This window comes from Spinacia oleracea, chromosome 5, assembly GCF_020520425.1.
Source record: "Spinacia oleracea cultivar Varoflay chromosome 5, BTI_SOV_V1, whole genome shotgun sequence".
NCBI classification, from domain to species: Eukaryota; Viridiplantae; Streptophyta; class Magnoliopsida; order Caryophyllales; family Amaranthaceae; genus Spinacia; species Spinacia oleracea.
In genome coordinates this window covers 71,064,111-71,136,199 of record NC_079491.1, presented here as the reverse complement: position 1 = coordinate 71,136,199, position 72,089 = coordinate 71,064,111, and the positions used below count along the sequence as shown (strand labels likewise).

Here is a 72,089-nt window from a genome sequence, read left to right as displayed (position 1 = left end):
GAAACTACAAAGGTAATATTTTGGGGATTAGCTTGATCGATGATGTGTTTGACCGTTGTCTCCTTTTAGTAGATCACCTATATGACCGTTAGACCGTCCCAGAGTGTGTCTGAGAGATATTCGTACGATATAATACGTAAATTAGATAAGTGAGAAGAACTAGAGAGAGAGTAGCTGATTTGGTTTTTTAGGTAATGATTAGATATGCTTTTAAATGATTACACCAGAGTATTTATATGATTATACGGGGGTAATTCTGTAATTACGTCTACTTCTAATGAATAGTTGTCCTACTTTATTCCAGGGATCCGAGGTTTTCGTCTTTTTATATCGAATTGGGCTGACCATGTATATGGGCCCAAACAATTAGTCATCGCCATTTGTAGAACAATGCTAATTTGTCAGTTTGTCATTCAAATACGTTGGTTAAAGAGATTCGGTAAATTCTTAAATGGACTTGGTCCACACTAAATTTATTGTGGATCATGCCTTAAAATAAAGTCAACAACTTGTTCTTAATTTATTTTGGATTTTAGTAGGATTATTATAAAAAAATATATCAAATTAGTGTCGTTGATACATGTTGTGCTTGAATAATGTGATTTTAAGTCACAATTCACTTTTAAAAATATAGGGTTACTATGCTTCAAAAAATGGTTACTATGTCTAAGAATTATGGTGTTTAATTTATTATATTTACTATATGAACAATAAAGGTCACTATAAGTATAAAAATATGCTAGAAAAAACTATTGATTTTGGGTCCACGCTAATATTATTGTGGATCAGATCCACGCAAGAATAATCCAAGAGATTCAAATGCAAGGTTCAACAAGCATGTTAATAAAATCCTTAATTAGATAGTTGGATGGCATATAATAGTTCAGAAATTTGTTAACTTTGACATGCATATAAATCGAATGACCGAGAAGATTAACATGATCGTGCAAGAGATGACTCATAGAATATCGTACAAGTTACATCATCATGCATTTAAATTAGAGTGTGAACAGAGCTTTGAATTGGATAACAACTTAGCATCGTTTGGACAACCTTCAAAGGTAGTTCTGTATTTCCAACAACCGCAGTTTTTTGTTTTTTTTTTTCCTGTTAAAGGGAGTCCAGCCCGTGAAAAGGAGACAAGAAGAAATCAAAGCCTAATCCAACAAGGAAGTTCAGTCCAATCCTTCAAACTTAAGAAGCATGCAGATCACTCAATAAAAATAAGTAAAGCAGGGTTGGTTGCGCACATAATTTTCACCAATACGTCAGTAACTACTCCCTCTGTATTTTTTTAAGAGATACACTTGTCTTTTCCGGCCGTATTTATTTAAGAGATACACTTGTCATTTTTAGTAACTTATTAATCCCACCATCTAATCTAATATACATATATAAAGGAGGCACTTTTGCTGAGATATTAGAGCGCCACGTAGGATTAGTAATGCTCTCGGCCAATTAAAAAGAAGATTTCTTATTTATTTTTGAATTAAAAAATTCAAGTGCCACGTATATAATTAAGTAGATGCCACGTGGATATATATCTAAGTTTTAATTTTTTTTTTTTTTAAACGTTAAACGTATTTGATAAACGTAGATAAACGTTTGATGGGAAGAGTCCAAAAAACAAAAAGTCCTAATAATCCTACTCAATCTAAGTTTTAATTAAAAAAAAAAAAAAACTTAGTATTAGATAAATGTAGATAAACGTTTGATGGGAAGAGTTCAAAAAACAAAAATTCCTAATAATCCTACTCAATATATATCTAAGTTTTAATAATTAAAAAAAAAAAAAACCTTAGATATAACCTAAACGTTTAAGATAAACGTATACTAATACACTACAATTCTTTAAGATATAAATTGGAAGTTCTAATCATATTCAAATTTATAATTGATGAAATCCTATAAATTGGTCGTATTGTTCAATTCATAACTCATACACAATCACATCTTTCACTTTTAAGTTTGGTTATCAATGGCTACTTCTTTGATCCATGATTTAAATTCCAGTAGGAACGACTGGAAAATTAAAGTTCGTGTTTCGCGCTTGATTGATGTGGTGAACTTCCGCAAACAAAATAGTTTAATTAGTTTGGACATGGTCCTCATCGACGAAGAGGTATATAATTCTTCTAATATTTACTTTAAATTAACAGTTATAATTTAACTGCAGGGTGATTATGTGCATGCCTCTATTAAATCCAATTTTGTCCATCACTAGCTTCTGTCCAAAATTATGAGGGAAAAATCTATACAATCAGATATTTTTCGGTCCAACCTAATAAGGAACAATACCGTATTGTTGGCGACAACAAGATAATGATACAATTTTTTCAAAATACTGTTGTTAGGGCCGTTGCCAATGCATCGATTTGATTGTGTACAATTACAGTACACTTGAATAAGTTTGTTAAAAACTACTCACTTCCTGGTATGTATGATTTTGTTATTTATTCCGTACTAAAGTTTATTTGAGTTATTGTCAAATAATTTTGCCAAATACTTTGTCTTTTTTTCCTTTGTTGTTTTTTTTCTCTTTTTAGATGTCGTTGGTATGGTCGTGAATGAAGTTGGAGATTCTATCGAAATAGAAGACCAATGGTACATATTTTTTCCTTCTTCTGTAGAGTTAATTAAATATATTATTTATGATGTTATTATTTATTTAGTTTTCTTATCTAAATTATTGCAGGGGACAACATTGACATTGAGATTGAGAGGTCTAGCTGAAACTGATGGGAAATCGAAGGTGAGATTTGATCTGGTTGTGATTGGGGAAGATGATTGAAGAGATAGAGACGACTACATTTTGATTGTGGAGAAATAGATCGGAAGTTGCTGAAGTCTTTATCACACTTAAAAAAATAACAAGTACTTTAGTTTAGTCTAGACTAGACTTTTGCTCAATTATTTAGTTGTCGTAATAGGTTCACTTTTGCTCAGTTATTATGCACCATTTCATTTAACCCATTAATCCAATTATGGACAAATTTATTTTAATTTAATCTATTGCCACTAAACCAAACATAGGAAATAAATTAAGTTAAAATGAATTTAGATCTACTTAATGCATGTGTGTCATTTTTATCTTCCAAATGAACTTAATTATTATTATTGTTAATAGTTACTGATCCCACTACAAGAAATTGTACTATTAAAGACGGGAAATCCCGTCGCGAAAGGCCAATAATCGTTGATTAACGACGGGATTTTCTGTCGCGAACCCGTCATAAAAGGGGGCCGTCGTTAATAGAAATCCTGTCGTAAATCCGTCGTAAAAGACATTTGCGACGGTTATTCCCGTCATTGTTTGCTTGTTAGCCCCGTCGCAAAAGGCTTTTGCGACGGGATTTTTGACCCGTCGTAATTAGATTGTCGTTAAAGATGATTGTCTTCCAAAAAAAAAATACCATCCATTCACCGTAACAAAACCTAATAACATAAATACAAAACCGTTACTAAAAAAGAACAAATAAAACGAAACCCGTGCATCGCACGGGCTTCAAAACTAGTTAAATAATATATCTAACATACCCTATCACCCACCATCCTATTAAACAAATATTTTCATAAACCCACCCCACCCTCCACCCACCAAAATGACATGGTCCCCACATATTTAATTATTAAAATATCTATCCAACCCCACTTGCTTTATTATTTTATTTCATTCAATTATTCTTCTTAATACCTGTGCCCGGCCAAGTGTATCTCTTAAAAAAATACGGAGGGAGTAATGCTGATAGTATGTACACCTGGTTGTATGTAAATCTACATGTAATCGGGTTATTTTGCATTTTTTAGTCCCTCAAAAGGCACATCTAATATTTCCTCCGTTTTTATATACATGACCCAATCGTGTGAGGTTTTTTTAAGATTCGTCTCAATAAATATATTTTAAATATTAACTTATTTTTTTAAAAAATATTATCCATAATTGAAGATATTAATGTTTAAAATCGTGCATTGGCAAAGGTGCCTAAATAGTTGTCATATAAAACAGAACCATAAACTTTTGTGTAAGACCGCCTAACGGTTAGATAACTTTTTTGGTACTAACTAAACTAGTGTAAAACATAACTAAAAGTAATAAAATCATATCTAATTGAATAACAAAAAAAGTTTCAGGTATAAAGACAAATAATTAAATTTATGAGTCGAATAGTTATTATTTTTTAACAAACTTATTATTAACTAAAACTCATAAAATCTTAACTAATTGGTCTCATTGCTTAACTAATCAGTTTCGTTGTTTAATTAATTGGTTCAGTGCTTAGCTAGCTAATTGCTTCGATTGAATAACTAATTGGTTTCTTTGCTTCACTAATTGAATTTCAGACATAACTAATTGGTTTCAGTGGTTAACCAATTAGTTGAAGTGCATAACTAATTGGTTCAAGTGCATAAAAATGGTCTAACCGTTAGGTCGTCTTTCATAAAAGTTTGTAAAACAGAACAGAGGAATATATATATGCGCCAAGTAGCTAGGAAAAGTATTGATTTCGGCCAATGAACAATAAGATTTATAATTTATTTTTAAATTAAAAAAGTCGAGTGCCATGTAGATAAATAATTAGGTGACACGTAGATATTTTAATAATCCATCCAAAATCAAATACTCTAATAATTAAAAAATATATCTAAAATAAAATTCAATCCAAAATCAAACACGTACTAATCTAAAATAAAATTATATCCAAAATCAAACACTAATCGTAATTGTATATATTAATTGTGGGGACCATAAGAGAGAGAGAAAGATTAATATTATTGGGAGTGTAGATCATGACATGCCGAAAATAGAAAGTGTATCACTTATTAAAATACGGCCAAATAAGAAAAGTGTATCACTTAATAAAAACCGGAGGGAGTATGGAAGTGGGTACACAATACCTTAATGAAAGAAATAAAGGGAAGATTTATGTGTTGGTTGTACCACTTTTTCCAGATTGACCAAATTATACACCAAATTTTTTTAGAGGCTAGATCTAAAACCTAAGCTTTTATATCATGTTAGATTCAGCGAAATTCCGTGAATTGGAGTGTTGTCATTGATCAAATATATAGGTTACAACAATAGTCTTAATTACATTAAGTTATTCTGTATTAAGGTAAAAATACCACCTGATTTAACAACCTCCCAACTTATAATTATTCATATAGATGCATGTGCACTCTATTGATGGTGTATATCAAGCCCGTTAATGAACATGTGCAAACAGCCCAACAACACAGGGCCCCGAAGATTGGAGGGCCAAAAATATAATAACTGTGTTATTAGTTTTTGCGTCAGTTATTAAATTGATTACTCTTACAGCATAGTTTTTTTTTTTTTTTTTTTTTTTGCAGTAATTACAAACATGCAAAAGCAAAATAAAAATACAACATCTCCCACTACTATCAGCCTACAGCTGATTCATGGAAGATAGCATCCTTGACCTTACTAGCATAATACATAACACAAGACTCAACACTACTAGTACAAGACTCTACAGAACTAGAACAAGACTCTGCATAGCTAATCTGAGACAGGGGGAACTCATCATTATTACAAAGGGGCATAACTAAACATTTCTTCCTTGGACTTTGGAGATTTGCTGGTACAGAGGCATCAATCTTTCTCTTCTTTCCATTTATGTTCCTGCAAACAAAGGGGTAAGTATGGGAGACAGGGGTGACATACCTCCTAGCCGCACGCTTACTCGTGATCTTCTTCCCTGCGCAACGATCAACCTTCTTCCTTGGTCTTACTCCTAAGTTACACTTCCCATTTTGCTGGATATTTGGTGTTGACTTGAGGCAGACATCATCACTAGACTCATGCTCAACTCCGATTTGATGGTGGTTGTCTATGTTAGTGCTTGAGGCTTCACTTTCTGCATTTCCTTCCTTTGAATCAACTAGCTTATTAACACGACTTGTGTTCACGATCTCCTTTCTTTGCTCGTGTAGCTCTTCATTTTCGCCACTAACTATTTGATTCTTGTTTGACTTATCAACCGTTAAAGGGAAATCCAAAGTTTCTTCTTGCCCTTCATGATTCCTGTTCATGATACTCCTTGGTCCACCACCAATTACTCTAACGGTCATAGGAGATCCTTTCTTGGAGTTGAAATATTGAACAGACTTCCCTCGTAGCAACAATTGATAGTCTCTCTTTGCTATGGACAATGAGGAACCCGGCCTTCTTCGGTTAACAAACCGATAATTGGATTCCACCAGCTTGGAATTTTCCAAGTTCGACACACTTGCAACTTCTTCCATCATCTCATCCTTTTCCCCTTTTACTACACAATTCATGCGATCTTTCTTATTAACATTACCATAATCCGACGATCACTTATTTTTCATAACACAACCACCTTTCTCAGCCTCTATATTCTTCAAACTCAACCCAGCATCATACACTACTTTTCTTTCAACACCAATATGATCCTTTTCGTGATCTAAAACTTGTTCCTTGGTATGATCATTCATCGAATCCCTTCTTGCCTTCTTCTTTATTGGAGGCAGACCTAGATTTAATCCAACTGGGACATCCCTTTCAGATTGTTTTTCTGACTCCCCTTTCAAACGGGAGCGCTTTATCTCCTCAAGCTTCCTACACACCTCTGGGTTCTTAGGATCCTTATGGGAAGCCATTAACAAATCCCAATATGCAAAGTCACTTCTTCCTAATTCTAAAGAAGCCATGGCTCTTCTAAACAAAGCTTTAACATTATTCGGGTCGAATTCCAATATAATCGAACAAAGTCTACCTACCATCACAAACTCCCTTTTCTTATTAAAACAAGCTGCTGAATTTAGTAGAATACAATTACCCAGATCAAAAAATTCAAGTCTATCATCATCCTCATCAAACCAAAAGCAACCCAGAATAATTTTAGCATAACCGTACTTCTCCAAAGCTTCCTCTATACTTCCTTGTTTGAAATATTCATTTCCTACCTCCTTCATATCCTTTACAAGATCCAAAACATCTCTAGGGTTTCCCGATTTTGAGATTAATTCAATGAAATATTCATCTTCCTCCATAAGATTATCCCCTTCTGTAAGAATTTGATTAAGCTCCCCCCTAAGTTTGGAATAAACCTCCAAGGAACACATATTGTAGCCCAAAAAAACAACTACTAACTGAAAAACAAAAACTCCCACACAAAGTTCCAAGATTCCAAAACAAACAAAACTCTAATTGCTAGAATGAAATACTAGAAACAAGACTTGAAATTAAACAGGGAAAAAGAAGAACCTTAATTTATTTTGGATGATGATTATCCCGCTGGTAATTTGCAAGTCCCACCAAGAGTTGTTCAAACTAACTTAAAAAACTGTAAAGTCTAGTTAATCGAAACTCGCCGGAGACTAGATTAGGAATTTTAAGTCCGTCGTCGTCTCCGGCGAGCACAGGCTAAGAATGGGGTTTTGCTAATTTCAAGAAGGTTTAGGAGAGAGGAGAGAGAGGTCAGTTAATAGAGTACGTTATTGTGTCCTTACAGCGTAGTTGGTGTTTGAGATTTTGTAATAAGTATGAAATTCCATGTTCGAATTTCTATCCACTCAAATATGTAACTTTTACTTTCCACCAAGTTCATTTTTGCAGTTTTCCCTTTCATGTTCATTAGCTTTAACTTTTTATTTTTACCCATTTCTGTTCCATTATTAAACTCTGAAGGAATAATGAGTCTTCGGTAAATGTCATGTATTTACACTAATATAAACCTGGTCCATGCTAATTGAGCGTGGACTAGGGCAACAAAGTAATTTGTATGGACAATATGTGTAAATGTACGTCACGTGACAGTTATTTTGTAATTTTTATTAGTAACTATATGTGTATTACAGTAACTATGTGTTTTAAAGAGTTACTATGTGTTTTGTAGAGTTTCAATGCAATTTTTGTCCAGCCCACTTTATATACTTTTTGAATTTTTTTATTTTTCAAAATTTCAGATCTGCATTCTGTTCATTTCTCATTCATTTCTCTCTCTTCATTTTCTTTCTATGCTTTTCAAAATTAGCCCAATTTTCTAGGTTTTGTTCGATTTTCTTCGTAATTATCTTATAATTCTTATAATTTGATCTATTAGGTGAGGAAAAATTGGAGGAAGTAGTAGATCAAGAAGGAGGTTCGTCGTTGCCGAAATCGAATCGAAGAATTTGCGCTCGTCTACAAATTTTCGCAAGAATTTTTAGAGATCACATCTCGGTTTGTTGTTTTTTAAAGAATTTTAAGTCTATTTATATTTAAAATTGAAAATATTTGTTGTTTTGGAGAAATTAATGTTTGTTTTGCCGAAATAACGTTTTCACTTCGCGAATTCGATTAGTGACTTCACGATTTTAAATAGTAACTATATGAGTAATACAATAACTGTATGGTTTAAAGACGTACTACATAATTTTAATGGTTACGTACTATATGTGTGCAATATTTACTATATTATATTAATGGTTACTATATGTGTACAATAGTACTATATGTGTACAATAGTTATTATTTTGTTGAGTGATTTGAAATGTTTGTTGTTTTGTTGAAATTCGGGTTAGTGTTTCACATAGTTAGTATATAAATGATATAGTTACCTTTAATTTATGTTGCGAAATAGTGTTTTTAATATTTACTGGAATGTTCGTTGTGTTTATGTTAGTAGTAGTTTTTAGAGTAACTATATTTTTTAAAACGTTACTATAACTTTAAAACAGTAACTATGCGTTTAAAATAGTTACTATATTTTTAGAAAATTATTGTAAGTTTAAAACAGTAACTATGTGCTTAAGATAGTTATTATGTTATGAACAGGTTATAGTGACTTTTTGATAAATAATAGTTACTATACGATTACATTATGTACTATGTTATTTAGAGTATGTTTTTGTTCGCTTCTTAGATAATGGCTATATGATTATAATGGTTACTATATGTGTACAATAGTTACTATATTATAATAATAGCCCCTATATGTTTATATAGTTACTATATGTTTTATATAGTTACTATATTTTTGATATAGGTACTATGTTTATTTTATCATAATTTGTTACCATATGTTTATTAATAGTTACTATATTGTTTATATAGTTACTATATGTTTGAAATAAGTATTATGTTTATTTTATCATGATTAGTTACCATATGTTTATTTTCTTCAACAGTATTTGTATGTTTTATATAGTTACTATATGTTTGAACTAGTTACTATTTTAATTTATTATGTTTTGTGCATGTTTTTGATGTTATTCTATGTTTCTAGTGATAGAGTTACTATATTATTATCACACTAACTATGTCGGCAACTATGTGACTAAATGACCATCAATAATATTTATAGGTATTATATCTTGTATAATAGTAACTATATGTTTGATATAGTTATTATGTATATTATAATGTTCTTTTTATGTTCTTTGGTGTCCTCTATGTTATTATTAACAAGAGTTACTATGTTATGATCGCATTAACTATATGATCATAACAATAACTATATATGCAACTCTGCTAATATATGACTTATCATTAATATTAAAATATATTATATCATATATAATAGTAACTATATGTTTTTAATAGTTACTATCTTATCGTTTTGTTCTTTTTATGTTTTTTTTGTCTCTATGTTATTAGTAATAAGAGTGACTATATTATTATGACAGTAACGATATGACTATAACAATAACTATATTTGCATTTCTGCGAATATCTTACCATCATTAATTCTAAGAGTTATTGTATGATGCATAATAGAAACTATATGTTTTACATAGTTACTATGTCATTTTTTCACACTTAAATGTTAAATTATTAACTTAGTTTATAGAAGAGTAACTTTTTCTATACGATAGAAATATTTACTATATGATATAAAGCAGTCAATATCTTTGTGTATACATTATTAAGTAATTGAATTCTTATCAAAATGACATCAAAAAGTTATCGTATGACTAGTAGAGTAATTATATTACATACAAGTACAACTATATCAACTTAACAGTTACTATATGATCTTTGCAGTAACTATGTCGCATATATTAATAATTATATTGTTAAAATTTACTGTATGACTAGTAGAGTAACTATATTGCATATAAGTAAACTATATCAACGTAAAAGTTACTATATAGGCCGCGGATTTTTTGAATCACGTAAACATTGTTTGTCCATGTCATCTTTAAAAGCTGTAAAATACCTAAAATATCCTGGTCCACACTAATAATGCAAGTGGGATTGAATGTCATGTACTGTAATATACTATAAGTGTTATGTACTTCTACATATGACTAATTAATTTATTACTAATATAATTAATTGCAACTAAAAGTATTAAACTACTCTTTAATACGAAGTACAATAACAATGAAAAGTTAACCTTCTTCGTCTTTCTCTTTTATAATTTAAAATGTCCCTTTCCTTACCCAACCTTTCTCTCCCATTGTGCCTCTTTTCCTCCATTGTTAATTTCCATATTTAAATTTTAAGTTTGTCCAAATTAATGATAATTTGAAGATTTATGTTTATGTTATGGCCTAAATTTTTTTAAAAAAGTTCACTAATCTTGTTCTCTTCATCATCATTTAAAGAATTTTGTCCATTGGAGGATGATGATGGGAACACACACGAACAAGTAGCAACAACGAAAGGAAAAAGTATGAAAACAGAGGATGAGGTAGCGTGTGAGAAGAAAGAAAAACGTTAGAATTTTATTTCCTTAACAAAAGAAAACAAATTAGGTTTTTAATTATACTAAAGAATTAGTCAAAATCTCTTTTTGTTATAAAATAAGAGAAAGAGAGGAGAAACAGGAAGAGAATAATTGTGTATCTTATTCCATGAACAATGAGTATATATACATACAATAGAATAGGATTCGCTTGGGGAACAATAAACCCTAAGATCTAGAATATTCCGGAAATATACTAGGGGTATAATGGGCATCCACACTATATTTCATAACACTCCCCCTTGGATGTCCATTATTGAATACTATGCCTCGTTAAAACCTTACTAGGAAAACCCTGTGGGATAAAACTTAGTGAAGGAAAAAAGAGTACATCATTCTTCATAATACGCTTGAGATGTTGCCTCGTTAAAAACCTTACCAGGAAAACCCAGTGGGACAAAACCTTGGTTAAGGAAAAAAGAGTGCAACGCGTATTTCTCCCCCTGATGAATACAATATTTGAGATCTTTAAGTGCAATCAATCCAATATTGTTGAGTAGCTTTTCAAATGCAGCATCATGGAGTTCCCTGAAACTCGATCCTCCATAGTTTAACTTGAATCTTCAATTCTCTACTTGAACATATGAAGTGAATATCTTTATCACTAAAGCTTTGAAAACAATACCTGCAAGATCTTGTGCTTTTCTCTATCTCATTCGATACGTTTGTTTTCGAGTTTCCCGATGCATAATATAATACTACTTTAGCTTCACCTAAGATAAATACATTTTCTTATACATGATATTGCAAAATATATCCATACATATTGAACAAATATACCTTCTTCTGGAGGTCATAAATGGTAGTTTTCGATCAATAATGATTAAACTTTCTTTGGTCATATACTTTCATGGCAATACAGGATAAATAACAATATCATCGTCCAACTTGGAGGTGTAATATATCTAATAATCTTATTTATGGTTCTTCTGGACTATAAAATAATATCAATTGGAAGGACAATATATACATTTATCTTAAATTTTAAGATGATTCATAGTTGTACAATAATTCTTTCATGAATAAATTAATATGTGTATTTCATAACTTTCAAGTACTCAAACTACTGGTTGAGACGACATTTCAAAACACTCTTTTAGAGTTTTGATAATATCTTATCAATGTTGTATATTCATGTGCAAAACTTAAAAGGCTAGATGTTTAAGAACATCATGTATAGTTCTTCAGGAACTCTTCTTATTTGCATGATTCATAACATGATATTAAATCAACATTATATATATACTTCTTTCACAACTATTAATCCTATGGAGTAAGAATCTCCACTTATAAATTTTTTCATAAAGTTGCAAATCTGTCTTACCATTCTTTGGATGCATATTCACATACGACATAATAATAGTTTTGAAACATGCAATATGAGATTATAACTAGATAATTCTATATCATACCATGATAAAACATAAAACAAACTAAATTTAAACATGTAATATGAGATTATAATTAGATAATTCTATATCATATAATCACTATGTTGGAACCGTATGTATAATCTACACTTTAGGTGTAGAGATTTAAATAAATATTGGCAAGATACATATTTCTCAACACTTACTATATGTAACATCGAGCACTATAACTATCATACACCTTTATGCCTATGAACATGTAACAATTTAACACAATCAAGTCATAGATATTTATGTCCAAACATAATTCGAGTACATAAAGCTGGCATGTACACTTACTCCTATGGCCATATGGGGATCAATTTATTATCTTTCAATTTTGCCAACTTATTCTTGCTCGTCTCACCCTAAGTTGGGAAAATATTTTCAATATGTTATGGGGCATAAAAAACTTCACCAACTAAATAATACGCTTTTCAACCCGTATTTTGATAAATATTACATACTTTTGTTCTCTTCTGGAGATCAACATTGATTATGGGGAGTAGATATAATATGCAGTTGTTTTATTCATATTTTCTGTTTTCGTGCTGACGTATGATTGCCCGATCAAGAGATTTACGATGCTTATTTATGATACTTAAATCAATCACAAAATAGTTGTAAACTTATTGGTGATCTTCAAGTCACCTACTATCATTCTGGTGAACTTCAGGTCACTTACTATCATGGTGAACTTCAAATCACCTATTATTATACAATTTTTTAAAAATTATTAATATCTTTTGTATTTATTTTCTCAATCAATTCATTATAACTATTCGATTGAAATACAACTCAACCTCATCATTTTGTCCTGCCTTTGAATATATACAACATATGATCACATAAAATTTTATTTGATAAGAATTTTCAAATTCTCATGACGAGTGTTCTTAAACCCGGATGGCCTGAATTATCACATCATGTGTATATAATATCATTTAAAATATTTCATTCGATAACTGCTGGTTATCTTCTCAAAGTGATCACTATAATTATAGAGTACTATAATTTGAACATATTGATGCGATATAACGACACAAACTGGTGTTTCAATTATAACCGCAAGACAATCTAAACAAAACATATGGAAGATAGCTTGTACTCTTCAAGAGTATCCATTACAACTTTGGTACATATCACAAAAATATACATCTTTAGAATGTAGTATAGTACTCATGCTCATAGAGCGAGTCAATAAGACATGATCAAATATTTGTACCAAGTTTAACATATTGTATTATAATCCTGATCATATACTACTAATTTTATTATGTTGAGAGCTATCTCCCCCTTATCCTTGCATGTATATAAATTTGATTCGGAGGGCGTGCTACAATGCCTATTAGACATATGTTTTCATTATCACCATACACCATGTTTATCTACAATTTATTCCCTTTTGATGAGTGTTAATAAAGCTCAACGAGATGTTTTGGTGCAATGGGCCCAACATTTTTTTTCTCCTCAACCAACCAAAAAATATATAAAATTTGAGTTTTCGATCTCATCATTAACTTTTACATGCTTTTCATCACTTACAATCCAACTTATGCTATATGTGTATTTTAAAATTACACTCATACTCATTTATTCCGCCATGACTATGTCGTATTTACTTTTACAGTGTCGATCATGACTATTGGCATGATCTTTACCATTTTATTCATACAATATCTCATTCACTTCTGGGAATGGTTGACACAGTTGAATGTGATCATATTTTTCAAGAGTTCGTTATTTTGTTCACCCACCAGCTACTCTTCTGGGAGGAAGTATATGAACTATTTAAAAACTTTCTTAAATCATTCTCATAATTATCGTGTCTACAAGACCATACTATTCCTGTGAAAGATAAAACATCTTGGCAACACACTTTTGAAACTAATATAGTTTTGTGAGTCATATTTTCTTGTACGACTATACATAGGGTGTGAGCCTTTCAAGGTCAAGTATCAAGACTTCAACCGTGAGCCTGGTTTGACCGGTTGCCTTATTTTCTACTTTAACGACTTCACAAAACCCGTAGCACATATGTATATTTCAGAGCTAAGACCATTGATAATTATGGGTATATTTTTCAAATAATAGCAAGACCCACAAAAGTCTGTTTTCTCAAGGTTTTACAATAGATGCTATTATAAAAATACAAGTGGATAATCAAAATATAAATTGATAAATATTTATAAAGTAGTAAATGTAGATTTCAAGTGAAACTTTACCCTTTCAAAAAAAATTTCTTCTTAAGAATAGATTTGGTCCACCATCTCGTAATACTATACAATTTACCCTTAAATAAAGTACAAGAAAAGCTATAGATTGTTTATAATATGGATGATAATAATATGGATTCAAAAATTCACGCAATATTATATAAACCTTCTACTAAAATAATTAGTAATATCTTGGATAATCGATTGGCCCGAATACCAAATTCACCACTTAGTTCACATATTACAACGATCTAATATGCAATCATATATACGTGAACCAATCGTACGACCAAGGAATACAATAAACGTTGTCAACTTGTCATGCTCATGTATAAAACATACGAAGTTCACAATTAACCAAGATAGACTAAGTATAGTAATACAACATATGATATAGAATATCTAAGGGGTTAATGCGCTACAATAGCCATATTTATGTTCAATAATGAATAAGCATATACTTCACTTCTAAATACCAAAATCAAGTACTGACCAAACTTCACAACAAAACTTAGATCAAATAGTTAAATTAGATTTAGGATTTTTTGTCATTTAACACCTTAAAAAAATTAGTTTTTGTAATTATACACCTTACTTATTTTTTATTATATTTAAACACCTTAAAAATCTAAAAATTTATAAATCAACACCGCTTAACGATTTTCATAAAAAAAAACGTTGATTTTTAACCATGCTATAGCTCCCAAAGCATAATTTGATGGTAGAAGGAGTTGTTTACCACCATATCATGCCTTGGGAACTTTAGCATAGTTAAAAACTAATGTTTTTTCTAACAAAAATCGTCAAGTGGTGTTGATTTCTAATTTTTTTTGTTTTTTAAGGTGTTTAAAAACAATAAAAAATAAGTAAGGTGTTAAATTACAAAAACTAGTTTTTTTAAGGTGTTAAATGACAAAAAATCCTTAGATTTATATCACAAACTATGGCATGTGTAAATATATGGAACCGATCCACTCAATTTACATCACGTAAATTGCAGGGAGAAATGCGATTTACAAAAGGTAAGTGATTGTGATACGTAAACCATCACTAATCCAAACAAAACAATAGCTAAACAAAAATTATTCATATTGATTTCACCATCGCCGCCCAAAATTATTACATATATATATATATGAACTTGACATACAACTATTATCAGCTCGTAAATGAAAAGAGTAAATAATAGCCACAGATCATAGATTAATGATTAGTAGTATTTTAATCATAGTATACGAAATACATGAATTTTAAAACAAAACTTGCAGCGCATGGCCATTTCATCCCCACTTAATAATTTGGGCATTTCGTAGCAGAAAAAGAATAAATGGCCAAATATTACCAGTATGATACAAGATATAGTAGATTAACAGTAATAATACATTGATCACATAAGACCACCAAATCCTTAGAACTCCAAAAACTAATCAGATACCACAAAGCAAACGTATGCGTACTTTATAAGCCATAGGAAATTACCGCTCAATGATAAAGAACCACATCTAATTTATTCCCAAATTCTTATCCACCAAATCAAATAATTGCGCCACACATAAACTTATTTTGATTGTGACCCATCATAACAACATGTGCCAAAGAGTATAAACTCGTTAATAAATCGCAATTCCTAATATGACTCATGCGATTAAACATAATTAATTCCCAAAAATCCAAATGGTTTTGCCATGTATCTCAATAATCTCATAAGCCACAAATTAACTAATGAATAATCATCAAACGAAATTGAATTAATAATAGCATCGGATTCAGACTTACCGTATCTCAATGACGATGGTTCCCTTCTTTATTCATCTGCTCAGTCGGTTAGGGTTGGTGCTGATAACGTGTTATAAAATAAAAGAAAGAGAGGAGAAACTGGAAGATAATTGTTTCTGCGAAGAAAATGCTTAAGTGTGAAAATAGGGGAAGCCTCTTCAACCAGGTTGTTGTTTTCCTCTGATCGGTCGTGGTTTATCCTACAAAAACGGCAAAGGTAAACTGGCTCGGGGGGGTTCCCGAGAAAACCCTCTCCGACGCTCAAGTCAGTCCTTGTAGAGAGAGAAAGTAGTGAGAGAGCCAGTCTGAGAATAATTGCATACCCGAGTAATGATTAGGTGAGACATATTTATAGTAATGCAGGATGGCATTATTAGTAAATATATGCAAGTATAGGGGTATGTAATCTTGGGCCTGCAGGGGGCTGAGATATGGGCCCCTAACTTCTGATCTGAGCCCATCAGGAGGTTTGTGTTTGAGGGTATTTTCAGTAATTTCCCCTAGAAGGGTATTTTGGTAATTTGTGTAAAAAGTGGGTCCCACAGGGGGCCCAAACATTAGCCCCACGCCAAATTTGCGAGTTTGGTCGAGGACTCGGGAGTTTGGCGGAAATAACCCCGTCTTTGATATCTTTGCATGGTGTGTGGGGCTGACCGAGCTCGGGTTTGGGCTGGTTGTTGCCGTTTTTCAGACTATAGGGGATCGAATTTGAGCGAGACGTGGGCGATGCACCGGACAAGCAAGCCCCATGTCGGGCGCGGCTGTTGTTTTCTTGGCAGCTGTGGCGCGCACGCGGCACGTGGATGGGGCGAGCAGGGCTGTTGTTTCTGCGTGCTGGGATTGCATGTTGGCTTCATACTTGGCGTTTGTTGTCGAGCGAGGGAGATGGCCGGGTAGACACATAACCAGGCTGGGCTGTTGATTTGTCGTGAGCGGGGCGCGCTGGTGTGCGGGCTAAAAGGGGTGTGGCGCAACGTGTGTGTGGCTTGGCTGTTCCTTGTTGTGTGCCAAGCCCAAAATCGGGCGTGGCTGTTATTTTCCGCGCGCGCCCTTGCCCTTTGGCTGTTGTTTTTCTCGTGGGCGCGGAGTGTGAAGCTTCGGCAGGCATAGATGTGCACTCGGCGTGGCTGTTGTTTGCCGTGTCCCAAGCCTATGTTAATTGATGCACTGGACAAGTCAAGCCCTATGTCAGGCGTGGCTGTTGTTTTCCTGTGAGAGGGGTGTGCGCACGGGCTTCTCTTGTTTATTGTGTGCTGAACGAAGACCTTGCGCGTGCGGGGCTTCTATTTGAATTACGCGCATGGCGGTCGTTTGTCGAGCACAAAGACAAGCTCTTGTCTGCTGACCTTGAGAGAAAATGCCCCATGGCTGCTATGCATCCAGTTAGCCTTTGGACTTGTTTGACAGTTTGAGGGGATTTCATGTCCAGTATGGCTTGGATTTTATCAGGGTTGGCTTCGATGCCTCTCTCATCCACCAAGAAGCCTAGGCATTTCCCCCCTTTGACTCCAAAAACACACTTTTGCGGGTTGAGTTTCATGCCATATTTTCTAAGTGTTGAAAGGGTTTCTCTCAAATCTGTGACATGATCAGCCTTGGCTTTTGATTTCACGATCATATCATCGACATAGGCTTCGACGTTTCTACCTAGCTGCCCCTCGAAGGTTTTGTTGATGAATCTTTGATATGTGGCTCTGGCGTTTTTCAAACCGAAGGGCATGACTTTGTAGCAATAGACACCCTGGATAGTGATGAAGACCGTGTGGGGCTGATCCTCTTCAGCCATAGGGATCTGGTGGTATCCTGCATTGGCGTCCATGAAACTGAATAAGGCGTGGCCGGCTATTGAATCGACCAACCTGTCAATCTTGGGGAGGGGATGGTCATCCTTCGGGCAGGCTTTGTTAAGGTCGGTGAAGTCGACGCACATCCTCCAAGCGCCTGTCGGCTTCTTGACTAGCACCACATTTTCCAGCCACTCTGAGTATTGGCATTCTTTGATGAATCCGGCTTCTAGGAGCTTCTTTACCTCAGCTGCATCTGCGGCATTGCGTTCCACCCCTTGATGCCTTAGTTTCTGTTCGACAGGTTTATATTCTGGTTTGATGTGAAGGTGATGGGTCAAGATGGATGGGTCTATCCCCGGCATCTCTTCCACTGTGTAAGCAAAAACATCTTGAAATTCTCGCAGGACCGACAAGATTTTATTGCGTAGTGCTTCCTCAATGCCCGTGCCTACTCGGACCATCCGATTTGTACCTTCTTGCAGCACCTCTTCCTTATCTGCCTCTGCTGGCTTAGGGCGATCATATCCCAAGGGACAATCGGTGAATAGGACTAGTGGGGTCTCCTCCTGCTTGACTTTCTTGGTTGGGGGTTGGGGGGTGTCTGGTACCCTTTTGAGGCTGTTGACATAACATCTTCTACCCACTTGTTGATCTCCAAAGATCTTTCCCACAGTGCCATCTTCCAACTCGAACTGCATGAGAAGTTGGTACACAGAGATTGCGGCTTTTACTTTGTTCAGTAGAGGTCGGCCCAAGATAATGTTGTATGGTAGTGAGAATTCCACGACAAGAAAGTCTACCAGTAGTCGTCTTCCTTTGTTCTTAGGACCCAACCTGACAGGTAGCTTGATGGTACCCTGGGGATGGACGGCTTGTCCTCCAAACCCAATGAGCGGCTGGGAGATGGTTTTCAGGTCATCCTTGGAATACTTGAGCCCTTCTAGGCACTTCAGAGTGATAATGTCGGCAGACGACCCACTGTCTACCAGCACTCGCCCAACTGTTGAGTTGGCAACTTTCATTTCGATGACTAGGGGATCGTCATGGGACTCTTGGAGTGGGCGGTCAGTGTTCCTGCCGAAGGTCATTACCGGTGTTGTTTGAGAAGCCGATGATACTTTCAAGACTTGGTGTTCAAGTGTCCATAAGCTATCCTTTGCCTTGCTAACAGACCCGCCTATGGCTAGGCCCCCAGCTATCACTCCAATGTAATCCCCTGTATCCTCACTAGCGGATTCCTTTTCCTTGGCTTTTCCTTTCGGGTAGGGTTCTTCCTTAAGTAATCATTTAGCTTGCCCTCGTCGGCCAAGTGGTCTAGCGCCCTTTTTAGCTCTCTACAGTTCTTTGTGGTGTGTCCGCATTCATGGTGGAATTCACACCACAGTGACTTGTCTCGCTTTGCCTCGGGTGTTCGGATTGCCGGGGGTTTGGGAAGGATGTCCTTTCCCTTCAGATCAAGGTAAATCTCTCGCCTGTTGCGGTTGTTGTGAGGGGGTCGAAAAAGCACGAGGCTAATGCGTGACCTCGTCCCTCGTGGGTGTGACGATTCTTTTTATTCAATCAAGTGTAATTGGATTTCCTGTGAGTTTACACCCAATTGACTAGTAATATAGGAGTCTCCATTCAGTTTTTAAGGACAATGAGAAAAACTGACAAAACCCGGTTATCGTGACATAAAGGGAGTGCAATTATGTTTGACCACGACGGCCGTAGGTTCCCTTGTGATCCCTAGTGTGGGGATCTCTCAACATACACCCGCAAGGTAGAGATTGAAGGTTTGGGGGACTGTAACTACCGAGAGGAGTACTTCGCTCGTCGATAACTCCAGAGGCAGGATATCCTTACTAGCTCAACATAAATAATTGAAGGGACATGCGTTAACTATTAAACTAATCTGAGTTGATTTTAGCAATATGCAACATATAATACTAGATCGATCGTGATTATCTGATTTAAATAGTATTAAGGGACCTAGCATGATAATCCAATTTCCCAAAAATATTATATTTGTTAGGCGTGATAGAACAATCAGATTTAGTTAGTTTAACAGTTCATAAAAAGGGCGAGGAAAGCAGTTAAATCATCGAAAAGGGACACATTACGACGCACCCTTGAGAGGTGCGTCACGGTTCTCAGAAAACTAACCACTTTGACTTTGCTATTTCTCCTTTTTATTTAACGAATCTCAATCATGGGACAGGATACGTTCTGTTCGATTTATGGATCGATTGCGACAGAACGCGTGAACAATTACGCAGCGTGAGGCTTAGGCTAAGGGTTGGAGTCAATACTCAGAATATAATTATGTGTTGTGTGTTCCTTTTCACGTCGAATTTGGGGCTGTATTTATAGGGAAGAGTTCGTGGAAAGATAGAATTACAGAGTTCTAATCCACAAAGAATTAGGAAAAAACACGTACCCAGGTATTTTCAGCGCCCATCTTCGGCGCCCATAGCCAGGCGTTGAAAATAGGGTCTGGGCTGTTTTCTTTGTCAGATTCGGATTCCTGAAATCCGTAGAGTTTGAGACTTAATCGAGCCTTTTAGTGCGTATTAACCTTGTGACGGGATGCGTCTGGGCCCGTTACGAACTCTAGGCTCGTTAGGATTTTAATTAATACGTAACTCTTATTTCCGAATCATATTAGGAATAGGATTCTCGCAGTTTTCTATCTCATTTAGGATTTATGTTGGAGTGCAACACCTAATTCTGACAGGTTTCTATCTTTTATGACTTGCCACTTTTAGAAGCTACCCTTTACGGCAGTTACTATTTTTAGCAGGTTTCTATAAATAGCAGGTTTTGGGTGAAATGAAAAGGGGAATTGAGATTCGTTTATTTTATAGGAGATGAGTTGTCAAGTGGAGATTTATGCTTTCATCATTGAACCTTTCCCTTTCGGGAATGGGGACAAAAGTAGGTGTCTACAGTTGTACCTCGGATCCTCACCATGGTCTTCGGTTATTACTGACCTTTTGAGGGAGGGTTGAGTTCGATCGGGGCTGTCACTCTCTTTCTTCTTCTTTTCCGGTTTGGAGGTCTCTCCCCAACTTGGCTTTTGTTTTTGCCTTGTGCTACGCTCACCCCCCCAACTGATTTTGCAGACATCTGTGGCCTGGATGTGCTTTTGGGCTTTTTCCATGGCTTCTTCGAAGTTGGACACCCTAGACCTGATTAGCTCAAACTTGAAGTCGTCTGGTTGAAGACCTGCCAAGAGGGCTGCGAACTTGGTCTCGTCCTTAAGATTTTGTATCTTTAGGACTTCTTCATTGAACCTCTTAACATAATTGCGAATGGTCTCCGTGTCTCCTAGTCTGACTGCCATTAAGTTGACAGTTGTCTTTTGGTTCCTCCAACCTGCCGCGAATTGGCTGATGAAAACTCTTTCAAGCTCATTGTAGCTCTTGATACTTCCTTTTGCCACATGCTTGTTGAACCAGATAAGGGCTAGACCCTTCAAGGTGGTAGGGAAGTATCTGCACCAAGTGGCTCCACACCCGGTCTGGACGCTCATTTGGGCCGCATAGGCAGCCATGTGCTCTTCTGGGTCAGTAGTTCCATCAAAAGCTTCGATGGTAGGGACCTTCACTTTATCCCGGCATGGGGTGTTCATTATCTCTCGGGAAAATGGGGTGAGAGCCTCTTGTAATGATGAGGTATGTCTGTGTCTATCGGTTCTTGGTGGGGGGGGGGGGGGGGGAGTCCCACCTTCCTCTTGGGGAGGTACGCCCACCTCTACTCTTTGGGGGAGGTGAGTATGTTCGCTCACGGCGTGGAGGGCTCTTCTCTATTCTCGAGGGTGAACGGGGCCTAGGGCGATGAGAGGATGAATGGGCCCTTGGCTGTTGACCAGGGAGTGAAGTCCTTGTCCTGGGGGAATGGCCTCTACGGCTGGAGGGTGAGTGACGCCTCCTTGTAGGAGAAGGTGATTGCCTCCTGAGAGATGTCCTCCGGGAGCTGACCTCGATCGACTCGACTTGCTTTGAAGGAGTGGGGTGCTCTCGTGCAGAAACCGTAGTCTTGACACTAGAGGGGGGTAGACCTCGGGTGATCCTACCATTCCTGATGGCTTCTCTGGCTTGTTCGAGGCGCCTCCTGTGCAAGAGATCCCGAGCATCGAGTTATCCTCTGTGTAACTGTCGCTCTTCAATTATCCGGCGTGCATCTTGATTGGCATTTGATTGGTTTGGGCGGGGCTCTGCCCCACCCATGTTACCTAGCCTGTCCATCACACTTCGAGGCTGTGCCTTGTGGATGGTATGAGATGCTATGCTCGCCCTTGAGCTGGTGGGGTGGTTTGGGTGTTTCCTTGAAGGTCCTTCTCCTCTCCCTTGGAGGTTGTGGATAGCTTCATTGACTTGAGCAGCCAACTGCTCCAAATCCCTTTGGGTGACCAGATTCTCAGGGTGACCTTCAACATGGGGCTGTTGGTTCTCATGGTCCTGATCACCATCGTGATCATCTCCGTTCCTCGGAGTAGGCATCAACACGTAATTGGGATGGGATTCTGATCGATGAGAGGATGAGGGTTGTCTGGTTCGTCGAGTGTTAACCATGGCTTGTAGTTGACTTCCCCACAGAAGGCGCCAACTGTTTCTGCGAAGAAAATGCTTAAGTGTGAAAATAGGGGAAGCCTCTTCAACCAGGCTGTTGTTTTCCTCTGATAGATCGTGGTTTGTCCTACAAAAAGGGCAAACGTAAACTGGCTCGGGGGGGGGGGGTTCCTGAGAAAACCCTCTCCGAAGCTCAAGTCAGTCCTTGTAGAGAGAGAAAGTAGTGAGAGAGCCAGTCTGAGAATAATTGCATACCCGAGTAATGATTAGGTGAGACATATTTATAGTAATGCAGGATGGCATTATTAGTAAATATATGCAAGTATAAGGGTATGTAATCTTGGGCCTATAGGGGGCTGAGATATGGGCCCCTAACTTCTGATCTGAGCCCATCAGGAGGTTTGTGTTTGAGGGTATTTTCAGTAATTTCCCATAGAAGGGTATTTTGGTAATTTGTGGAAAAAGTGGGTCCCACAGGGGGCCCGAACAATAATAATTGTGTATCTTATTCCATGAACAATGAGTACATATACATACAATAGAATATGATTGTTTGGGGAACAATAAACCCTAAGATCTAGAATATTCCGGAAATATACTATGGGTATAATGGGCATCCACACTATATTTCATAAAACTTTTATATTCTTTTTGTTTTTTTACTTAAAAATAGTAATTAAACTATCTCCTTTATGAAATAAATACTCCTTAAACTATCCCACTATCATTTTATTAAACTATATTATGCCTCGTTTTTTTAACAATATTATATCTTGTTTAATGATTAATAAAGAAAGTCTTAAACTCTCGAAAAAAAACTGAAAAATCAATGAAAAATTAAGCAAACAACTAATAATTAATGAAAGTAGACTACTCCATGGTGTGACTTTAATATGCATAAGTCTATCTTATTTAGAGGTTTGATTTGTTGTTGAATTATATTTGAATTAATTAACACGAAAAGAAATATTAGAGACTTATGAATTCGGATCTTCGACCATTGGTATAGACTTATATATTTTAAGTTCTTATCATGGCGTATACTTTTGAAATTGAAGCTTGCTTGGCTTTTCCTTTCGGGGTAGGGTTCTTCCTTAAGTAATCATTCAGCTTGCCCTCGTCGGCCAAGTGGTCTAGCGCCCTTTTTAGCTCTCTACAGTTCTTTGTGGTGTGTCCGCATTCATGGTGGAATTCACACCACAGTGACTTATCTCGCTTTGCCTCGGGTGTTCGGATTGCCGGGGGTTTGGGAAGGATGTCCTTTCCCTTCAGATCAAGGTAAATCTCTCGCCTGTTGCGGTTGTTGTGAGGGGGTCGAAAAAGCACGAGGCTAATGCGTGACCTCGTCCCTCGTGGGTGTGACGATTCTTTTTATTCAATCAAGTGTAATTGGATTTCCTGTGAGTTTACACCCAATTGACTAGTAATATAGGAGTCGCCATTCAGTTTTTAACGACAATGAGAAAAACTGACAAAACCCGATTATCGTGACATAAAGGGAGTGCAATTATGTTTGACCACGACGGCCGTAGGTTCCCTTGTGATCCCTGGTGTGGGGATCTCTCAACATACACCCGCAAGGTAGAGATTGAGGGTTCGGGGGACTGTAACTACCGAGAGGAGTACTTCGCTCGTCGATAACTCCAGAGGCAGGATATCCTTACTAGCTCAGCATAAATAATTGAAGGGACATGCGTTAACTATTAAACTAATCTGAGTTGATTTTAGCAATATGCAACATATAATACTAGATCGATCGTGATTATCTGATTTAAATAGTATTAAGGGACCTAGCATGATAATCCAATTTCCCGAAAATACTATATTTGTTAGGCGTGATAGAACAATCAGATTTAGTTAGTTTAACAGTTCATAAAAAGGGCGAGGAAAGCACTTAAATCATCGAAAAGGGACACATTACGACGCACCCTTGAGAGGTGCGTCACGGTTCTCAGAGAACTAACCACTTTGACTTTGCTATTTCTCCTTTTTATTTAACGAATCTCAATCATGGGACAGAATACGTTCTGTTCGATTTATGGATCGATTGCGACAGAACGCGTGAACAATTTCGCAGCGTGAGGCTTAGGCTAAGGGTTGGAGTCAATACTCAGAATATAATTATGTGTTGTGTGTTCCTTTTCACGTCGAATTTGGGGCTGTATTTATAGGGAAGAGTTCGTGGAAAGATAGAATTGCAGAGTTCTAATCCACAAAGAATTAGGAAAAAACACGTACCTAGGTATTTTCAGCGCCGAGGCCTGGGCGCCGAAGATTTCGGCGCCCATAGCCAGGCGTTGAAAATAGGGTCTGGGCTGTTTTCTTAGTCAGATTCGGATTCCTGAAATCTGTAGAGTTTGAGACTTAATCGAGCCTTTTAGTGCGTATTAACCTTGTGACGGGATGCGTCTGGTCCCGTTACGAACTCTAGGCTCGTTAGGATTTTAATTAATACGTAACTCTTATTTCCGAATCATATTAGGAATAGGATTCTCGCAGTTTTCTATCTCATTTAGGATTTATGTTGGAGTGCAACACCTAATTCTGACAGGTTTCTATCTTTTATGACTTGCCACTTTTAGAAGCTACCCTTTACGGCAGTTACTATTTTTAGCAGGTTTCTATAAATAGCAGGTTTCGGGTGAAATGAAAAGGGGAATTGAGATTCGTTTATTTTATAGGAGATGCGTTGTCAAGTGGAGATTTATGCTTTCATCATCGAACCTTTCCCTTTCGGGAATGAGGACAAAAGTAGGTGTCTACAGTTAGCCCCCACTTTGACTGAGTCTTGGAGTAAGACGATGGTCAAAGTACTAGACGGAGTGCGTCACACAAGCCATGGTGTATGTGACCTGTTTCGCGAGGGTCTCACGAGCCCCCGAGTGATAACATTTGACTTAAGGGTCATCACTTGAAATGTCGACATATCCCTCACGTGTCATTGGGATTTATCAACGGATAGTATAGAATTAGGGATGTCAATGGGGCGGGGCGGATGCGGATGTAGGTCCCTCCATCCCCATCCCCACCTAAAATTTTCATCCCCATCCCCGCCCCATCACCCATGGCGGGTACAAAATTAATCCCCATCCCCGCCCCAACGGGTACAAACTAAAATCCATCCCCGCCCCACCACCCGCCTGGGTATCCATCCCCATCTCACCCCCGCCCCATACCCGCGCCAATACCTTCCTATTTTTTCTCATTTAGCAAATATTTGTCATATAAACGGAGTAATGAAAAATTAACTTTAGAAAAAGTACCATATACTAAAAGTAACATATATAATCGAAAAAAAGTATCCGCCATAACAAAGAAAATTCAAACAAAAAAACTTAAAAGTCTCATCTAAATTCATTTTATCACTTACAAACAAATAAATCCATATCCGCACCATCACCCATGGCGGGTATAAAGTGGGGCGAGTGGGGATAGGGCGGAGCGGATGGGGATGGGGCGGGGCGGGCGGGGATGGGGCAGATTCAACACAAAATCCACACCCGCCCCAACACCCATGACGGGTACGACTTTTATACCCATACCCGCCCCACCACCCACCAAATCTACCTCCATCCCCGCCTACTTGGAGCGGATGCGGGGCGGGTCTCCCACGAAACCCGCCCCACTGACATCCCTATATAGAATACTCCCTCATTTTGTCATTGGAAGTATCTAAAGAGGCGTAGAAACTCCCTCACTTTGTCATTGGGAGTAGCTACAGATGTTTTCGAAATCAAAGCTATAAAGTGTAATTGGGCCTGGCCAAGCCCAACCACGAGGTAAAAATGTTTTTAAAGATTCTCATTTTCAGGGCTAGCTAAACGAGAAAACCCCCTTGTTTTTATGGGACGTAAAACGAAGGAAAATCCAGCACCTCGTTCTTTTTTGGAGAAAACGGAAAACCAATCCTTTTAATTTTTGGAAAAGGGAAAACCAGAAAAAGTTATCGCTGCAGTGACTAAGGACCTGCGCGGTTAGTGGCGCAGACCCCGCCGGCTAAAGATGGCGAGCCTGTCCGCTAAGGGTGGACACCCCGTCCGATAAAAGTGGACGAATCTGTTTTTGAATTTTGAAAATAAGGACCTACGCGGTTTGTGACGTAGACCCCGCCGGCTAAAGATGGCGAACCTGTCCGCTAAGGGTGGACACCCCGTCCGATAGAAGTGGACGAATCTATTTTGAAATTTGTTTTGCTTTTTTGAAAATAAGGACCTACGTGGTTTGTGACGTAGACCCCGCCGGCTGAAGATGGCGAGCATATTTTATGTTTGAAGTGGTTAGTTTTTCGAAAACTGAGGACCTGCGCGGCTAGTGACGCAGACCCCGCCCGTTGAAGGTGGGCGAGCCCTGTCCACTAAGGGTGGACGTCCCTGAATTCGTTTTTTTTGATTTGGAAACTCGCGCGGTTTGTGACGCGATCTTGCCGACTGAAGATGGGCAAGTTCCTATTTCTTTGGTTCTTTGTGATTTCTTTTGAGAATTTCTTTTTATTCATTCTTGCAAGAGCGAATTCTTTCGAGGGATGCTCGAATTTAGTTGTAACCTGAACGTGGGCTGATAACGTGTTCAGACGGACCTTTGTCTTGCGACCGTCTGCTTTCGTGATTTTGAGCTAGTCTTTACGGCTCGACTTGGTCTTCGATCAGAGGACCATGCACAAGTGTCAATGACGACCTTTCGATGAGGTAGAACCTGTTGTTGTTCTTTTTTGAGATATCCAAACATGATATGGTGTATGGCGCAGTCCAGGAATGTGATTTTGATCGTGCGCTCCTTGTTGGAATCTATTTTTTCGCGAGCCCCCAAGCACTGGGGCTCGTCGGTCGTTTTTCGCATCTTGTAATCATGTTTTGGGTCATGCTCGTATGTGCGAGCGACCTTTTATAGTAGTGTGCTACTTTAGCGAAGCCGTGGAGTGCGACTTTAGTTTTCAGGCGACATCCGGTTTTAGCTTGGCCCGGATTAATCCTTTGACAGACAAACATTTTTTATTTGGAAAACCAACGACTTAACGATACACATATTTTTGGTGTTTCGAAGAATGACCATGATATTTAACTTTTTTTTTTTTTTGAAAAGTGTACATAAGTATTTTCTGAGACGAGTCTAAGTTTCGACCAAGTTTTAATGTTTATATTTGCTTATTTGGGAGCTAAAGGTGCTTTGGGCTTGATCCTACTTGCAATAGGGCCTCGTGTTTAGCAACACGGTCTTAAGTCCTTTCCTGTTCCGTGTTTTGTGAAATCTGGGCCTTGGGCTGCATTTTCAGCGCCCAAGGCCAGGCGTTAAACATTTCGGCGCCCAGCCATGGGCGCTGAAAGTCTTTTCCTGGTGATATTTGATTTTCGGATTTCCTAACACGTTTCCGAATGGGATCAGGATGTTACTGGGTGCGTCCAGCTATATATAGGGGCTAGATACGTCCCTATTTTCCACCACTCTCAAATTCTTTCTCTCTTTTTGCTGTGTTTTAATTACTCATTGCTTTTGCCATGTCGATCCCTACTTTCTCACTCCAACGGACTGTTAGGCGTTGGCTACAGGCCCTTACTCCCATAGAAAAGGCTTTGTTAAAAGAATACCACTTAGAGGCACTTTTAGGCTTACAACAAATTAATATTGATTATAACTTTCTGCATGCTGCCCTAAGCTTTTGGGACTCCGATCATCATGTTTTTGCCTTTCGGGGCAACGAAATATGTCCTTTGCCCGATGAATTTGCTGCGATCCTTGGTTATCCTATTAATGCTACTCCTGTTACCCCTGGCACTATTGAAGAGGGTAAAACAACCATAAGGGCTTTCCTAGGACTAGATGATAACATGTTTGCTGAAATTGTTGTAGATGATAAGGTTCACCTGGCAAAACTTGTAAAACATCACTTTAGGCCTAGTAAAAATATGACCGAACAGAAATTGAATATCCGAGCCCTTGTATTTTGCTTGTTGAATCATTATTTGCTATCGAATAACAATGGTGAGTTCGGTGACATAAGGTTGATCCCCTTGATTAGCCAGATGGAAAGTTGTTATTCTATCATGCCGTTGGTTGTTGCCGAGACTTTGCTGAGTGCGGATGAGCTGAAGAAGGATGTCAAATCTAAACATTTTAAGGGAAGCCCCCTATTACTGCAGGTAATCGATTTTCTTCTTGCGCACGTATACACGTTTTTTCATATATTTCTTTTGCCTGAGGCTGAGTTTTAGCGCCCAGGGCTGGGCGCTGGAGTTTTCGGCGCCTGGTCCTGGGCGTTGAAACTGCGCCCCAGGGACCGTTTTTTTTCATTCTTTTTTATTCGATTGTACCCGTTTTCGCAGATTTGGCTTGCGGAACGGCTTAGACTTTTGGAAGCTCCTGCCGATCCTAAACATTATTGCCCTATAGCCTTGGGTAATGGAAAATACTTGCACCAAGGCCAGGACGAGGCCGAATGGACCTCCTTTTTTACTTATGGCATTTGTTCTATTAAGTGGGTGGTACGATGGTGGGGTTTGACTACTATGACAGGGGGTTCTGATGTATCGGTTTATGTTTCTTTGTTGGGGCTATCTCGTCCCATTTATATTTTCCCTTACCGAGTCATGCGTCAATATGGTTTAAGGCACACTATCCCCTTTTCTGATACGGTACCACCTAAGGTAGCGGCCTTTTCACAAACACGGGTCCTAGCGTGGGCTAAGTATTATGATGGTCTCCCGCGTTGGGCCGTAGCTACAAATGGCTTCGTGGGTCTTTCTGAAAACTACAAGTTGTGGATGAGTTCCGATGATAAAGATGTGAGGACCGAGGCTCGAAATGGGGAGCCGGCTGAGCTTTTGATACCTCGTATTCGTGTTAAGTATGAGGGTCCTGATTCTGCCAAACCTCGTACCTATAGTATTAAGATTGTGAAAGCTTGTCCTGATTGAAAGCGAAAGGAAGTTCCTCCCCGTTCCAGTTTTAGGCCTAAAAAGGTGCCTAACATGAAGGGGCCTGCTGTTGTTAAAAGAAATGCAAGCTCTCGCGGAGATCGTCGCCGGAACAATGTATGGGTTAGGAAGGCTCAGCCACCTATAGAAACAGTGGCTAGTCTAGTTGATGATAATAATCCTTCTCCCACCATTGTCTGTGCCCTTGAGGCTGAGCGGGCTATAACTGAGAATGTTTCTGAAGCCTTGGCATCTTTGGAAGTTAGTGTCCAGGAGCCGGTTCTTATGGAGATTGACATTGGGGCAGCGCAGAAGACTGTGGGGGTGGATCCTGCGAACATTGCCCTCTACAAGACTTTATTTGATGATCCGAAAGAACTAGAGTAGTGTACTTCTTGCTAGGGTGTAGGTGCCCTCTATTTATTTCAGTTGTGTTTGTTTTTATTCCTAGCACTTTGTTTTCCTTCTTATTATTTTTTCAATAAAGGCGTATTTTTATTTTTCATTTTCATTTATTTTTGTTTCTCCTCTTTTTTATGTATTTTATATGTCTAACACTTTTTGCACAAAGAATATTTGTTTTTTTTATTGGACCGAATCCTTGGTAAGGATTGCCTACGTATCTTGTCAGAATCAGGTCGCGCGTAGTTCTAGTTTTTGAATAAGTTCTAGGATGCCAGATTTTAATAGATATGCCCTGCGGTGGTAGCATATTACTTAACCGGTCAAATGAGTGAAGTATTATCATTATTTTCGTCTGCCGTTTTTTTTTGCCATAGGTCGCGTAAATTTCGAAATTCGACTAATTTGTATAGCTATATTCTTGGTAAACCTATTTGGATACGTACTGTACCCCCCAAGTGTTCGTTATTTTTCCGTTGTCTGCGGATAAAATGACGAGCACTTTTGGAAGAATATTTTTGGCAGGCAGAGAGTTTCAACGCCCAGGCTGGGGCGTCAGAAATTTCGGCGCCCAGCCCTGGGCGCTGAAAATGACTTGGGCGGTCAACTTTTGACGCTTTGCTTCACATGTTCTTGCATTTATTTCTTTTTTGTGCCTTGATTTTTGCTCGTATTTAAAGTCAATTTTGAGGCTATTTTGGAGGCTTTTTTTTACTGTTAGCGTGAAATGCATTTTTGTCCGGATTAATTTTTTCTATTTGTGACTCGAAACAGTTTTGAAAATGGGGTTAGGTTGCGGAAGTTATGAAGATCTTTGTGTAGGCTTTTGAGGTGGGTTGAAGTGCGTGTTGATGCCGGGGGCGGCGTTTATTTTTGTGAGTTTTTTTTTAGCAACATTTGTATTGTTCGAATTTTGACTTCCTTTTGATTTCTTTGGGTTGCATGGATTGACTCTTATGATGACACTGGTTGGGCTTTTTAGGTTTTGTGGATATGAATGGGATAGTGTGGTTTATTTTGTGGGTTTCGGGAATTGGTTCCCATGGCACTATTTCAAAACCGAGTGGGCTTTGTTTGTTGGGCCTGGAGTGGGCCGCCTCTTTATTTTTGTATTTTGCAAGTACATTTGGTGTTTATTTAGCGTTAGAATAAAAATTTTAGGAGAAATATTACGCCTTTATTGATTCGGAAAGTAAGGAAAACACACTGAAATAAAACTGACCCATATTCTAAGGGGCCTTAGGACCATCTAAAGTCTCTATTTTTTTTTCAATCTAAAGAACTACTAGGCGCTTTTTACTAATGGTGCTCTATGTGGCTCAAGCCTGGGGTTTAGTCTCATAAAACTTCGGTCCTTCACCGGTACTCATCTTGAATTCCATTCCTTTTGCATTGACCCACTGATATGTCTTCACCCATCCGTTCTCGACCTCTTCTAGTGTTGATGCAGGAGAGATTAACCGGGTTGGATCGAAACCTTCATCTTGTAAAGCTAGGGTAGTCATCACAGTCTCGTTCTCCATAGGCCTCGATTCGTTAAACAATGTCCGTAGAGCCTGGTTGTCCAATATTTCAGCTGTTTTAGTCTTGGTGAGGTGGGGTGCCTCATCCAAGGTGTGGCAGTCATGGAAAATTTCAAATCCGGGTTTTAGCAAGCCATCCTGAACGAAGGGTTCAGGGAAATCACAGCATGGGTGTTCTTCTCCTTCCCGAACGAACATCCCGTTAAGGGTCCTTTGATACGGGGGAAGGAGGGTGGTTTGTTTGGCTTTGTTAAGGCGTAGCCTAGACAGGCGGTTAGCAATATCTTCCTCCGTTGGTTCATAGCCTAAGCCAAATGGAGTAGATTTGTCGGGAAAAGAATGGAATGTGTATTCCTTTTTCCTTATGCCCAATGGGGTTCCTGGGAAATAACCTTGAGCTAACAGCATTCTAGGGATAACTCGGGATGCATGCGGGTCTAGGAATGCTGGATCATTATCTTCGATGAACTGGATTGCTTCTTCCATTTGAAACCCATAAAGGTCGTCTGCAGTTTCGGCCGTTCCGACCATAGTGCAACTGACGTCGAGAGGAGGGGCGCGGATTTCTAGTATTACCCCGTTATGGTTAAGTTTAACCATTTGGTGCAAGGTAGAAGCCACACCTCCTAAGTCATGGAGCCAAGGTCGCCCCAAGAGGAGGTTGAAAGTGGGCTTGATGTCGATTATTTGAAACTCCGTGGTGCGTGCCACAGGCCCGGTTTGTATGGTAAGGTTGATTTTTCCCAATACAGGCCTTCGGGAGTTATCATAAGCTCGTACCCCTTGCGTGGAGGTTTGGAAGTCATCGTTTCCTAGCCTCAAGCAATGGGCGGTTTGCAATGGGCAGACATTAACCGCCGAACCATTATCTACGAGCGCTAGGGGGATGTTTTGTCCTTTGCATCCAACCACTAGGTAAAGGGCTTTATTGTGAGCACCCCCCTCTTTGGGTAAGTCTTTATCAGTGAAAACTATGGCCTTTTCTCCGGCATCTCTCGTGACATAGCTAACCAATGAGTCAGGTGTGATATCTGTAGGTACTGAGATGAGGTCAAGTGAGCGAATAAGCTTTTCGCGATGTTCCTTTGAAGTACACATGAGATCCCAGATGGTAATCTCGGCCTTGGTTCTTTTTAGTTGTTTCAAGAGAGGATTTTCAATGACTTCTGCGACGGTGGCGTGCCATCCATTCTCAGGAGTTTGCCTAACCGGGATGTCGTCCATAGGAGGTGGGTGAATATCCGGTTGGTATATTCTTCCGGATCGGGTGAGGTTGTCGACCTCGGGCTCCTGAGGGGTGGTGTCAATGAGAGCATACCCGGGCCAAGTTTCAGTGAAGAGGTCCTGGCCCGACACTTGAGATAGCACTAGTGGAAAAAATACCTGTTGAGGGGGGCATTTTGTGTTTATTGAGGCGAACAAGGCCCGCTGCGATAGACGTAGCTTCAACAGCTCAGTGATCTGTTGAGGCGGGCTTTGTTCGCCTCAACAGGTGATCTGTTGTGGGGGGCTTTCAAAAGCCCGCCTCAAAAACCTCTACAGAAAGCGCGAAAATAAGGACCTGTTGAGGGGGGCATTTAAGAAGCCCGCCTCAACAGCCTCCTCTGTTGAGGCTCACTTCTTAAATGCCCCCCTCAACAGGTCCTTATTTTTGCGCCAAAAGTTCATATGTTGTTGAGGCGTACATTAAAAGCCCCCTTCAACAACATTAATTTTTTTTTTTCCAAATTCTTTTAAAATATAAAATAGGCGGCAATAACCACAACTAGATATATACTCCATTGAGTATTGAAACCTGTACCCAATCAACACCAAAATAGCAAAGGTATGAATCTGCTTATCTTTGATAAATAAATCATTACATTAACTTCATTTATATTAACCCAACAGAGCAAAGCGTATATATAGTACGTATGTTTACAATTTTTAAACACCTAGCTAGTCTAACAAATTACAACTAATATTAACAACTAAAGACAAAAGGCTAGAGAGCTAATCTAACAAATGTCTCTAATCCAGCCACTTAGGTCCCTTTAGATCATGCATTACAAACCTTAAGTAAGGTCGTGTTGACTTTCTTCCAATCGACTCGATCCCTAGCCTGCAAGTTGCATGGAAGGAAAATATATATGAGTACCAAAGTTTACACTCACGATATTGTCTTTACATTCCATTGAAGCATAAAATTAAAAGATATAGTTGCAGACTATAGAGATAATTAAGTACGTTGTTGACCTATAACGACCCAATGAGCCTTAAATGTGCATACGTAGATTAGAATGAGTTTTAGAAAGTTAAAGCTATGTATATTAGTAATGTAATAAGAATCAAATGAGTCCTTAGGTTCTTTAGTTCAAAGTTGGGAGCGGAAATGTCATTTTAGCTCTAAACATGACCTATAACGACCTAATGAGCCTTAAATGTGCATAAATAGATTAGAATGAGTTTTAGAAAGTTAAAACTATGTATATTAGTCATGTAATAAGAATCAAATGAGTCCTTAGGTTCTTTAGTTCAAAGTTGGGAGCGGAAATGTCATTTTAGCTCTAAACATGACCTATAACGACCTAATGAGCCTTAAATGTGCATAAATAGATTCGAATGAGTTTTAGAAAGTTAAAACTATGTATATTAGTCATGTAATAAGAATCAAATGAGTCCTTAGGTTCTTTAGTTCAAAGTTGGGAGCGGAAATGTCATTTTAGCTCTAAACATGACCTATAACGACCTAATGAGCCTTAAATGTGCATAAATAGATTCGAATGAGTTTTAGAAAGTTTTAACTATGCATATTAGACATGTAATAAGAATCAAATGAGTCCTTAGGTTTTTTAGTTCAAAGTTGGGAGCGGAAATGTCATTTTAGCTCTAAACATGACCTATAACGACCTAATGAGCCTTAAATTTGCATAAATAGATTCGAATGAGTTTTAGAAAGTTAAAACTATGCATATTAATCATGTAATAAGAATCAAATGAGTCCTTAGGTTTTTTAGTTCAAAGTTGGGAGCGGAAATGTCATTTTAGCTCTAAACATGACCTATAACGACCTAATGAGCCTTAAATGTGCATAAATAGATTCGAATGAGTTTTAGAAAGTTAAAACTATGTATATTAGTCATGTAATAAGAATCAAATGAGTCCTTAGGTTCTTTAGTTCAAAGTTGGGAGCGGAAATGTCATTTTAGCTCTAAACATGACCTATAACGACCTAATGAGCCTTAAATGTGCATAAATAGATTCGAATGAGTTTTAGAAAGTTTTAACTATGCATATTAGACATGTAATAAGAATCAAATGAGTCCTTAGGTTTTTTAGTTCAAAGTTGGGAGCGGAAATGTCATTTTAGCTCTAAACATGACCTATAACGACCTAATGAGCCTTAAATGTGCATAAATAGATTCGAATGAGTCTTAGAAAGTTAAAACTATGCATATTAATCATGTAATAAGAATCAAATGAGTCCTTAGGTTTTTTAGTTCAAAGTTGGGAGCGGAAATGTCATTTTAGCTCTAAACATGACCTATAACGACCTAATGAGCCTTAAATGTGCATAAATAGATTCGAATGAGTTTTAGAAAGTTAAAACTATGTATATTAGTCATGTAATAAGAATCAAATGAGTCCTTAGGTTCTTTAGTTCAAAGTTGGGAGCGGAAATGTCATTTTAGCTCTAAACATGACCTATAACGACCTAATGAGCCTTAAATGTGCATAAATAGATTCGAATGAGTTTTAGAAAGTTAAAACTATGTATATTAGACATGTAATAAGAATCAAATGAGTCCTTAGGTTCTTTAGTTCAAAGTTGGGAGCGGAAATGTCATTTTAGCTCTAAACAGAAGCAAACAGAGGAGAAACACACAGATGGAAGTGAAATTCTAAAGACCACCAGATCAGAATTCACATGCAACAGCAGCAAGACCAGCAGATTAGTATTCAAAGCAATAAATTAGCAAATCCAGCAGACTTGTAATTATGGAAAAATTAAAGAACTTTACCAAATCCATGAAGATATAAACGCTTCCATCTTTGTGTCTAAACAACCTAAGTAAATAAATACTCGGTTGTAAAAAACTTAGCCCATTGCTCACGAACCACATCTATTTCCTCATCGGTATAAGGCGCATTTCTTGGAGTGTAAGCCTGAAATAAGTAACATGATAAGTAATGCTACTTGTAAATTAAGAATTCTACTACGTAAAAGTACTAGTATTAGTAGTTCAACTAACATATGGTAAAAGAACGAACATTGTCTAACCGCTCATCAGTTTTATGGTGTAACGTGACTATTTCATGCATGAACTTCATAACGTAATAGCCACACTCGCGGGCGCCGACTTGTTGAGCACACTGATTTGGAGATAAATCATAAATTATATATCCAAGTAGTTACCCAAAAAAAAAAGTAAAGCTAATTAGTAAGCATGATATACCTTTACATGGAAGCCTTTCAACCCCTGCATAGTCGCTCTATTCGGACAAATCCCATCATTAAACTTGTACACTTGGTATGCCCTGGAAGTTGAGTAAAACTTCATGAATCTGATTCGGCACGAAAAGAAATAACTTAAAAAGAATTGAAAGTAACTTACAAACACAAGATTCCCCATGCACTATTTTCTCGGTTGGAACCTATCGCAGAGTCGAAAATATACGCACAACCTCTACGTAGGTCTAACACGTACAAAATCCAATGATTTCTGCATTATATATAAATGTTATTGCAACCTTATGCATGAAAATAACAATAACATAGCTATTTACCAAATATCGATCAATCTCTAACACTTACTCTTGATGGTATGGGATCAAAAACCACTTGGTAATGTTAGGATCACCCTTCTTCTCCTTTTCAATTTCAGCATTGAAAACTACTTTCAAATACATTGATGCAGCCTGAGGGTTGGCCTTGATTCTAGAGCTTGACATTGCCTCGGGACAAACAAACCCAATCTGAGAGTTGTCAAATGCAAAGGTGTGTTCGTGGAATAAACACCTACAAAGTAAATGTATAATGCAAAAATTTCAAAAACTATTATAGTTGACAAAACCAAAAACAAAAATATCGATGGAAAAGTTTACATCATATAGACTTGGATCACTGAAATGTTGAGGCACGCCCCTCTAAGGAACTCTTCAACGTCAACCTCATTTACATAAGTTTGTCGATCTTCGTCATAATGCCAAACCGAAGCGGGTAATGGGATTGAAGTATTTTTATATACATCACCGGGCGCCGTATTGATGATAAACTTCAAATAATTGCATGATGGGCCAAGACCTTGAATTGTGTCGTCTGCCAAATTTTGCTTCTTACTTTTGGCGGCTGATTCTTCAGTTTTACGATCACAACTACCTACCATCTCTTTGGCCGTCTTAGAGTTCTTCGACTTCGATTTCGACTCCAACTTATTTGAGCATGAATTTCCCTGTAACAATAATGTTAAGCTAGCATGAAAAGTTCAGTTTTGATTTCAGTGTTGAAGCACAGGGGAGTGGGAAGCATATGGTTTACCTTGGCCGTTAACTTCAGTGTTGTCTTCTCTTTGGACCCTAAATCAAGTGTTGCCTTCTCTTTGACAATTAATTCTGTTGTCTTATCTTTGACAACTAATTCTGTTGTCTTCTCTTTGACAATTAATTCGTTTTTCTTCTCTTTGGAGCTACCAACCACCTCTTCAAAAATCTGACTCCTGGACTTCTTTGTTGGGCGTGGAGTAGAGTACTCCTAAACAGAGGTAGAAACCAAAGGAGTTCAAGGCTCTGAATCTAATTCTAAACAGATGCATAACGCAATGAATGACAATTAATAATTAAAAAGTTATACCTCGTCTTCTTCGAAAATCACCAAGTGAATTGGCCATTGCACAAAACTAGCAAGAGCCCTGCCTAAGTTATTGAATCCATCTCCAGTAGGTACCGGAAGAGTGTCATCATCATGTCCGTCGTAAATACAATCAACTTGGACCTTATAATGACTAGGCTTCATCGATCTAAAGTGTTGGTGCAACGAACCATCCAATGGGTACGCCATACCATCTGCCACTATCACTTTGTTACCCAAAACTTTATCCTCAAGGGCAAGACGACATGGAGTTATGGCCTTCACAAATAAATTTACAAAATTTCAGAAATCACTACAAAGTACAATATTAAAAACCTAGCTAGGGGTGTTTTGAGTGTATGCACTATAGAGAATATATACCTTCAGCTCGCGTGGTTGCTGCGATGAACTCGGACAACAGGTTACGAGTGCACGGTTAACATCAAACTCATCACTTACAAGAGCAGAATCAAGTGCGGGGGTAGAGAGGGTGTGTAGTTGACCGGTTGCTTTCAATGTGGCTAGTTGGTTTTGGAGGGCCTCCGCCACCTTTCTCTCTAATTGATCTTCAAACTCCCTTCTCACCGAAGCTCTGATTGATTCGATAGCCTCCGGTGATGGTTCAATATGGCCACATCTACTACTTCGGTCTATTGGACCGAAAGCAACTTTGTAACCGACATTAACTCCACCTGTTGCCTTGACACGCCCACGGTGATCCTTTTTTCCCATAGCCTTGGTGAGGGCATCTTCTCCCTGGGTGAATGAAATATTTCCTTTTCCCTCTTCTTCTATGTACTCCAACTATAAGAATTAGGAAAGTAAAAATTAGATGGTATACATGATGGAAAGGAGAAGCAATCTTAGCAATAGAACTAGGAATTAGGAAAGAAAAGGATATAGAACGTAAAATTTCATATGCACTTACAGCCATCTTAGCAATATTTACGGCTTCTTTATCATTCGGGTCAACTTCCCACTTTCCCTCTTTGTTTTTAACTTGATGAGCCAAGATCCACTCTACTGATCTAAACTTCTTAAATCTATCTGGCGCTGTGGTGAGTGATGAGGTCATTGAGGAGGAGTCACTTGAGAGGGTTAAAGCTGCCTCTGGCGGTAGTCGCCCATCATTTATCCACTCTGGTCTCTTTCTAACATAACCCTTTTGGCCTGTGCGATGTGGGTGCTTGTTTTGTAATGCACTTTTACTTGCTTTTTCTCTACGAACCTGTCAAAAAACACATAAAGAACATGTCGAACATTTAAAGATGGCAACAACAAACTAATCATATAATTATATAAAAAAATATCTAGCAAAGTAAATTCATTATTACCAACATCTCCGGCTTGTTTCGTTCTATCACAAATGTTTTCCAATCATCCTCTGTGATTTGATGGTAGATGTCCCAAGGCATGTCATTTGTCTGATGTTTCGGCATTTTTTCTTTCTTAGTTATCCAACGCCGCGTTAACCTGGACTTGAAAGCTCCAAAGCGTTTCGCCACACACATATGAAAATATTTTTCTCTCCTTTTAGCCGGATCATCAATAATGTGGAACAGAAGCTGTTAATTTTATGGATAAGAGATTGTTAGAAACGTATGCTACACAAATAGATAATCTAGGAGAATACAAATCAAGTTTTTATTCAATGTTTACCTTGGTCTCCTCCCAAAACCCCTTCTTTGTGTGTTCATCTAACGTTGAATATTCTTTCACATTAATGTTAATTCTAGCAGCACAAGACCCAACTTGCTTCCCGTATTCTCCTGACCATTCTCCATCGGGGATTCCATATTGATTATACTGAAGATGCATAGGCTTTTTGGCTTGAACTCCTTTTGACGGACCACGGAATTTGGTCTTTTTACTAGTGTTGGTACCTTGTGATTCCCCCGTAGGATGACTAGCTCCATCAATTCCCTGTATTTCATTATCACGATGATCATCCATGGTAGCTACGGTCCTGCAACAAAGAAAAGAGAGCAATACTTAGTAAAGGGAGCAATACTTAGAAAAGAGAGCAAAATGCTACAATTGGCCATTTACAAAGCTATACCTAAAATAATGGCCTTATGGTATTACACCTAACATGCAAAACAATCCCAAATCAAACCTCACCTAAAAAAACAACCCAAAAAAAAATCATAACTCACCAGTTCTACGCACTGATCTGCACAGCTCAGATCAGAACTGTGCAGATCAATGCACAGAACTGATCAGAACTGACCAGTTCTGTGCACTGATCTGCACAGTTCTGATCTGAGCTGTGCAGATCAGTGCACAGAACTGATCAGAACCTGACCAGTTTTGTGCACTGATCTGCACAGTTCTGATCTGAGCTGTGCAGATCAATGCACAGAACTGATCAGAACTGACCAGTTCTGTGCACTGATCTGCACAGTTCTGATCTGAGCTGTGCAGATCAGTGCACAGAACTGATCAGAACTGACCAGTTCTGTGCACTGATCTGCACAGTTCTGATCTGAGCTGTGCAGATCAGTGCACAGAACTGATCAGAACTGACCAGTTCTGTGCACTGATCTGCACAGTTCTGATCTGAGCTGTGCAGATCAGTGCACATAACTGCACAGTTCTGGGCAAAATGCTACAATTGGCCATTTACAAAGCTATACCTAAAATAATGGCCTTATGGTATTACACCTAACATGCAAAACAATCCCAAATCAAAACTCACCTAAAAAAACAACCCAAAAAAAAAATCATAACTCACCAGTTCTACGCACTGATCTGCACAGCTCAGATCAGAACTGTGCAGATCAATGCACAGAACTGATCAGAACTGACCAGTTCTGTGCACTGATCTGCACAGTTCTGATCTGAGCTGTGCAGATCAGTGCACAGAACTGATCAGAACTGACCAGTTTTGTGCACTGATCTGCACAGTTCTGATCTGAGCTGTGCAGATCAGTGCACAGAACTGATCAGAACTGACCAGTTCTGTGCACTGATCTGCACAGTTCTGATCTGAGCTGTGCAGATCAGTGCACAGAACTGATCAGAACTGACCAGTTCTGTGCACTGATCTGCACAGTTCTGATCTGAGCTGTGCAGATCAGTGCACATAACTGCACAGTTCTGATCAGTTTTGTCCACTGATCTGCACAGTTCTGATTTGGGCAGTGCAGATCAGTGCACAGAACTGATCAGTGCACTGAGAAGCTAAAACAGTACTTCATGCATGTAAATTACACCTTCAAACATGTAAATTACACCATACTGTAAGCAAAGTATCAAATTGTAAACAAAGTCATCTTCAAAACGGTTTTTATGTACTTATCCATCATCAACCACCAGAAAGCAAACATCAGAAACTAAGTTACCAATCACAAAGCCATGCAAACAAGAACAGGTAATTGATATTATTAGACAAAATGTACTGAAAACTAACCTAGGAAAATTCAACTGCAATTTCTGCAACCTGTGCTTGGAACCTGGCTCACATAAGAGGATACGACATTCACCAAGTTTACACCTGTGTGAAAAAACCAGATAAAGTTAGTCAAGTTATTAGAAGTATCAGACTCTCAGTAACTTAAATAGGAGGGATAAAGTAGGAGACTATCACTGCAATTCCTCTTCACAATACAAGTGGCAATTGATTGGGGTTGAATTTTTAGAAAAAAAATATGAATTAATATCCACAAGTATCCTTCACTATTCAAATTTAAGTAGTCAAGATAACAAAAATTCCAAGGCGCACAGGCTTTCAGATATGAATAGAAAGAACAAAGTCAAAAACTTCAACAATGCATCAGAAGTGAAGCCCGAACTTACACATGTATGTTTCAATTACGATTCGTAACCCATATTCCTTCCGTATGATCTGTACGCATATGATTAGTATTATTTGCATCCTCCTCTTCTGGCAATGGTTGAACAACCATTGGTAACGGAGGTGTGTCATCATACTCATCATACTCATCTTCATCTACAACATCATCAATACCCAAAATATGTCTTTTTCCTTGGGCAACAACACGCCATCTAGGATCAATATTGTCAACCACATAAAAAACTTGCTTAGCTAGTGATGCTAGAATGAATGGCTCGTCACTGTCACTTAGTCGATCAAAATTCACCAAGGTTAAACCCGGGAAATTTTCATCTCGCTTCACACCATTTTGGTTGTTAGCCCACTGACACCGAAAAACAGGGATCACAAAATAGGTATAATCAAGCTCCCATATTTCTTCGATAACACCATAATATGATTGTGTTGAATCAACCGGCCTTTTATCCTTAGCGCTTGCATAGACCCTAGATGATGCAACAACCTTTACTCCACTATTTTGCACTACACTCTTTTCATCTTGCCTTCTAGTGTAGAATGTGAACCCATTGATATCATATCCTTCAAAAGATCGAACACATAGTCGAGGACCTCGAGATAACCACTTGATCGTATCAGAAACATCATGGTCTTGTTTCTTTCCAACTTCCTTCTTAAACCATTCAATAAATGTGCGATTATGTTCCCGCATCAACGCTCTTTCCTTCAACTTAGGATTACAATGTTGCAATTCAAGCAGATGCTTTTCTAAATAAGGATGAACCTCTGTAAGATGCTGCAACACACAAAGATGTGCCTTCTTCTTCCTCTCCGATGGAGGAGATATCACATTTTTACCAATTACTCCCTCCCCTGCGAGCCTACCAACATGTCGAGATTTTGGAAGTCCTATTGGTTCAAGGCTTGACAAAAACTCAGCTAGATATCCATAAATCTCTTCTTTAAGGACTCCCCGAATGATACTACCCTCTGGATTAGCCGGATTCCTTGCTTTGTCCTTTAAAGTCTTAAAAAATCTCTCAAAAGGATACATCCATCTTAAGAACACCGGACCACATAACTTGACTTCGCGAACTAAATGGACAATCAAATGCACCATTATATCAAAGAAAGAAGGCGGAAAATACATTTCAAATCGACATAGAGTTTCAACAACATCATTGTGCAAAGCATCCAAAGTCTCCGGATCAATCACCTTAGCACATATGGAATTGAAAAACAAACAAAGTTTTGTTATAACATGTCTCACGTGTTTCGGCAATATCCCACGAAGTGCAATTGGCAAAAATACATTAATCAGTGCATGACAATCATGAGACTTCATACCAATCAACCTAAGGTCCGAGAGAGACACTAGGCGCTTAACATTCGACGAATATCCCGAGGGAACCTTAATGCCATGTAAGCACTCACAAAACTTCTTCTTCTCCTTTCTCGACATTGTGTAACACGCTGGAGGCAGAAAGGTCTTTGTACCATCCTTTTTTTTAACAGGCCACAAATCTGGTCGAATATTCTTCTTTTTCATATCTTTCCGCACATTCTCATTGTCCTTGGTCTTTCCTGGTATGTTTAGCAAAGTCCCGATGATAGCATCGCACACATTTTTCTCAATGTGCATTACATCGAGACAATGCCTAACCGACAAATCTTTCCAGTAGGGAAGATCCCATAATGGAGACACTTTCTTCCATAAAACACCCTTTTTAGACTTGGACTTGAAGCACTTACCGTATTTGGTTTCAACATTTTTGATACGTTCATAAACTTGTGATCCTGTCAAAGGTGTACGAGCTACTCCTTCCTCGGTGAACCCATTGAATTCCTTCTTCTTCTTACGATAAGGATGATATCGACTAAGGTGCTTCCTGAAATCTGGGTAGATATTTTTCTTGAAATGATCCAACCGTGTGGGCTTCATGTCCTCTTCACATATAGGGCATGCTTGTTCTCCTTTGGTTTTGTACCCAGACAAGTTTCCATAGGCCGGAAAATCATTTATGGTACAGAAAACCATTGCCCGCAATGTAAAGTTTGAGTTGGTGTGAGCATCGAACATTGGAACACCTTCATTCCACAACAATTTCAAATCATCTATGAGTGGAGCGAGATACACATCTATATCATGTCCTGGCTGCTTAGGCCCTGAGATGAGGAGTGACAACATGATATACTTGCGTTTCATACACAACCATGGAGGAAGATTGTAAATTGCAAGAAGAACCGGCCAAGTGCTATGCTGACTACTCAGAGAGCCGTATGGATTCATCCCATCTGTACATAGAGCAAGTCTCAGATTTCTAACCTCCTTGCCAAATTCAGGATACTTCTTATCAATAGTTCTCCATTGAGGAGAATCAGCCGGATGTCTAAGGAATTCATCTTTCTTCCTCCCTTCCGCATGCCACCTCAGATACTTAGCATTCTTCTTTACGGAGAACAAGCGCTCAAACCTAGGTATGATCGGAAGATACCACAATACCTTGGCGGGCGGTCCCCTCTTAGCTGAATTGGCCCCTTTACGCTTGTAACGCGACATAGAACACGTTGGACACTTATCCAAATTTTCATACTCTTTTCTGTAAAGAATACAATCATTTGGGCAAGCATCTATCTTGACGGCCTCTAAGCCTAAGGGATTCGTCAATTTGTTGGCATAATAGGCAGAGGTGGGAATGTCATTGCCATCGGGAAACCAAAGACCTAGTCGTTTCAATAATTTCGTGAAACTTTCTTCGGTCCAACCACTCTCCGCTTTCAAGTTGGAAAGTGATGCCACACATTCTAACAATTTGAATTTTGTACACCCAGGGTACAAAGGCGTCTCAGCAGCCTTTAATACCTGCTCGAGTATGTGAGGTCGTTCATTCAAGTGATCTTTCACCGCATCCATCATTTCATTTATTTCATTATCTTCTTGCTCATCATCATCCATCTCATTATTCTCAGAAATATCAGAATCACTCTCATCACTCTCATCACTCTCTGCCAGAACATCAAATTCATTCACACTAGAACTTGGACGATCAAGTATTTTCTCACCATGCCAAAACCAGACATGGTAATCTTGCTTAAACCCACGACGAAATAAATGATCCTCAATTTCATCAATATCAGCTAACCGCCTTACATTGTTACAATCACGGCAAGGACAATAGATCTTTGCGGCTTTCGTATTCCGTTGGTGTGCTAAAGCACATCTAAGGAACTCCTCAACCCCACTCAAGTATTCCACCGTAGTATGGTCACCGTACATCCAACGACGACTCATTTCTAATAACACAAGGTTTTACACAGAATTAGATAAATCAAGCCACAAATTCTTAATTTTGACACAAGAACTATACTAGCTTGGCATAAGATCTTTGTTCTCTAATGATGCAATCTTAATTTTGACACAAGAACTATACTAGCTTAGTTTCTGATGTTTGCTTTCTGGTGGTTGATGATGGATAAGTACATAAAAACCGTTTTGAAGATGACTTTGTTTACAATTTGATACTTTGCTTACAGTATGGTGTAATTTACATGTTTGAAGGTGTAATTTACATGCATGAAGTACTGTTTTAGCTTCTCAGTGCACTGATCAGTTCTGTTCTGTGCACTGATCTGCACTGCCCAGATCAGAACTGTGCAGATCAGTGGACAAAACTGATCAGAACTGTGCAGTTATGTGCACTGATCTGCACAGCTCAGATCAGAACTGTGCAGATCAGTGCACAGAACTGGTCAGTTCTGATCAGTTCTGTGCACTGATCTGCACAGCTCAGATCAGAACTGTGCAGATCAGTGCACAGAACTGGTCAGTTCTGATCAGTTCTGTGCACTGATCTGCACAGCTCAGATCAGAACTGTGCAGATCAGTGCACAAAACTGGTCAGTTCTGATCAGTTCTGTGCATTGATCTGCACAGCTCAGATCAGAACTGTGCAGATCAGTGCACAGAACTGGTCAGTTCTGATCAGTTCTGTGCATTGATCTGCACAGTTCTGATCTGAGCTGTGCAGATCAGTGCGTAGAACTGGTGAGTTAAAAAAAACTAAGATTTGGTTTTAAGTCCAAACCTTGGTCTGATGGCTGATTCTTCTATTGCAAAATGAGGAATAGATGGATATAAGGAAGACAGGGTTGAATAGCTTGGTCTGAAGTTCCTCGAGAACTGGCACCAAGAAGCATAAAACAGAACATCTACACAGTCCTGATTGAGGTTGTACACCAAATGCAGCGCTTTTTGCAATGATGCTTCATCTCCCTTGAAAATTAGAAGTAAGCAAATGCTATTAGATTTAGTTGAAAAGTAACAGAAAGGAAAAAGCTCCACATAAAATAACATAGCTATAGAATCTCCTAATTTGGTTATTAAAGTCCTTTCTTAAGTTAAATATCAAACCACAGTTTGTTTCCATGCAACAGGATGGATAACTGAATGAGCCCCTATGCATGCAACTATGCAAGAGTTAAGCTACAAGGACCTGGCACTACTCATACTCAGCCATAGTCAAAAGCCTTGTAAGTAGAACTAGTTAATATGAGACTGGTCCTCGGCAAAGGAAGAGGCACGGAGGTTTGCTGCGGACTGTGCATACATTTTCAAATTTTGACAGGTGCTCGACGACCTGGCTTGATTAAATTTTTAACCAAGAAACAAAAAAAGACTAAAAAAATCTCTAGGGGGGCAGACTAGTTTTTTTCACACCGTTAACATAATACTTGCAATAAAGAAGTGTTTACAATCTGCGTTATTATCAGATACTGTAGCAGGCTATATCAGGTACACCAGCTGGTTGCATCAGGTACACCAGCTGGTTGAGCTGCTGCGAGCCCAAACCACAGACCGATAAATCCAACCTTGACCGAAAATGCCATAACAACTAGTACAGGCAATGCAACCAAGTAGAAGGTGACAAAGTTTATTGTTGCACCTATTTTAGTCCTTGTTGAACCTGTCAAAGCCCCACAGGCAGCTGTCTATGGACAGTTTCCGATCTCACAAAACCCCAGAATAGGAACTCAACAATAGCAAGAGCAATATTGTAGCATAATAAAAATGGAACTAAAAGAACTTGAAAATCAAAGCAGCAGCAACAACAGTCTCCACTGTCATACATCAGAATATTGTAGATAAGCGTGTACAAAAAACATCACAATATACTATAGTGAATACATCAAGCTATGGTAATTTTAGAGCCTATAAAGCTACAATCCAATATCAACGATTAGTTTACATCATTAATAAACTATCAATATTACAATGAACACATGAGTATATTTTATGCAGACATATTTTCAACAGATTCATATCGATTCGCTCCACTTAAAAGTTCAAACACTTCATTTCATCTGCATACTTTGGATCGAGCTACTCACATAGCTTACATAAACCATCACCATAAAAGAGACCTTCATCATTTAGACACAAAACCCATATCACTAACTTCTATTTTGTAACTGAACTAGAAAAATTTAACCTAACATCTATTTTGTAACTGAACTAGAAAAACCACAAATATCAAACCCTAATTTGTAAATTCATCCAATATTGAAACATTAGCCTAAATTCTCTGCATAATCAACTCATTATGCTCAACTAATTGAAGAGAAACTGAATTTTAAGACCAAGTAAAACAAGAATCAATTATAACCTAACCTTGATATATTGCGGCACTGTGTGAAACAGAGTCAACCGAGATAGGGAAGACGACGGTCGGCGGCGACCGTTATGGAAGAGAAGGCGAGGAAGGTGATGGTGGTGGTGGTGGTGGTGGAGCCGCGCGGTGAGGAGCGGCGACTGTTCTTGCTTTGTTCGAATAAATTGCCCAGTGCGTGTTTGGCGGTGAGAGAGGTGTGTTTTAATTGATTTAAATTTTGTGAATATCTATTGAAGCGAACAACAAGAAGCCCGCCCTTTTTGAATACTACCTATTGAGGCGGGCAAACTAAAGCCCCCTTCAACAGGATCTGTAGAAGCGAACCTAACAAAAGCCCGCCCCAACCACATGCTTAAACTTTTGACCCGCGTTGACTAAGGGGTTATTGAGGCTCACTTATATATGCCCCCCTCAACAAGGGGGCTACAACAGGGGTTTTTTCCACTAGTGTAGGTAAATATCTTCAACATCATCATTCCACACACCGCACACTTCTCTCTCGATTCGATCCATAGGGACCACAGCGAGTGGTGCACCTTGAGGTGTAATGTACACCGTGGGGTCGAAATTCTCTGGTTGGTCGAGAGAGATGTGACAAGAGCCGAGTGGGCTCTTGTTGTTGTTGGGTTTGCCAACGTTAGGGAGAGGTATCACTTCATCCTCTATCATGTCCTGGATCGTATGTTTTAGATTCCAGCAGTTTTCAGTGTCATGCCCATTTCCTTGATGGAATTTGCAGTAAGTACCTTCGACCTAATATTTTCTTTTGACAGGAGGGTCACGGGTGGGGCCTATAGGCCTCAACTTTCCTTGATTGGTTAGTCTTTCAAAGGCTTGTACCAAAGTCGACCCGAGTGGGGCAAACTTTCGGTCTCGGACCCATCTCCCAGGGCTTCTTCGGGCGGGAGTCTCTTCCACAGCATGGACTTCTTGGGCTTGGGATGTGTTACCCCGATTATAGGTGTTGTTTTTATATGTGGGTTTGCTTTGTATGGTTTTGGCGAGGTCATCCTCGATCTTTATTCCCACATCATAAACTCTTTTGAAAGTGTCAAGTCCTAGGTACCTAAGGTGTTGTCTGTAAGCCGGGTCCAGGTTGTCAATGAATTTTTGGACCAATTCTGTTTCGGGAGGCCTATTGATTAGCTGGGCCGCATGGTCCCTCCATCTAGCAAAGTAGGTCGTGAAACCCTCATTTTTCTTTTGGAAGAGAACTTCCAGCTCGCGCATGGTGACTTGGAAATCCATGTTCGACGAGTATTGCTTGATGAAGACATTGACAAAGTCTTCCCAAGTGGGGAAGAGCTTAGGGTCCTGGTGATAGTACCATTTGAGCGGCACAGGTTCCAAGGACAAAGGAAAGGCAGGTAAATACATGGACTTGTCCACGCCTTTCAAGTTCATGGCATTCACAAAGCTAAGTAGATGATCACGGGGGTTGTCCGTGGCCTTGAACTTTGGTAAGTCAGATGAACTGAACTTTTCTGGTAGTTTGCCAGGAAAAGGTTCAGGATCGAGGGAGAAGTATTTGCTCCCCATGGTTTGTTGTAGGACCATTTTTTCAATCCTCTTCTCGTTATCGTGGTCATTTTTGGCTTGCGCACCCGCTAAAGCATCATTTTCCATTTTCAGTTGGCCCATGAGTCGGGTCATTTGAGCCATTTGCTCTTGCAAATCTTCGATGGACATGTTTGAAGGTGAAAATCGAGGTTGGGGAAGCAAAGATCCTTGAAAGGAGGGATGACGGACGGAGCTTGGAGTCACTAAACCTGATGTTGGTGATGTATCTTCGAGACGCACTAACCGTTGATTCCCTGATCGGCACCAAGTGGCAGGACCAGTCCTAGGCATAAGATAAGCTAAAGTTTAGGTTCCCAAAGTTTCAAGCATTACTTAGTCTAGACTTCGACTCTCTCTATTGGTTCTTCATTCTTTCTTTTATTGGTTACACTTTTTGGTCTCTTTTTTTTTGTCATTCTTTGGATTTTCGAAACACTTGCCCGTGTGACATTCATAGTTGTTGGCATGTTCGGTTTTGGTGCCGAGCATTGTCGTCGTAGGAGGCCTAACAACGACACAAAGAGTTATTAATTTTTTACGAGTCGCTTTTGAAATCGAGTGCTTTTCTTACGCCCTCGTAGCAATTCTTTTTCCGAACATTTTTTTGTGCTACGTATTTTCCTTTCGCGCGGGCACCGAGGCTGCTGCGCCTGACCAGAAGGCCAAGCAGCAACTTCAGCGCCCAGCGAGGGGCGTGAGAAATTCTGGCGCCCAGCCAGGGGCGTTGAAAATGCGTCCCTGGCTGGTTCTCGTTTTCTGTCTTCTGTTTATGCGACTTCGATTTGCGTGCTTGCCTAATAACGTCCTTTACGCGTAGCAGCGTTTCTGGGATTCGTTACGGCCATCCCGAGCGTCGCTTATTTTTGTGGCGATCATTCGGGTTTGCGGAACACGTGTTTCGGTATAACTCTTTGGCAAATTAGTCTATGAATGTTTAGGCAATTTTTAAGGTCGTTGGTTTTCTAGGATAGTTTGTCACACACAATCACATATTTCGCTACACATAACTAAATTACAAACATGGATTTGAAAATTAAATATGTCACGTAGTTTATGATAGGCTTCTATGGGTAGTTTATTTGCGCCTGGCTTGGTACCGCTTCTATCGTAGATCCAACACATGCCCCGGTCGAGGTAGTGTCTTCAACAGACGAATTTCGCTCAAGAGGCCAACCCGCAAGTGCAAGCCAAGGGGGCATGCAGGCGAGAGGGACCTAATGAGCGAGCGATTGGGTTCGAGATAGGTGTACTACCTGCACAAGTACAGAGTGGGCAACATGCGCGGCGTATGCACCCCCCTATTGGCGAAAAAAGGTATCCTTAGTCCCAACTCCCGAGGGAGCCGAGATTCGTAATGCGGTTCTGCCCGTTCACATTAATATGCTGATTTTCAGGTCGTCCCAACTTGATGGGGAAATAAACGCGGGGTAGGATCGTTTCACCCTTCGGCTATTTTGATTACCTACAAGCACGAGTATTTCCTTCACTATCCCCAGCGGAGTCGCCACTGTGAGAGGGTCGAAAAAGCACGAGGCTAATGCGTGACCTCGTCCCTCGTGGGTGTGACGATTCTTTTTATTCAATCAAGTGTAATTGGATTTCCTGTGAGTTTACACCCAATTGACTAGTAATATAGGAGTCGCCATTCAGTTTTTAACGACAATGAGAAAAACTGACAAAACCCGGTTATCGTGACATAAAGGGAGTGCAATTATGTTTTACCACGACGGCCGTAGGTTCCCTTGTGATCCCTGGTGTGGGGATCTCTCAACATACACCCGCAAGGTAGAGATTGAGGGTTCGGGGGACTGTAACTACCGAGAGGAGTACTTCGCTCGTCAATAACTCCAGAGGAAGGATATCCTTACTAGCTCAGCATAAATAATTGAAGGGACATGCGTTAACTATTAAACTAATCTGAGTTGATTTTAGCAATATGCAACATATAATACTAGATCGATCGTGATTATCTGATTTAAATAGTATTAAGGGACCTAGCATGATAATCCAATTTCCCGAAAATATTATATTTGTTAGGCGTGATAGAACAATCAGATTTAGTTAGTTTAACAGTTCATAAAAAGGGCGAGGAAAGCACTTAAATCATCGAAAAGGGACACATTACGACGCACCCTTGAGAGGTGCGTCACGGTTCTCAGAAAACTAACCACTTTGACTTTTCTATTTCTCCTTTTTATATAACGAATCTCAATCATGGGACAGGATACGTTCTGTTCTATTTATGGATCGATTGCGACAGAACGCGTGAACAATTACGCAGCGTGAGGCTTAGGCTAAGGGTTGGAGTCAATACTCAGAATATAATTATGTGTTGTGTGTTCCTTTTCACGTCGAATTTGGGGCTGTATTTATAGGGAAGAGTTCGTGGAAAGACAGAATTGCAGAGTTCTAATCCACAAAGAATTAGGAAAAAACACGTACACAGGTATTTTCAGCGCCCAGGCCTGGGCGCCGAAGATTTCGGCGCCCATAGCCAGGCGTTGAAAATAGGGTCTGGGCTGTTTTCTTAGTCAGATTCGGATTCCTGAAATCCGTAGAGTTTGAGACTTAATCGAGCCTTTTAGTGCGTATTAACCTTGTGACGGGATGCGTCTGGGCCCGTTACGAACTCTAGGCTCGTTAGGATTTTAATTAATACGTAACTATTATTTCCGAATCATATTAGGAATAGGATTCTCGCAGTTTTCTATCTCATTTAGGATTTATGTTGGAGTGCAACACCTAATTCTGATAGGTTTCTATCTTTTATGACTTGCCACTTTTAGAAGCTACCCTTTACGGCAGTTACTATTTTTAGCAGGTTTCTATAAATAGCAGGTTTCGGGTGAAATGAAAAGGGGAATTGAGATTCGTTTATTTTATAGGAGATGCGTTGTCAAGTGGAGATTTATGCTTTCATCATCGAACCTTTCCCTTTCGGGAATGGGGACAAAAGTAGGTGTCTACAGTTGTACCTCGGATCCTCACCATGGTCTTCGGTTATTACTGACCTTTTGAGGGAGGGTTGAGTTCGATCGGGGCTGTCACTCTCTTTCTTCTTCTTTTCCGGTTTTGAGGTCTCTCCCCAACTTGGCTTTTGTTTTTGCCTTGTGCTACGCTCACCCCCCCAACTGATTTTGCAGACATCTGTGGCCTGGATGTGCTTTTGGGCTTTTTCCATGGCTTCTTCGAAGTTGGACACCCCAGACCTGATTAGCTCAAACTTGAAGTCGTCTGGTTGAAGACCTGCCAAGAGGGCTGCGAACTTGGTCTCGTCCTTAAGATTTTGTATCTTTATGACTTCTTCATTGAACCTCTTAACATAATTGCGAAGGGTCTCCGTGTCTCCTTGTCTGACTGCCATTAAGTTGACACTTGTCTTTTGGTGCCTCCGACCTGCCGCGAATTGGCTGATGAAAACTCTTTCAAGCTCATTGTAGCTCTTGATACTTCCTTTTGCCACATGCTTGTTGAACCAGATAAGGGCTAGACCCTTCAAGGTGGTAGGGAAGTATCTGCACCAAGTGGCTCCACACCCGGTCTGGACGCTCATTTGGGCCGCATAGGCAGCCATGTGCTCTTCTGGGTCAGTAGTTCCATCAAAAGCTTCGATGGTAGGGACCTTCAATTTATCCCGGCGTGGGGTGTTCATTATCTCTCGGGAAAATGGGGTGAGAGCCTCTTGTAATGATGAGGTATGTCTGTGTCTATCGGTTCTTGGTGGGGGGGGGAGTCCCACCTTCCTCTTGGGGAGGTACGCCCACCTCTACTCTTTGGGGGAGGTGAGTATGTTCGCTCACGGCGTGGAGGGCTCTTCTCTATTCTCGAGGGTGAACGGGGCCTAGGGCGATGAGAGGATGAAAGAGCCCTTGGCTGTTGATCAGGGAGTGAAGTCCTTGTCTTGGGGGAATGGCCTCTACGGCTGGAGGGTGAGTGACGCCTCCTTGTGGGAGAAGGTGATTACCTCCTGGGAGATGTCCTCCGGGAGCTGACCTCGATCGACTCGACTTGCTTTGAAGGAGTGGGGTGCTCTCGTGCAGAAACCGTAGTCTTGACACTAGAGGGGGGTAGACCTCGGGTGATCCTATCATTCCTGATGGCTTCTCTGGCTTGTTCGAGGCGCCTCCTGTGCAAGAGATCCCGAGCATCGAGTTATCCTCTGTGTAACTGTCGCTCTTCAATTATCCGGCGTGCATCTTGATTGGCATTTGATTGGTTTGGGCGGGGATTCGTGATCATCTCCGTTCCTCAGAGTAGGCATCAACACATAATTGGGATGGGATTCTGATCGATGAGAGGATGAGGGTTGTCTGGTTCGTCGAGTGTTAACCATGGCTTGTAGTTGACTTCCCCACAGACGGCGCCAACTGTTTCTGCGAAGAAAATGCTTAAGTGTGAAAATAGGGGAAGCCTCTTCAACCAGGCTGTTGTTTTCCTCTGATAGGTCGTGGTTTTTCCTACAAAAAGGGCAAACGTAAACTGGCTCGGGGGGGTTCCCGAGAAAACCCTCTCCGACGCTCAAGTCAGTCCTTGTAGAGAGAGAAAGTAGTGAGAGAGCCAGTCTGAGAATAATTGCATACCCGAGTAATGATTAGGTGAGACATATTTATAGTAATGCAGGATGGCATTATTAGTAAATATATGCAAGTATAGGGGTAAGTAATCTTGGGCTTGTAGGGGGCTGAGATATGGGCCCCTAACTTCTGATCTGAGCCCATCGGGAGGTTTGTGTTTGAGGGTATTTTCAGTAATTTCCCCTAGAAGGGTATTTTGGTAATTTGTGGAAAAAGTGGGTCCCACAGGGGGCCCGAATAATAATAATTGTGTATCTTATTCCATGAACAATTAGTACATATACATACAATAGAATAGGATTGTTTGGGGAACAATAAACCCTAAGATCTAGAATATTCTGGAAATATACTATGGGTATAATGGGCATCCACACTATATTTCATAAAACTTTTATATTCTTTTTGTTTTTTTACTTAAAAATAGTAATTAAACTATCTCCTTTATGAAATAAATACTCCTTAAACTATCCCACTATCATTTTATTAAACTATATTATGCCTCGTTTTTTTAACAATATTGTATCTTGTTTAATGATTAATAAAGAAAGTCTTAAACTCTCAAAAAAAAACTGAAAAATCAATGAAAAATTAAGCAAACAACTAATAATTAATTAAAGTAGACTACTCCATGGTGTGACCTTAATATGCATAAGTCTATCTTATTTAGAGGTTTGATTTGTTGTTGAATTATATTTGAATTAATTAACACGAAAAGAAATATTAGAGACTTATGAATTCGGATCTTCGACCATTGGTATAGACTTATATATTTTAAGTTCTTATCATGGCGTATACTTTTGAAATTGAAGCTATCATTAAATAAGGGTAGTTGTTTAAAATAATAGGGCGATTTGAATATATAAGGGTGGATTTTAACTCTCCGGTTTATTTTATGTACCATTATGGAAAAATTTATATCCTTAATTTGTCTGATTGTCTTTTTTTTTTACACATAGGTGTTTCTATAATACGGGTTACATTATTTTGTCTCTTCTTACAATTTTTTCTGCTTTTAAATTAGACTTCTTATCATTTTCTTCTACTTCTCAAACATATAATTTATTTTACTGTAACTACCAAAGTGTCTATTCTTTAATTTGTGTTCCCATACAATATACGGAGAATCAATGAAAGAGGAGATGAAGATAATATTTTACTCCTTACATGAATTTCTATCAATGAAATTGTATGTATAACACTTTTTAAATAGAAAGTTGATTTATAAGGTTGAAATTGTATGATTACTGTTATATTTTTTCTTGAAAGGAAAATGAATTCACTAATAAAGAGTCATACGACATCTATAAGAGAAATATATATATCTAACAAATACATGACAAATTGTATCAAATAAAGATTTCCTTCATCAAAACTATGATAAATAGATCTTGTATTGCAGAACTATCTATCATATATAATGCTGAAACTTCTCTCGTAAAAATGCATGAGTCTACTCCATGGTGTGACCTTAATATGCATAAGTCTATATTATTTAGAGGTTTGATTTATTGTTGAATTATATTTGAATTAATTAATATGAAAAGAAATATTAGAGACTTATGAATTCGGATGTTCGACCATTGGTATAGACTTATGTATTTTAAGTTCATACCATGAAGTATACTTATTAAATTAAAGTCTAACATTAAATTAGGGTAATTTCTTAAAATAATAGGGCGGTTTGAGTATTTAGGGGTGGCTATTAGCACCCTAGTTTATTTTATGTACCATTTTAAAAAAAATTCTATCCTTAATATATTTGTCAGGTTGTCTTTTTTTTTTTTAGGTGTGTCTGTAACATGGGTTATTGATAGAGATAGAATATCTTAGGATATGTTATGCACAATTACCTAAAAGAAACAATAATCCGAAGTCGAACGACGGGTGTCTGGGCACCTGCCCCAATCTGCATCAGTATAAGTAATCAATTGCAAGGAAGCAGTAGGATATACATCTAACCCGTGGTCAATGGTGCCCTGAACATATTGCAAAATGGGCTTTATGCATCAACATGAGGCTCCCGAGGATCTTGCATAAAAAGACACACTTGTTTTACCGCATAAGCTATATCAGGGCGAGTGAAAGTGAGGTACTAAAGAGCACCTGCCAAGCTTCCGTACTTTGTAGGATCCTGAACCTTTAGCCCAAATCTGCACCCAATTTTTACTTAGTGTCCACATGAGTGGTTGCAGGCTTAAAAGTTCGCATACCTGCACGCTCCAAAATTTGTTGTGCATACTTTTGTTGAAATAAGAACATAAAAGAAGGAGTACGAGTTACAAAGATGCCCAAAAATAATTAAGTGGTCCTAAATAATATCATTAACATATAGTTGGAGATAATTTGTGTCATCACCATGCTTGAAAGTGAATAAGCTAGGAAGTATCGCTCATAGCGATTACAAAACCCAACTGCAATAAGAAGTCGGCAAACCTTTGGTACCAAGCACGAGGTGCAAACATGATTAGGAGCCCTGCGATCAACAAATCATGGGGGTTAATGCATATAAACTGTCTCTTTTAAAGCATTTTTAACATCAAGTTGTTGAACAGACCACCCTCGAGCCATATCCAGACCCAACATTGTGCTAATCGTAGCTGGTTTAACAACCGGGCAAAATGTCTAATCAAAATCAACTCCGACCTTCTGCGACCTTCCATCACAAACTAAATGACTTTGTGTCTTATGTGATCACCCTTGTCATTTTCTTTTCTAGTAAAAATCCACATAAAATTGACAATATTCACCCCCGTAGGCACCAAATCCCATGTCCCCGTTTTAATTGAAGCACCATATTAATTTTGCATCGCCGCATTCCAGTTATGGTCAGTCAATGGTTGTTTTTGATTTTTGGGCAAAGGGGAACGAGTTAAGGTGAGGCCAATGAGTTATACCGTGAGAGCGTACTTAGGGCGGGGCTTGAAAATACCGTGATGGGACCGAGTAATTCGAGGGGAAGGAGGTGGTGGCCTCGTAGGGTGCCACGGTTGGACACCACAAAGTGGTGGTGGGGTATACCTTGTCTGGACCCTTGGAGGTAAGTGGTAAGATACTAGGCTCAAATTATTATGTGGCTTATGATGTTTATTTGTGGGGGTATGAGCCACTAGGCTCAAATTATTGTGTTGCACATGGTGCGCATTTATGGGAGTATGATGTTGGTTTGGGTTTAAAAAAGTGGGTGGGCCTTACTTCGGAGGGGTATTATTAAAGAAGTTAGTGCCCCCTGATATGCTATGCTGGGCCGCGGGATTGGATGGCCTGATGGAGCTGCATGGGTAGCGTGCAAATGGGTTCTGGCGGTCTACCCTGACCCAGTTTCTATTTGTTAGCTATTCTCCCTATTTGCAGCGATAGGTAGGCTGCGAGTTTGGGCTAGGCCGGGAAGGGAATGGTCCTGCCAAAAGGGATTAAGCAGAGGGCATGGGTCCGTTGATTCCAAAAAAGAGTAGTTAGATTCTTTGAAGGAACTTATATTTCCAATGGGAAGTTTTTCTCGTCAAACGTCACGTGCCGAGAAATTATTATTTTCATAGTTGAAAGTTCAAGACACTTATATCACCGATGGTTGGACGGATAACCCTAGAAGAAACATGGGGTGGATTGGGGGGTAATTTATGGGGAGCAGTTGCCGATAAGTTGGGAAAACATAAACAACCAAAAATCCGAATATGTTCATATGGTGGGAGTTTTCGAAATGACATTTGGGATGTGGTGCAGTTGTTTAGCGCCTTAGTAGGTAAGATGTTTAATAAATATGTGGTCGTTTCAAGAGAATCTACCCAATATTAAGGTGGAACTGATGCATGAATTAGGATAGTACAAGACATATCATTGATGGTTCTAATCATTTGTTCTGGTTTCTCATTCTAAGATGAGGTATGAGGACAAAAAAACCTAAATATTAACCTATTCTGAACACAAAACAATTTAAATGGATCATTATCAAATTCCTTACCGTGGTCATTTTGGAATGCTTTGACTGGTCTTTCAAATTGAGTTATGACATAGCCTAAAGTTCTAAAAAGATTGAAAATCCTGTAATTTATAATGAAGAGGTATGGTACACACAAAATGAGTAAAGTCGTCTAATAGGACTAAATAATATTTATGGCCTTTAGTGCTACAAATAGGAGAGGTCCAGAAATCAGCATGAATTATCTCAAAAGCAGTAGAAGTAGGGCTATTAGAATCATGAAACGGTAACGCACATGTTTTCCCCAAGGTTATCAAAATCGTGATTTTACTTTGAATCGGAATGGACACTTAGAATCGAATCGTAGAATCGTCAGATTCTACAAACCAGATAATCAAGATTTTATTCTTAAAATTCATTTAAAATGCTTATATTATAAGTAAAAAACTTAATAATTGAAATATATAGTTGTTTAATAGCTAAATAAGCAATAATTAACAATATTTTTCTATTAATAACTTTCTCAAAGTAATTTAAATTTTTGAGGTTTTCGCTAGTCAAGAAAAAAGTGTAGAATCGTGTAGAATCGTAAATCGAATCGTTGACAATATTTAAATCGTAGAATCTTACGATTCTACGATTTAAATCGTGATTTTAATAACCATGGTTTTCCCAATTGGAAACAATTGCAAAAGGTAGAGTCATGTTCTTTATTACAAACTACGAAATTTTTAGATCTAAGAAAACTTAAAGCTGGAATTCGCGGATGTCCTAGACGATCATGCCAGGTGGTAGATGACGTATGTGGCTGTGAGTGCGGTAGCTGAGCAGGCGAATGGTGTGGTGTTGGTGGTGATAGGATATAGGTCCCCCGAACTACTACATCTCATTATAATGCTCCACGTACGAAGGTCCATTACAGAAAAACCATTCGGATCAAACTCAATAGACCTTATTATCAGTGGTAAATTTGCGTACTAAAATTAAGTTCTTAATTATTTGAGGGACATGGAGAACATCACGAAGTAATAAGGGTGGTTTGGGGTGAGGCAAAGTAGTATGACCATTACTTATAACTAGGATGCAATGACCATTTCCAACCAAAATATGACTATTAGTGCTTAAATTAAACAAGAGCATGAGAGTACCTGCGTTTTTGGTCATGTGAGATGTTGCACCAGAGTCCACGTACCACGAATTATCCCGTGAAAGCGTCATCGTTGCAAAAGAGTTACCTAATTCATTGGGGTGTCATAGTTGGCCCATACTCTGTTAGATGGGCCTGGTACTGTTGGGGGGGCCATGAAGGTGGGCCAGCTTAGAACTGGGCTGGTGGAGTTGCTTCATGGTACTACGTGTTAGGTTATGATACATATGACATTACATAGATCATGCGGAAACAACCATTAACCCAGGACAACATATTATTTACACATAATCATATAGCATAATTTAGATGCATACTCTTTGTTGCGTGCCCTCCCTAGCTGCGCCCGAACCGAACAAGAACAAGTCTTTAGGACTCCAAGTGTCGTCCCTCCGTAGATAGTCCACAGCACGTCCGGATCCGCCTTAAGATTGACCAACTAGAATCGCCCTTAAGGTACTAGAAAATTTCGGCACTTTATGAGCAAGATGTGTGTTTTAATTTTCTCTCAAAAAACTCACTTTTGAATACTTTGAAACTTGTGTATAAATTATGACCCCTAGGCCTTTATTTATAGAGTTATGGAAAAGGAATCGTAATCCTAGTAGGATACGAATTAATTGAAATTAGAATCCTACATGAATTCTATTTAATTAATTTATCCAATCAGGAATAGAAATTTAATCATACACTGACTCTTGTAGATTCAGGAATCACGCATGAGCACAAACTCACACACACACGGCAGCCACAAGGGCTGCCCATGCGCGTGCGAGCAGCAGCCCATGCAGCACGGCCCACGCATCCGTGGCCCTTGGCGCGCGCTGGGCCTGCCTTGCGGTAGGCCTGGGCGCTGCCTTGGCTGGGCTTGTGGCGCGCATGCTTGCTGGGCGATGGCCCCGGCTTCGTGCTGGGCCTTCGTCCGGCAAGCCTCGTCCGATGCTAATTCGTACGATACGCTTCCGATTAAATTTCCAGTTCCGGAATTTATTTCCGATACGAACAATATTTAATATTTCCGATTCCGGAATTAATTTCCGTTTCGAACAAATATTTAATATTTCCGTTTCCGGAATTATTTTCCGATTCCGGTAATATTTCCGATTCTGGCAATATTTCCGTTTCCGGTAATATTTCCGATTCTGGTAATAGTTCCATTTCCAATAATATTTTCCGATACGTACCATGTTTCCGTTTCCGGCAACATCTACGACTTGGATAATATTCATATTTCCGATACGATCCATATTTCCGTTTCCGACAATATCATCGTTTCCGGAGTATTCATTTCTTGCCTGTGACGATCTTAGCTCCCACTGAAACCAAGATCCGTCGGTTCCGAATATTCATAGATGGAGTATTTAATGCCATTAAATACTTGATCCGTTTACGTACTATTTGTGTGACCCTACGGGTTCAGTCAAGAGTAAGCTGTGGATTAATATCATTAATTCCACTTGAACTGAAGCGGCCTCTAGCTAGGCATTCAGCTCACTTGATCTCACTGAATTATTAACTTGTTAATTAATACTGAACCGCATTTATTAGACTTAACATAGAATGCATACTTGGACCAAGGGCATTATTTCCTTCAGTCTCCCACTTGTCCTTAGGGACAAGTGTGCATTTCCTAATTCCTTTGTCGCTCGATGCTTGCTCTTGAACATAAGGTAAGAGTTGTCATCCTTATTATGTCCAGAGGTGTTCCTCGGTTTCAGAGTTCAACTGATCAAATAAACAGATAATCATAGCCTATGATTCATCCGAGCACGGCCATGCATTTCACAGTTTCTAGCTCTCCGAGTGGCCTTGTACAACTTTTAAGCATCTCTTCCCGATTTATGGGAGGACAATCCCAATCTTGCGATCTTGAGATTAGACTTCGTTTGATAGGTGATTACCTGAGCGTTGCCTTTATAGCCTCCTTTTACGGTGCGACGGTTGGTCAACGTCAAAGCAACCAGTTCTCAAACAAGTAATCTCAAATCACTCAAGTATTGAGGATTTAGTGTCTAATAATTTAATGAAATTTACTTATGACAGACTTTCATCTCTTATAGTAAAGTTTCATAGGTCTTGTCCGATACTAGTCTTCCCAAAGTAAGTATCTATGCAAATGATTATGACATTGCCATGTCCACATAGTTCAAGAAACAGAACTACTAGTCATCTTGCATTCTAATCGTCTAACGTTTTCTATGCGTCCAATTTTATAGAAAACTCCGATTAGGGACCATTTTCAACCTTTGACATTCAAGTTCACTTGATAGACATTTCTTAGTCACAGGACTGGTCCTGACAGTCTATCTTGAATATATCGTCAAGTTGAAGGGACTCATCATTTAATAAACCACAAATTAAATGGAAAAATGAATTCCTTTCATTTATTGTGAATGGTTAACCAATAATGTTTTACAAAGATTTAAACTCTAAAACTTTAAAACATTAAACAGAGACATCAAAGTCATTCTCCAATATGCTTGATTCCCATAGCTGCAGTGTGCGAGTTGTGCTTCGCTTGCGGCAGAGGTTTAGTTAATGGATCTGATATGTTGTCATCAGTTCCAATTTTGCTTATCTCGACTTCTTTTCTTTCAACGAACTCTCGTAGAAGGTGAAATCTACGAAGTACATGCTTGACTCTCTGGTGGTGTCTAGGCTCTTTTGCCTGTGCAATAGCTCCGTTATTATCACAATACAGGGCTATTGGTCCTTTAATGGAGGGGACTACACCAAGTTCTCCTATGAACTTCCTTAGCCATATAGCTTCCTTTGCTGCTTCATGTGCAGCAATGTACTCCGCTTCAGTTGTAGAATCCGCAATGGTGCTTTGCTTAGCACTTTTCCAGCTTACTGCTCCTCCATTGAGGCAGAAGACAAACCCAGACTGTGATCTGAAATCATCTTTGTCGGTTTGGAAACTTGCGTCCGTATAGCCTTTAACAATTAATTCATCATCTCCACCATAGACCAGGAAGTCATCTTTGTGCCTTTTCAGGTACTTCAGAATGTTCTTGGCAGCAGTCCAATGCGCCTCTCCTGGGTCTGACTGGTATCTGCTCGTAGCACTGAGTGCGTACGCAACATCCGGGCGTGTACATATCATAGCATACATTATTGAACCAATCAATGATGCATATGGAATCCCATTCATTCGTCTACGCTCATCAAGTGTTTTTGGGCACTGAGTCTTGCTTAGAGTCATTCCATGAGACATGGGTAGGTAGCCTCGCTTGGAGTCCGCCATCTTGAACCTATCAAGCACTTTATTGATATAAGTGATTTGACTAAGTCCAATCATCTTTTTAGATCTATCTCTGTAAATCTTGATGCCCAATATGTACTGTGCTTCTCCTAGATCCTTCATCGAAAAACATTTCCCAAGCCAAATCTTGACAGAGTTCAACATAGGAATGTCATTTCCGATAAGCAATATGTCGTCGACATATAATACTAGGAAAGCAATTTTGCTCCCACTGACCTTCTTGTATACACAAGATTCGTCCGCGTTCTTGATGAAACCAAAGTCACTGACTGCTTCATCAAAACGTATATTCCAGCTCCTGGATGCCTGCTTCAATCCGTAGATTGACTTCTTTAGCTTGCATACCTTTTTAGCATTCCTTGGATCCTCAAAACCTTCAGGCTGTGTCATAAACACAGTTTCTGTTAAAACGCCGTTTAAGAAAGCAGTTTTGACATCCATCTGCCATATTTCGTAATCGTAATATGCAGCGATTGCTAACATTATTCGAATAGACTTTAGCATTGCAACTGGTGAAAAGGTTTCATCGTAATCCACACCGTGGACTTGCCTGTAACCTTTTGCAACCAATCTAGCTTTGAAAACTTCAAGTTTCCCATCCTTGTCCTTTTTCAGTTTGAAAACCCATTTGCTTCCAATGGCTTGGTAGCCATCTGGCAAATCGACCAAATCCCATACTTGGTTTTCAGACATGGAGTCTAATTCAGATTGCATGGCTTCTTGCCATTGCTTGGAGCTAGGGCTCGTCATAGCTTGCTTGTAAGTCGCAGGTTCATCACTTTCAAGTAATAGAACGTCATAGCTCTCGTTCGTCAAAATACCTAAGTACCTTTCCGGTTGAGATCTATATCTTTGCGATCTACGCGGGGTAACATTTCTAGATTGACCATGATTCTCACCAGATTCTTCTAAAGATCTCTGAGTTTCATCCTGAATGTCATCTTGAGCATTCTCTAGAGTTTGTTGTTCGACTCGAATTTCTTCGAGGTCTACTTTTCTCCCACTTGTCATTTTGGAAATGTGATCCTTCTCCAAAAAGACACCATCTCGAGCAACAAACACTTTGTTCTCAGATGTATTGTAGAAGTAATACCCCTTTGTTTCCTTTGGATAGCCCACAAGGATACATTTGTCAGATTTTGGATGAAGTTTGTCTGAAATTAATCGTTTGACGTATACTTCACATCCCCAAATCTTAAGAAAAGACACATTTGGAGGCTTTCCAAACCATAATTCGTATGGAGTCTTTTCGACAGCTTTAGACGGAGCTCTATTTATAGTGAGTGCAGCTGTATTTAGTGCATGTCCCCAAAATTCTAATGGAAGTTCGGCCTGACCCATCATTGACCTGACCATGTCTAGCAAGGTTCTGTTCCTCCGTTCTGACACACCGTTCCATTGTGGTGTTACAGGAGGGGTCAATTCTGATAGAATTCCACATTCTTTCAGATGGTCATCAAATTCATAGCTCAGATATTCACCGCCTCTATCAGACCGCAGTGCCTTAATCTTCTTGCCTAATTGATTCTCTACTTCACTCTGAAATTCCTTGAATTTGTCAAAGGATTCAGACTTATGCTTCATTAGGTAGACATAACCATACCTACTGAAGTCATCAGTGAAAGTGATAAAGTAGCTGAAACCACCTCTAGCATTTGTACTCATTGGTCCACATACATCTGTATGGATTAAACCCAATAGTTCATTTGCTCTTTCTCCAACTTTAGAGAAAGGTTGCTTTGTCATTTTGCCAAGTAAACATGATTCGCATTTACCATAATCCTCTAAGTCAAATGGTTCTAGAATTCCTTCCCTTTGAAGTCTTTCTAAGCGTTTCAAGTTTATATGGCCTAATCGACAATGCCACAGATAGGTGAGATCTGAATCATCCTTTTTGGCCTTTTTGGTATTTATGTTATATACTTGTTTGTCGTGATCTAATAAATAAAGTCCATTGACTAATCTAGCAGATCCATAAAACATCTCTTTAAAATAAAACGAACAACTATTGTCTTTTATTATAAAGGAAAATCCCTTAGCATCTAAGCAAGAAACTGAAATGATGTTTTTAGTAAGACTTGGAACATGGAAACATTCTTCCAGTTCCAAAACTAGCCCGGAGGGCAACGACAAATAGTAAGTTCCTACGGCTAATGCAGCAATCCGTGCTCCATTTCCCACTCGTAGGTCGACTTCACCCTTGCTTAACTTTCTACTTCTTCTTAGTCCCTGTGGATTGGAACATAAGTGTGAGCCACAACCTGTATCTAATACCCAAGAAGTTGAATTAGCAAGTATACAGTCTATAACGAAAATACCTGAAGATGGAACGACTGTTCCGTTCTTCTGATCTTCCTTTAGCTTCAAGCAATCTCTCTTCCAATGCCCCTTCTTCTTGCAGTAGAAGCATTCGGATTCAGAAGTGGGTTGACTGACCTTCCTCTTTGCAGATTTGGCGCCAGTTTGCTTAGTTGGGCTGGCCTTGTTGCCACCTTTCTTAGCATTCCTCTTCTTTCCAGATTTCTTGAACTTGCCCCCACGCACCATAAGCACATCCTGCTTATCACTTTTGAGCGTCTTTTCAGCGGTCTTCAGCATACCGTGAAGCTCAGTGAGCGTTTTGTCCAGACTATTCATACTGTAGTTCAGTTTGAACTGATCATACCCGCTATGAAGAGAATGGAGGATGGTGTCTATAGCCATTTCCTGAGAAAATTGCTGATCCAGCCGACTCATATTCTCAATGAGTCCAATCATTTTGAGAACATGTGGACTTACGGGCTCGCCTTTCTTAAGCTTGGTCTCAAGAATTTGCCTATGAGTCTCGAATCTTTCGACTCGAGCCAGATCTTGGAACATGTTCTTCAACTCACTGATGATTGTGAAAGCATCTGAGTTGATGAACGTTTTCTGCAGATCCGCACTCATGGTGGCGAGCATTAGACATTTCACATCCTTGTTGGCATCAATCCAACGATTGAGGGCAGCCTGAGTGACCCCGTCGCCAGGAGCTTCGGGCATCGCCTCATCTAGGACATACTCCTTTTCTTCCTGCATAAGAACTATTTGCAAGTTCCTTTGCCAGTCAAGGAAGTTTTTCCCGTTCAACTTCTCCTTTTCGAGAATTGATCGAATGTTGAATGAATTGTTGTTTGCCATATTAAAAACTACAATTGAAAAGAATAAACAAATAAATAACCATTCACAGTTTCTCTTAATAAACTTAAATTCTAGCATACATGCATAATTCAATGTTTATTAAGCATTTTATTCAAGTTATGTGTTCCGGCAGGTGTGAATAAAATGATTCCAAGATCCTAAAATCATTGAAGAACTAAGCACAGTTTGTCGACTTAATCCTAGAACATCTTAGGTAAGCAAAAGCCTTTTGCTAATAGTCTAGAAACTATTCTTGGTTGATAGGTACTTCTAAGAACTTATTAGGTAAACCTATCGAATTTGCCACGACATAAAAGGACTCCTTACTTATATCGTTGAGTTTCACCAAAACTAACATGTACTCACAATTATTTGTGTACCTTGCCCCTTTAGGACCAATAAGTAACACCTCGCTGAGCGAAAACTATTACTAGATTGATGTAAAGGATATCCAAGCAAGTGTATATTTTGGCATGGCACCTTTTAACTCAATTTTTAAGTTTGGAACTTAAGGCTCTTACTATGTTGGTTAGATTTTAAGTGAACTAAAATCCTTAATCATGCAACATAATCAAGCTTTTGATCTCATGCATTTTAAGACATATTTAAAGCAATAAATAACTTAAAACATGCATAAGATATTTGTGATCTAGTATGGCCCGACTTCATCTTGAAGCTTTGACTTCAAAGTCCGTCTTGAAAATCTCCGTGGGAGGCACCATTTTCTTCAAATAGGATAAGCTATAACTAATTACAACTATTTGATGGTTCGCAGACCATATTTGAATTGAAAAATAACTTTGGTACTTTAGACCAATTACATTCAAATTAATGGTACGCAGACCATATTTTCTATCCTATTTGGGCCATACTAGTCACTTCATAACCTGCAAAACAGTACATATACAATATATACCATTCACCCATTCATTATCATGAATGGCCCACATAGCTGGTTAGTAAAACACATTATGCATCACGTAAACATTTGCAGCAATTAATCAAGGGCACCAATAATCTACCAATTATTCAGTCCTTATTAATTCTAATCAAGTTGTTTTAACCTTAAGGATTTGTAGACCTAATCAAGAGTTTATGACTAAAAAGCGCTCCCACTTAAACCAATAAATTCATATGCTTTACCAATTTTAAACATAAAAATGTATTTCTAGTCCAACCGGAAACATACAAATTTAATTAAAATTTAAAGCTCATATCAATTTATAATTGAATCCAAAAATTTAATTTAATTTCAGTCGCATTTAAATTAATTCATGATTTTAATTTTAGTAAAATAATTAGAATAAATTCCATTTATTATAATTATAATATTCAAAATTAAAATCCAAGAAATTAATTCAAATTATTAATTTTAAAATTAATTAAAATTACGTGAACTGAAATTTTCAAATTAAACATTCAAAACGATCTAATCGTAACGCAAACACCCTACGCGTTGCACGCCCATGGACCGTACGCACACAGCCATTGCTGGCCATGTGCGCGCAGCCCATGCGCTCGTCGCATAGCTGCTGCTGTCCTATCGCAAGCCTCCGCACAGCGCCCCATCGCACGCGAGCTATCGCTCGCAGTGCGCGCGCACGAGATCGCTCGCTGGGCGCGCGACATCGCTCGCTGGGCGCGCTGGCTCGCTCGCTGTGCGCGCGAGCCATCGCTCGCTGGGGCGCGACATCGCTCGCTGGGCGGGCGACATCGCGCGCTGTGCGCGCGAGTAGTGCTGGGCGCAGCGCTCGTGGCACGCGAGCTTGCGCTCGCTGCGCGCGAGGCTGCGCGCACTTGTGCGAGGCAGCGCGCGTTGTGGCGCAGCTCGCTTGCTGCCCACACGCGACTGCCTTGGCTCGCCCCTCGCCCATGCCCATTCGTTCATTGCTCGTGGCACACGACACAAGGCAGGGCTGCTGCCTTGTGCTCGTGCACTACGCCCTTGCTCATTGCATTCGTGCCGCACGGGCGACGAGCTCCCTTGCTCGTCGTCGCGTGCCCGCATTATACAACACCCCTTAAGGGTAACACGAAGCGTCCATTGCTTCGTGCGTGCAAGTTATTTGAACGAATCGCATAAAAATTTAAAATTTATATTTAAAATTAATGACAAATTAATAAATAATATTAATTTCATAATTTTAGGGCGAAAAATCGAAAATTTATTATCCAATTGATTTCCGATTGATATGGATTCAAGTCTAGGTCATAAAAATTTAAAATTTATCGTAAATTTACAATTTTTATGGTGGTTTTTAATCATAGGTTTCTAATTATATTACAATTAATTATGAAAATCAAATTAATTCTAAATTATTCTAATTTTCAACAAATTAATCATAATTACAAATTAGATTGCATAATTAACAAGACTAGGCATTCAAACTTGTTAAACATATGCAGTAGGTCAATCAAAATTCAAGATTTATCAACAAGAATCGCAAATATTTAATTTAACATCTTAAATTTACGAAATTTTGCATTCGAAAAACTAAAACCTTCGAAAAGTCATAGTTAGGCTTCGAATTTGAGAATTCTGGGTTCGGCAGAAAAATACTATTTTTGTCAAAAATTTAGAATGCCTTTTACATGCGAAATTGACACAAAAATCACTCAATTCGGATGAGTAACGAAGAACCTGCCGAAAAACTGCGTACGTATAATTAAATAAACGCAATTTGCAATTAATTAACAATTACGAAAATTAATCACCCCTTTTAATTCTTGCAAATTTGTAATATTTAACCATGTTCATGCAATTTAGATTATGAAAATAATAAGGGGCTCGTGATACCACTGTTAGGTTATGATACATATGACATTACATAGATCATGCGGAAACAACCATTAACCCAGGACAACATATTATTTACACATAATCATATAGCATAATTTAGATGCATACTCTTTGTTGCGTGCCCTCCCTAGCTGCGCCCGAACCGAACAAGAACAAGTCTTTAGGACTCCAAGTGTCGTCCCTCCGTAGATAGTCCACAGCACGTCCGGATCCGCCTTAAGATTGACCAACTAGAATCGCCCTTAAGGTACTAGAAAATTTCGGCACTTTATGAGCAAGATGTGTGTTTTAATTTTCTCTCAAAAAACTCACTTTTGAATACTTTGAAACTTGTGTATAAATTATGACCCCTAGGCCTTTATTTATAGAGTTATGGAAAAGGAATCGTAATCCTAGTAGGATACGAATTAATTGAAATTAGAATCCTACATGAATTCTATTTAATTAATTTATCCAATCAGGAATAGAAATTTAATCATACACTGACTCTTGTAGATTCAGGAATCACGCATGAGCACAAACTCACACACACACGGCAGCCACAAGGGCTGCCCATGCGCGTGCGAGCAGCAGCCCACGCAGCACGGCCCACGCATCCGTGGCCCTTGGCGCGCGCTGGGCCTGCCTTGCGGTAGGCCTGGGCGCTGCCTTGGCTGGGCTTGTGGCGCGCATGCTTGCTGGGCGATGGCCCCGGCTTCGTGCTGGGCCTTCGTCCGGCAAGCCTCGTCCGATGCTAATTCGTACGATACGCTTCCGATTAAATTTCCAGTTCCGGAATTTATTTCCGATACGAACAATATTTAATATTTCCGATTCCGGAATTAATTTCCGTTTCGAACAAATATTTAATATTTCCGTTTCCGGAATTATTTTCCGATTCCGGTAATAATTCCGATTCTGACAATATTTCCGTTTCCGGTAATATTTCCGATTCTGGTAATATTTCCATTTCCAATAATATTTTCCGATACGTACCATGTTTCCGTTTCCGGCAACATCTACGACTTGGATAATATTCATATTTCCGATACGATCCATATTTCCGTTTCCGGCAATATCATCGTTTCCGGAGTATTCATTTCTTGCCTGTGACGATCTTAGCTCCCACTGAAACCAAGATCCGTCGGTTCCGAATATTCATAGATGGAGTATTTAATGCCATTAAATACTTGATCCGTTTACGTACTATTTGTGTGACCCTACGGGTTCAGTCAAGAGTAAGCTGTGGATTAATATCATTAATTCCACTTGAACTGAAGCGGCCTCTAGCTAGGCATTCAGCTCACTTGATCTCACTGAATTATTAACTTGTTAATTAATACTGAACCGCATTTATTAGACTTAACATAGAATGCATACTTGGACCAAGGGCATTATTTCCTTCACTACGCAGTTGGTTTGTATTGTTGTGGGTAACGAAAAGGGCCTGCTGCCCATTGTTGTTGAAAGTGCTGCTGGACCACTAGAGCACATTGCACGTTTGGGCCGACCCAATGTTGTTGGTGTGGAGCTACTTCCTGGGCCTGGAACGGCTGTGGTTGTAAATGATTGTTGTTGTTGGCTGGCACTGCACGACTACGACCTCTGCCTTGTTCATTGTGTCCACACCCACGACCCCTGCCTCCCCCACCACCTCGACCGTGTGGGCCAGCTGACTACTATTGTGGTGGTGCCACGCCTTGGGGTGGCGGGTGGTGGTGAATGGCGAAAGCTTGCGCATGGACACCTTGACCATTAGCACGTCGGTTATGCTCGAGCAATATGTAGGGGTTTATAGTTAAATACATAACATGATAGAGAAATAACCCCAAAGCTAGGAAGCATGTATAAAGTACAGATTAAGCATAACTTACATTTGTAGCGTGATTTCCCTTAGTTCAACGAACATGAACATGAACAAGAACTTCAAATGTCGTTCCTCTACTTGGTACACCGGCACGTTCAGATCCGGCTTGAGATTGTTGGCTTAGTGTTGCTTTTAGGAAGAACACTCTAATGGAGGCACAGAGAGAACTAGGGTTCTCTATTGCCTTAGGTTAGAATATGATATTAGGTTAAAATGGAAAAACATGTAGAATAGGTTATTAAGATAACCTATTAACCAAGCCAAGCCAACCGGCCAAGCACTAGGCTCAATCGGCCAGCAAGGCCCACGAGGAGTGCGAGAAACGCATCCAGCTCGTTGCTGGGCCGCGGGCCACAGCGCAGATGTTGCTGCCTTCTTGTGCGCGTATCTAAGAATCCAAGGCCACGGGCCAGCTCTACGAGCATGCGTGCTACGTCCATGGGCCTTGCGCCTCATTTGCTTTCGTGTTTGTGATTAGATTATCGTTCGACAATTTATTTATCGTTTCGTACTTTGACGATCTAATGTCGTACGATACGATAATTCGTTTCGCCTAGCTTACAAATATACGCAACACGATATACGATTTCACGATCCAATGTTAAATCGTATATTTATGTTTTCCGAACTAATTTCCCGAAAAGTTATTAAATGAATTTTCGATTCATTTATTCCGGTGATCTGTTACATGCCAATGGTTTGACCTTATAAGTTCAGTCAAGAGTAAGCTGTGAGCCTAATTAGGATTAGAACTCACTGATCGGAAGCATTGCTCCAGCCAGCTGTTCCAATCACTTGATCTCACTAAATTAATTATTCATAATTAATCTGAACCTTTGGTATTAGACAAATGCACCTTGGGTAAAGGGCATGTTTCCTTCACAATAGGCGAGATCATGCATTCTCAAAAATTGGAAGAGGGTCTGATTGTTGAATCATAGTAAGAACAGTATCATAATCGGTACTAATTAACTAAACCTTTAACAAGACCTAAAACCATTTTTTGTTCTGATACAGGTTGATCAATATTAGCCAATTGATCACTTATATTCTTTCAATTGTAAAAAATAACAATTAATATCAGGAAAATTATTCAAGTGAAGAGAATTAAACTGATTTTCAAGATATAAGGCCCTTGTGTGTTTATTATCTTGAAATATCGCCTTAATTTTATTCCAGATTTGTTGTGCCGAATCTTCCATGCAAAGAATCGTCTGAAGAAGATCTGTCGATATTGTCCCATAGATCCATTGTTTCACCATTGAATCGAGCCGTTTCCACATTATCTCAGAGACATCGGTAGGACGCGGAGTGGTGGGATCTATGTGATCAAGGACGTTAAAAGCATGAGCATGACACTCGAATAGTTCTACCCAATTTGAATATTGTACCTTTTCCGATAAAGAATTAAGGGAATAGCTTGATATTGTTCACCGAGATAGCCGGATGAAATTCTTTTGAAGGAGGAGGTGCAGAGACGTGGATTGTCTTTGGCCATAATGCAACGAAATTATGCTTCTTGATTTGTGTTTATGAGTATAATGATACTGCTTGGAATTAATTATAGGAAAGTGGAGGAAAAACACGCAAGAAATTAATTGTCTTGAACCAAAATAATTAGGCGGAAGCAATGGTGTTGGCGTATGAATTTACCAAGATTGAAAAGAAAATTTGTGGAAGCTAAATTTACAACCTAAGTTGTGATACCATGTTAGATATTGTAAAACTCTGGAAATTGGAGTGTTGTCATTGATCAAATGTATATAGTGGGTTACAATATTACTCCTAATTGTATTAGAAAACCTAATGTGACTAAAAGTCTATTATACATAAAATATCATAAGAGATTCTATCTCTATCAGTTATATTCTTTTGTCTCTTCTTGCAATTTTTTCTGCTTTTAAATTAGACTACTTATCATTTTCCCTTCTTCTCAAAAATTTCATATTATTTAACTGAACTACCAAAGTGTATATTCTTTAATTTGTGTTCCCATCCAATCTACAGAGCAGAGGCGGACCCATGTAGACCTCAAGGGGTCCATAGGGGCCCATTATTTTAAAATAAAAAATAAAAAGTAAAGACAAAATTAAAATCGCAGCTAAATATCTGTAGTAATACTACGGAGTACTGTACTGTGCATAGGAAAAAGGAAGGGTCTTACTATTCGTCACCCGCATTTATGCAAAACGCCCACCTCTATTTAAGTAAATGTCCCTCTTGTCCCTCTCACCCCACATCACCCTCACTCACCCCACTTCCCCACCCACTTACCCAACTTACCCCACTTTGTCTCACTAGACCCACCACAAAATTCTGGAAATCACTATTTTTGTCTTCTCTACCTTAGCCACCGCCATAATTGGCTGGGCCACCACCACCACCTCAATTCATATTATTGTCACTCTCTCCACTCAGTGAGCTCAACCACTAGCACCACCACCGTCGCCTCCACCACCACCACCACCACCACCGATGTCGTCATCATTGTGATTGTAGTGAAATTTAGGCTGAGAACGTAAATGGAAGACGACCTTCCTTCAACGCCTCCGTCGTTGTCGTCGGCTTCAGCAGCAACTTGGGAGGTAAAATATATTTTTTTTCCAAGAAAACAAAGGAATAGGGCTGGAAATCCCATTCCTCCTAGGCATAGAAGTAGTATTACCAACCCTATTCCATGCATAAGAGGGAATCTAATTCAATGGAATGGGATTGTTTTTCCAATTCTTCCTAGACAAGGAATAGGGATGATAATCCCATTCCAGAAATATAAAATTCGTTTTCCTTATTTTCTTTAATTAGTTTTTCATTTAGTTTTGTTAATTTGTTGACTAGAATTAAATTATTTGTTGACCATGATTAAATTTGTTTTTTTATTTCTTGACTATAACTAAGTTAATAATTAGATAAGTAAAAAATGTTCAGTTTTATTTATTTGGATAAATTATTTATTGATGATATAATTAATAAATGACTTTTTATAAAATAACCTATTTAATAATAAATTATTAAAACATAATAAAAAATATTAGAATATTAACTATAATAAATTTGACAAAGAATTAGTTAAGGAACGCGAGATAACAAAAATGAAAAAACACAGAATAAGGTTGATATCCCTATCTTGTTGTCCTAGGGTGGGAATAGGGTTGGGAGCCCTATTCCGTGTTTTAATTGGAACAAAAAATGTTAAACACGGAATAGGGATGAGATCCCTATCTTGTCCTAGGGTTGGAATTGG

At 39.1% G+C, this 72,089-nt stretch overlaps 2 protein-coding genes across 2 annotated transcripts; both read right to left on the bottom strand.

Annotated features, from left to right (window-relative positions):
- Positions 1-35,588: 35,588 nt before the first annotated feature.
- LOC130460900 (uncharacterized) lies at positions 35,589-36,487 on the bottom strand. The gene is made up of 4 exons (XM_056828677.1): positions 36,378-36,487; positions 36,088-36,291; positions 35,888-35,995; positions 35,589-35,810 (listed from the first exon to the last, which is right to left on the bottom strand). The coding sequence occupies exons 1-4, from the start codon at positions 36,380-36,382 to the stop codon at positions 35,711-35,713; spliced, it is 417 nt and encodes a 138-aa protein (XP_056684655.1). The 5' UTR covers positions 36,383-36,487; the 3' UTR covers positions 35,589-35,710.
- On the bottom strand, positions 36,394-45,364 carry LOC130461597 (uncharacterized). The gene is made up of 10 exons (XM_056829750.1): positions 44,998-45,364; positions 40,532-40,615; positions 38,779-39,085; positions 38,454-38,684; positions 38,048-38,347; positions 37,501-37,923; positions 37,123-37,398; positions 36,811-37,023; positions 36,485-36,724; positions 36,394-36,429 (listed from the first exon to the last, which is right to left on the bottom strand). Exons 1-10 carry the CDS (start codon positions 45,264-45,266, stop codon positions 36,394-36,396), a joined length of 2,379 nt encoding a protein of 792 aa, XP_056685728.1. The 5' UTR covers positions 45,267-45,364.
- Positions 45,365-72,089: the final 26,725 nt, after the last annotated feature.

Bases quoted from the DNA above. Each gene is read 5' to 3' on its own strand.
- LOC130460900 (XM_056828677.1), bottom strand. The intron at 35,996-36,087 runs GTAAGTGTTAGA...TATATAATGCAG, and splicing joins TTGATCCCATACCATCAAGA to AAATCATTGGATTTTGTACG. The intron at 35,811-35,887 runs GTAAGTTACTTT...CTCAACTTCCAG, and splicing joins GCATGGGGAATCTTGTGTTT to GGCATACCAAGTGTACAAGT.
- LOC130461597 (XM_056829750.1), bottom strand. From the start codon at position 45,266: ATGTTATTTTATGTGGAGCTTTTTCCTTTCTGTTACTTTTCAACTAAA. The intron at 37,399-37,500 runs GTATATATTCTC...TTATTTGTGAAG, and splicing joins AGCAACCACGCGAGCTGAAG to GCCATAACTCCATGTCGTCT. The intron at 37,024-37,122 runs GTATAACTTTTT...ACCTCTGTTTAG, and splicing joins TGATTTTCGAAGAAGACGAG to GAGTACTCTACTCCACGCCC.